The sequence below is a fragment of the Seriola dumerili genome, unplaced genomic scaffold, assembly GCF_002260705.1.
Source record: "Seriola dumerili isolate Sdu_G_001 unplaced genomic scaffold, Sdu_1.0 BDQW01000091.1, whole genome shotgun sequence".
Lineage (NCBI taxonomy): Eukaryota > Metazoa > Chordata > Actinopteri > Carangiformes > Carangidae > Seriola > Seriola dumerili.
In genome coordinates this window covers 3651040-3714111 of record NW_019174346.1, presented here as the reverse complement: position 1 = coordinate 3714111, position 63072 = coordinate 3651040, and the positions used below count along the sequence as shown (strand labels likewise).

Genomic DNA, 63072 nt, shown 5'->3' with positions numbered 1-63072 from the left:
CTCCACCTCCTCCTCCTCCTCCTCCTCCTCCTCCTCCTCCTCAGAGCCCGGCCGGAGTTTAGAAAGCTCCAGCTCAGCTCACAGCTTGTTAAGCTCATGGACTGTCTGCTCATCTTGTCCCACCCACAGACAAGATGCAGCCTCTCATCTTTCTCGTAGCTTGTGCAGCACTATATGCCCCCGTTTGTGTGTTTGTATTCGCATGCATACACACACACACACACACACACACACACGGGTGCTTGTGGGTATGCTCGCTGCTTTTTCTCACATTCCATTTGTGAATTTCTTTACATAACCAATGACTGCATGTTTCTCCTCTTGTAGACTTTCTCCACTGCATAAATCTCAAATGATGTATCATGAATGCTATTAATGTCTGATAACGGCAAAACAAACAGTCGCCTCCTCCAGGGAGTCGACCAGTGAGCAACAGTCAGTACATGTGTAGTGTTTGTTTGAAAAACATCTGGCCGCTATTGGGGAAAATTGTGGGAAGTTCTCAGCACTTTGAATACAGACAAATATGTGGGGTTTCTTTTAGAGGGAGAAAGACAGACAGGGAGAGAAATGAAATGAGGTGTCAGGACTGTATGGGATCTCACTGGCTTTTCCAGTCGACCAGTGAGACTATAAAAAGAGTGAGACTTCCCAGAGGACAAGCAATCCCTGAGGTATCAACATCCGCTTGGCTAATCTCTGACCCCCGTCACAGTCACTCCTCCTCTCTTCCTCTTTTCCCCTCTCCTCCATCTCCTTGAACCTGCAGCCAGGAGACAAGCAGATGTCAGCGAGAGAGCGTGAGCACGGCAGCTATTCGGAAGTCCACAGAGAGGCGCACAGATGAACCTCCCAGTGATATTATGACATGACAAATGATCAAGATTAATTATCTGTCTGAGTCTGATGGCGTGACAGCTCATTAAAGCATTGCCAGGCTACACACTCTGCTGTGTCCCCCTCTTTTTTCTGTTAAAATGCAGTCGGTGTTGCGAGGCCTCCGGTGAGGGGAAACATCCCTGGGACGAGGAACATGAACATGACCAGACAGATACCGTCACAGAGCAAAGCAGGTACAAACTCACATTCATGACTGAGCATGCACCGGTGTCTCCGGCCAGAACACGACAAGAGAGGAAGTTTCTTCCACCACTGAGCTGTGATTTCACTCCACACAGAGCTGACTGTAAAGAACAAAGTGAAAAAGATGACTGTTAAAGCACTTGATGTTATTTTCTGTGTATAAGGGTGTATTTTCTCATTTGGAAAGAATGGCAGCATCATAAATTAATGACTTTTTGATTTAGAGCTGAATTAGTCTGGCAAAGTGTTTATGAAGTTAATGTCCTTGTCATCTTGAATGGAGCAGCTCCAGAGCGCACTACATCATTGTGCACTGAGAAAAATGTGTAATATACAACAGTAACACAGGGACATGACAAAGTGATGAAAAGTGTCTTTCCACAGGAGAACTTGGATAGTAAAAGTGAGGTTGTAGATTAAGTACACTACAGTTTCAGAGAAGAAATGATGGGAGAAGCAGCTGAATATGAAAGAAAAACATCTGCAGAGACAAATCACTTATTTACTTACATTAGATACTTGAAAAAACATAGAAATTATCTGAATAAGAAGAGTACAAAATAATTTCCGATAAGGTTAGACAGAAGTAGGAATAATGAATTCAAGATGCTGCTGATGAAATGAGACAAAAGTTGTATTTGCTTCAACAATGCAAGAAGCATTTATTTTCATAAAACAGCCAAAGTAGTTCACTTTGGATATTTACTAAAATACAAACTGTGACTCCTTTAAATTTATTCTGCACCATTTTATTATTCACAACATAAACAGCATACCGCTGACTTGTCTGTCAGGTGTGAACTCACCTAAAGCAGTGAGGTTTCCTCCCTGTCAATCATTTGATATAGCTTCAATGGAGATTTTTTTTAAGTGGCTGTATCTATGACAAGCAAATAAACAATTTTCCACCCACAGTTATTGGAATTTGGAATTTCCTTTAGATAAAACACGACACTTTCAGGAGCACTTACATTATCACAGAAACTCTATTTTTTGCAGAAATCCACTGTATTATGTGTTGGATGAACGTTCCTATGGAAGCCCAGTGTTCATGTAAAATAATGTTCTGACCATCACCAGGCTGCGCAGTGGGTATCAGGCTGTGCAATCATAAATCTACTGGACCCTCAACAATATTCTCTATGGCCCTTTCCTAACACACCCCGAGACTGACTTTAAATCCTACACTCAGCCAAGCAAAGAGCAGATATTTGGAGGCTTAACCTGGCTCTGCATAATGTCTGCTTAGAGTGTCTGGCCCAACAGGCTTGAATGGCAACTTGAATGACCTGCTTAGTCCAACTACATATGTGTATCCACTATAGCCCCGGGTTAGCAAACAAGCTAAGAAAGCTTTCCTGAATTATGTCCCTTGACCTGTCTTACTGAAGAAAAGCATGAAGTGGAGGAGTCATCAGATGGGCATCCTCTCTGTTTTGTTGAGTTGGGCCAATAACACCAAGAAGGTTCAACAGTGTGCTCCAGTGTCCCAGAACAGGAACCATCGTTTTCTTAACCTGCACAGACAAACTCAACACGTGTCAGGTCATCTTCTTATATTCCTCTACCACCAACATGCTAGCCAACAACAATCAGCAAACAAGCTAAGCTAAGCTAAGCTAACTAGCATGTTGATATGGCAGAATACAGCATAATGAACAGTCACAAGGTTGCAATGTTTTATTCCTGTTGTACATTTTATTTTAATGTTTCTCTGGTGTAAACATTCAAACAGGACTTTTATTTCCTTCACAAAGTTCCGGCAAAAATCACTTCCCTATTAGTGTTTTGGTACCAACTGAACACTTGATGTTACCAGAGACAGTGGAGGATCTTTGATCTTACTTCTTGTTTGTCACAGTATGCTAATAGAGCAGCCTGTCAACAGTTTGATTTGCATGTTTGTCCAGGAAGGCTTATTTTTGTTTATGTGGTTGTATCTGCATTAAAGGGACAGTGCATTTACATTTGGCCCTATTTAAACCTGTTATTGGCTGACTTGTTTGCAGCTGATTTTTACATGCTGTGCTGTACCATGATCCTCATGATATTAACATGATGCATTCTGAGAAGATGGTCTTGGATCCTCTCTCTTCCAGCTGGTTTCTTTATGAGAAAACCCCTCAGTTTACTTCAGTATTTCTCCAGATACTAAGAATGGGTCTGGTCACAGTAGACTGGTCTGTACGTTTTTCAGCAGTTTTTTATTGTAGCATCGTGGATCCACCTGCCTTCAAGTGTTGCTCCTCCCCTTCCTGTTATTCTTTCCTTTACTGTAACACTCTCTAGACATGACTGGCAGCACACAAACCTCACAAGTGTGGTTAAAACCTACAACTGCTGAGAATGTGGAGGCTGAAAAGACATCTGCTGTACGGTGTCTTTGCACGTCTGTATTTATTAGACGTCAGTTGTCTTGGATGAAGATAGTTTATAGCTTGGGGACTATTTGAGATGTTTGAACAGTCCCACTTCTTTTTCTATAAAAATGGAAAGCATAAGCACAAGGTAAACAATTTTCCTGGCACCAAACTTCAGATTAAGTTAGCAACAACTTTAGCTGCTGGAAAGAGCCAAGTATTTCCCAAAGCAGTTGGTACAAACCAAAACAGAGACTCCATATGAATGTTAATGTTGCTGTGCGTCTGTTTGGTGAATAGGCAGTTTGTTAACACGTTCACCTTGTCAGTGTAATAGATAGTAATATGCCCATGTTGTGTTCACAACGTGTTCCCAGGAAAAATCTGTTACTGCTGTGAGCAACATTTGAGAGCAGAAGGCTGTTTTCACATTCATCTGCTGAAGAGGGAAAATTTCTCTGTGCTCACTTTAAATCTCACTTGAACATGTAAATACAAACAGGATTTTATGAGAACTAGTTTACACTAAGAATGAGCTTTTTAGTGAAGCAGGAGACATCTTTTAGTTGAGGAACAATATTTGCATATTCATAGTTTCCAGATTATTCATGGTGGGAGAAGGATTAATATTTTTGAGAATTTTTAATGAGATTATTTATTTATGTTTTAGGGGAAGAACCTCAGAACTCAGAAACAAATAATTATACAAAGCTCAATATTTGTATGTGTCTGCTGAGGATTTTCAAGTCAAACTGTGCAATATATAATGACGCATGGAAAGGATATGATGAAATGTGTAATACTTAGATTAAAAAAAATCTGTTATTAATAGTACATTACGTTTTTTCTGAAAGGTCCCATATTGTATAAAGTGTGATTTCCATGTGTAGTTTGATTATAGATTAGGTCTAGGTTCTATATTGACACTGTGAAAGTGTCAAAGCCTCAGTCCACAGAGAAATGCACACAGCCTGTATTCAGAAACTGAGCCTTAAAAGCAGCCGTCAGGCCTTCCTGTAACTTTGTGATGTCACAATAAAGCAGTCTCAGCCCTGCCCCAAGCCTCGCCCACCTGGACCCGCCATCCAACCTTACGGGTTTTTCTTTATCTGAGTGTTTTACCTGAAATCTGCTATATCTTTATTCAATCACTCAGTGAGCCAATCAGGAGAGAGGCTCAGAGCCTCCTCTCTTCTGATTGGCTCACCGACCTCTTGTTACTAGAGCTCCAGGGAGAAGCCTGAGAAAGGAGATGGAAAACTACACTGAGATGGTTTTTGGTTCTTAAAACCACAAATATATCTTCTTATGGATCAACACTTCAAATAAAACCCAGGAGAGGAGGAAAAGATGGACCTTTGAAAATTCTGTGCAATAGGTCTCTATGTTTCTCAAATTGGTCTTTTTTTGCTAATAAATGAAAACAGATCACTTCCATATATTATTTTGGCAGAATGTGGGGGTTAACTCCACGTTTCACAGAAATATTCACCTTTCCCTCCTCTGTGTCTATTATCTCATGGAGGCTAGAGGGCTAAACTTACAGAGAAACTTGTTCTTACTTGATCCATGGGACCTCAGTCATGAAGTCTGGTCTTGCTGTTGTGAGACCAGACTGAGACCTGTCCCTGATCTTTAAGCCCTGCTCTGGTGACAGGGAGGCAGGGCTCAATCAGAGGAAGTGTGACTCTCAGCTCATTTGAATAAAGTCACACATTTATTCTAAAAGGGGAAGTGTTGATATTCAAACTGACGAGTTACTATCTTCGTCCATCTGTTCCTTCTGACAGTGTTTGTCATGTTGCATCAGACCGAAAAGTCTGACTCATCTCTGAGTACAAACTAAACACCCCTTTACTTTCACCGGGGAGGGAAGTCCCTGTATGAAGGGCCTGTGCATTTTGCCATCAGAGCTGTTGTCATTCTCTGTGTTGTGTTGTTACACTGTAGAGTGATGAAAAGATGAACGGAAGAGATGCTGACAGTGAGGAGCCATCTGTGCCTCATTAAAAACAATCGGAGGGAGGGGAGAGCCAGGTCACCATTGGACACAGCAGTCCTCATTCAGACAGGTATACATGCAGCCATACACACACAAACACACACACAGTGTGAGAGAAAAATGTTCCCTGGGATGCTGGATGAGCCATGGCAACTTTGAGAGTAGAAAGACTTAGAGAGGGGCTTCGTTGTTAGGAAGCTTGAACAGTGTGTGTCAGGCAATGTGTCAAAAGGCGCTGGCGTCTGTCTCACAGGACAAGTGTGTGTGATTCTGATCCTGTAGGCTTCATAGCGTCCTCATTGAAGAATCTCTAAAACACGGTACACTCTGTACACGGCCTGCCCGACACCAAACTTCAGATTAAGTTAGCAACAACTTTAGCTGCTGAAAAGAGCCAAATACTTCCCCCAGCAGTTGGTACCAACCATAATAGAGACTCAGTATGATTTCTAATGTTGCTGCGCGTCTGGTTGGTGAAAAGGCAGTTTGTTAACACGTTCACCTTGTCAGTGTAAAAGATAGTAATATGTCCATGTTTTGTTTGCAACTTGTTCCCAAGAAAAATCTGTTACGCTGTGAGCAAAGTTTGAGAGCAGAAGGCTGTTTTCACATTCATCTGCTGAAGAGGGAAAATGTCTCTGTTCTCACTTTAAATCTCACTTCAACATGTAAATACAAACAGGATGTTGTGACAACACAACTACTTTACAAAGTTTGCAACCAGCAACCTTCCCAACATAAGACGTTTCCATCCAAATGCAGCCCAAATTTGGTTAATTAATTAATTAATTAATTGTTTTGGTTTTCTGTTTTTTTTTTTATTGGCCTTTGGTTTTCTGTTTTGGTTTTCTGTAACTGCTGCTTTCAACAAGAAAGCTATTAAAACTCACTGAGCACTACACGCCCAACACCAGTCAACAAACAGACCAAGTTAGCAACTATCTGGTGAACATAATGGAACATTTAGCTGTAACTGGTAAACCAGAGAGTAAACCCCCTTCATAGTATCTGTTGTTAGCAGCTCCCTGTGTCCTCATTCATTTGGATCTTACATTATTGCTTAGTGCATCATCTGCTCCTCTCTGCCGCCACCCCCCCNGGTTTTTCTTTATCTGAGTGTTTTACCTGAAATCTGCTATATCTTTATTCAATCACTCAGTGAGCCAATCAGGAGAGAGGCTCAGAGCCTCCTCTCTTCTGATTGGCTCACCGACCTCTTGTTACTAGAGCTCCAGGGAGAAGCCTGAGAAAGGAGATGGAAAACTACACTGAGATGGTTTTTGGTTCTTAAAACCACAAATATATCTTCTTATGGATCAACACTTCAAATAAAACCCAGGAGAGGAGGAAAAGATGGACCTTTGAAAATTCTGTGCAATAGGTCTCTATGTTTCTCAAATTGGTCTTTTTTTGCTAATAAATGAAAACAGATCACTTCCATATATTATTTTGGCAGAATGTGGGGGTTAACTCCACGTTTCACAGAAATATTCACCTTTCCCTCCTCTGTGTCTATTATCTCATGGAGGCTAGAGGGCTAAACTTACAGAGAAACTTGTTCTTACTTGATCCATGGGACCTCAGTCATGAAGTCTGGTCTTGCTGTTGTGAGACCAGACTGAGACCTGTCCCTGATCTTTAAGCCCTGCTCTGGTGACAGGGAGGCAGGGCTCAATCAGAGGAAGTGTGACTCTCAGCTCATTTGAATAAAGTCACACATTTATTCTAAAAGGGGAAGTGTTGATATTCAAACTGACGAGTTACTATCTTCGTCCATCTGTTCCTTCTGACAGTGTTTGTCATGTTGCATCAGACCGAAAAGTCTGACTCATCTCTGAGTACAAACTAAACACCCCTTTACTTTCACCGGGGAGGGAAGTCCCTGTATGAAGGGCCTGTGCATTTTGCCATCAGAGCTGTTGTCATTCTCTGTGTTGTGTTGTTACACTGTAGAGTGATGAAAAGATGAACGGAAGAGATGCTGACAGTGAGGAGCCATCTGTGCCTCATTAAAAACAATCGGAGGGAGGGGAGAGCCAGGTCACCATTGGACACAGCAGTCCTCATTCAGACAGGTATACATGCAGCCATACACACACAAACACACACACAGTGTGAGAGAAAAATGTTCCCTGGGATGCTGGATGAGCCATGGCAACTTTGAGAGTAGAAAGACTTAGAGAGGGGCTTCGTTGTTAGGAAGCTTGAACAGTGTGTGTCAGGCAATGTGTCAAAAGGCGCTGGCGTCTGTCTCACAGGACAAGTGTGTGTGATTCTGATCCTGTAGGCTTCATAGCGTCCTCATTGAAGAATCTCTAAAACACGGTACACTCTGTACACGGCCTGCCCGACACCAAACTTCAGATTAAGTTAGCAACAACTTTAGCTGCTGGAAAGAGCCAAATACTTCCCCCAGCAGTTGGTACCAACCATAACAGAGACTCAGTATGAATTCTAATGTTGCTGCGCGTCTGTTTGGTGAATAGGCAGTTTGTTAACACGTTCACCTTGTCAGTGTAAAAGATAGTAATATGTCCATGTTTTGTTTCTTGTTACCAAGAAAATTCTGTTACGCTGTGAGCAAAGTTTGAGAGCAGAAGGCTGTTTTCACATTCATCTGCTGAAGAGGGAAAATTTCTCTGTGCTCACTTTAAATCTCACTTGAACATGTAAATACAAACAGGATGTTGTGACAACACAACTACTTTACAAAGTTTGCAACCAGCAACCTTCCCAACATAAGACGTTTCCATCCAAATGCAGCCCAAATTTGGTTAATTAATTAATTAATTAATTGTTTTGGTTTTCTGTTTTTTTTTTTATTGGCCTTTGGTTTTCTGTTTTGGTTTTCTGTAACTGCTGCTTTCAACAAGAAAGCTATTAAAACTCACTGAGCACTACACGCCCAACACCAGTCAACAAACAGACCAAGTTAGCAACTATCTGGTGAACATAATGGAACATTTAGCTGTAACTGGTAAACCAGAGAGTAAACCCCCTTCATAGTATCTGTTGTTAGCAGCTCCCTGTGTCCTCATTCATTTGGATCTTACATTATTGCTTAGTGCATCATCTGCTCCTCTCTGCCGCCACCCCCCCACCCCACACACACACATACCAACCTCTCCACCATCGCACCGTCTATTTCCCAGGTCACTGATTGGTAATTGGAGCTGTCTGACAGGAAGTGACAGCCTCCGTTGTTGTTGTGCTCTGTCTGTTGTGATGTGGAGAAGCGTGTTCATTGGTAATTTACATAAAAACCCTTGGGGGAATGAGCGACCCGGCACTTGATCCTCTTTAATGGCCCAGTCTGTCCTCGGTGATGATCAGTGTGGAGAAATGATTAGAAGTGGCGGGGGACCCAGACCGCAGAACTGACTTTCAAGAAACAATTATTATTGCATGGAAGGGTGTAATCTCTTCAAACTTCACTTCTTCTATTGTGCTCTTTTTTTTTTTGTTCTTACACCCAAAAACAGTCTCAACAGCATCCCTACATACATATAGAGAAACAACGCCATCCTTCAGCACACAGGCCGCCTTGTGAACATGTTCATCACGTCAAAGGCAAAAGTTCTGAAACCATTGCACTTGTTGACAGCATTTCATACTGGAGTTAATTGATGTAGATGACCTGTCAAACCAGCAGCCTCTGGCTAAAGCTGCAGAGCTCAGGAGCAGATAGAAGGAGCCTTTGGAGGTTGATCATCACTGCTATTAATAGCATGAATGTGCTGGAGCCTAAGACAAGTTAGAAGAGCAAATCCTGAATGCAAAATTCAATCCATCACCTGGACAGGGGGATAGCACCGACATTTATTATTCAGTGTTGTCTTTGCCCGAGGACAATTCAACACTTAGTATTTGTTACTGCTGCCTCCAGCGGTCCATTTGTCCTGCTTCTCAGCCCATGCTGCTGTTGATTTACAGTTCTATAATTATGATGAGGAATTCAAAAAGGTAAGGGGAAAAGGTGACTTCAGAGTGATGCAATATGGGTACATATGTTATTTCAGTGTTAGTGTACATTGTGTTCACAAAGTCATTCTCCCATTTGACCGGGATCAGCCCGAAGCTCTACGTCTTTGTCACATTAGAGCATTAGATTCTTTGGTGTTTGTCTTCTAACCATAAACTACAAGCTGCTCAGATTCACAGTTATTGATCAAATAGGCCGGTCCCAGTTAATCAATTCTGTAACGTCTTGAGCACTCAGCGCAGGTTTCTGTGACAGTGAGAAGATTTTAATAACCTGGGGTTTCCAAAGACATGAGAGATAACATGAAAAACACAAGACAGAGTAGCAGGTTCAGGAAGATGAGTGTCTGCACTATTGATTCTTTAAAACAAATAGGATGAAGCATAATTGGTTGATCAATAAGTGTGGTAGTGTTTCCTTTTCTCTGCAGCTGACTGAAATATTTTCCTCTAAAATGATACATCTCTTTTTTTCTTTATCTCAAAAGGGTGCAGCATCTATATTGACTTACCACACACAGTCTACTAAGGTTTAGCTTCAGAGACCGAAGATTTGATTATAGGCTGAGTGGATTGTGGGTTGAGCCCTGAGGCACAGATACAGGAATTACGACTCTGTGATGTAGATGTCAGTCCCTCTGCTTTAGGACGAAGATACTAAAATGTGTCCGAAGCATTACAGTAAAACATTTTTAAAGGACTACAAATGTGAGATTCAGGTCTACAAAGACAAAGATTTATTGGGTGTAAAAGAAGTGCATGTTGAACTCTGCGAAAAAGCCAAAAAATAATAGTGCATTACAAGTTACCAGAGCCCTTAATAACTGCAGTGACTGTGAGAGCTGTCCTGAGGGGAACTGCAGAATCAGGTGATAATTCTCGGCTGGTTCGTTACTATAAGTAACCCCCTTCACACCGTCACATTGTTTTCACATTGCCCTTTGATACATTGTTATTTTGTGATTAAATATGTAGGAATATGAATAATTAAATTGCAGTAATTATCAACTTTGTTATTAGTTACATTTTAGTTGATTGGCTATTTGATAATCACCAAAGTATTTTAACACCAGGTGGGACAAACAAGTGATCTCTTATGTATATCAATACTGATGATAGCTTATAGTTTCCGTCTTGTCTTTTCCCTCCAGGATTTGATCTGTTCATGTGTGTGTGTGTGTGTGTGTGTGGGTGTATGTGAGGGGACCATGCATTCAGCACAGGCCTGAAATGGGCTGCTTATTAAACACATCATCACTGACTTGGGTAATTGCTTCATATGCAGCATTTGATTCCATGACAGACGGGCTGATTGACGGGATGATCCCCGTCATCGCACGGTGACTCACCCTGCTCAAAAAATGATTGAGTAACAAATAGTCTGCCCAATGATGGCAGTCCGTGTGTGTGTGCGTGTGTGTGTGTGTGCAGAGTCTATTCTGAATTAAAGTGTTGGCTTTGAGGAAATAAATGATGACAAGTGTAGACAGTGGGCTGTCAAAGGTTGGCATTTTAATTATGTCAAAAGCAAATATCAACATTAATCAAGACCAATAAAAAAAGCTCTGATTGATTCAAATAGTTTATTTGAGTAATGTTGGAGGGAGTAAGACAGAATAATAAATTTATTATAATCAGTGATGATAATGTACCCGAAGAGTTGAATGTTGTGTGCTGTACCTACACTGGTTTCACTCAAAACACCAACCTCAAAAAATCTGATGGTATCCAGAATGCCTCTACAGCTTCAGATAAAGACAGACTCTTATTAACTTTTGATTAACTTTTCTTACAAATGAATAATAAAAATAAAAATGTAGCCTTGTTTTATTCGGTTCACTCAGGGGGTTTTCTGCTACAGGCTTCCTTGGTCTGGTATGACCGGTAGCTTATAGTGGCTAATATTAGCTAAAGTTACAATAACTGATATTACTGAGTCATTTCTTCAACTTAGTCTTCTCTGCTTGTACTCTTGTTACTGTGTCCCAATTGAGGGGCCCCATCCTCTGGAGGACGTGGTCTACGAAGGTGTGGCCGTTTGTAGGCGTCATAGACCGTCCGGTCCACGGAAACGTAACACTTACATCTAAAAGTGTAATCCTCAGGTTCTGTCGCTGTTGTTTGCGTTTCTCAGTCACATTTGAAGGAGCCTTCGAAATGAGACAGTGTAGTCGCACCGCTGTGACGCAATCAGTCTTCAAATGCAACCTCTGAAGGAAGCGGCCTCTGAATTGGGACACAGCTTTACAATTATCTCATTATTGCACATTGAGGTTACAGGCACCGCTGTTCATCAAGAGTAATATGGACTCTCTTTAAAGATGCAGCCTGGGAATTACTTTTTTTTTTTCAAGAGCTTTTGAAAGATTGGTCTTGCAAACAGAATACAAGCCTTTTATGGATGAGCTCAGTCATCACATACTGTCAGACCTTGTACAAAACAAAAGACAGTATGTCAGAACAATATGAAATGTTTATAGACTGATGGGATTTTAAAATCTATTGCCTCAAGGAAGAATTGGCTTGTAAAAAAAAAAATAGATCTTTAATAAGCATTTACAAAATAAAAATACTGAATCATCTAAAAGGTTAGAAAAACTCCACATCGAAGTCTGTTTACAGGTCTTGGTCTACATGTGTGAAAAAGTTGTATAAACTCTTTTGTGGCCCCAGGGGGAGCTGTGTGATGTCTGATTAATCGCCTCAAGCGATGTCACTTGAGTCACTGAAGACTACAAGTTTGAAAAGAAAAAAAAAAAAAGTGGGGGTTTGGAGACAGAAAGAACTGAGCTAACCAGATCTCTGTGGAACGCTCTTCATCTCCCCTACAGGCTAACCTTGAGGCTGAAATCTCACACTGATCTGTCAGCAGTCAAGTGGCTTTGTGGGTAACGTAGTTTTGTAGAGGAAGATAAAGACAATATCTGCAGTTCTGTTGCATGGCAAGGCTGTAATATCTTCCACACAAAGTGCACTGACCAATGAGCTGCCTTCAAACAGGAAGCACCAACGCTGACAAGAAACCAACCTCAGCTTCAGGCTCAGTGACTGGGCGCTATATAAGGTGGAACGCCCCCACAAAAGAAAATAGATAAGTTAAAAGGACTCTGACTTTGAGTTTCAAAGACAACTCTCCAAAAAACGATTCCACTGCAAGTGATGAGACAATTTACCTCTTTAAGGCTAATTAAAGGTGTTAAATCACATTAAATTCTTTCACATCAAAAATCGTACCTTCTGTGCAGGATAATTAAAGAAGCTGCACATCTCCCTCCGCAGCTTTTTACAACACACTGATGTTCACAGGTCAGATTTTGGGAAACATATTTTTTTTACACAACATAACAGAAGGCAACAAGGGCAGATAGTACAAACAGAATAATGCTCCATATATCAATCTCTCCATCCCTCTTGAAAAAGCATAATTACCCGTGCACGCATACTGATGTACTTTTCGATGCTCAAAAACCTGCATATTGCCTCTTTAATTCTGCTGCTTCAAACAGCTTTCCAGGGTTGTATTTAAAATATCACACTGGTATTAAGACAGCATAAAAACAGACAGCTCTCCCCTGATATAAAACATTTCCCATCTCTTCCTGGGGCTGACAGGCTGTGCGGCATCCTGCTGCACCAGACTGTGAAATGATGACTTTCTCTCACAGATGTGCAGAGCCCCCGAATGGGGAAGAGGCGAAGGAGAAAAGGGGAAAAGAGAGGAGAGGTTTATTAATGGTGAGGCGGCTGGGCGGGATTGACTTGCCACTTGGGTTTCTTGTCAAGTGCAGCTGCTCCAGACTGCTTTTTGACTCACATCACATCTCCTTGATTCAAAGTCAATGGCAGCAGCAGCTGTTTGTCCCCAACACTCTGGTCCTTTGTACAGGCAGCATAGAGATGTCAGATGAGCCCGGCTCGAAAACAGAAATCAAAGAGTCAAATTCAAAATATGTTTCAAATATAGAAAAAAAACCTGAATTCATGTTCAGGTGAACAGAGAATGGCGTGTCTTGTCTTAGATGGAGACACTGTAGTTTTATGAGCCATCATGTGCAAGGTGGAGGGAAATATCTTTTTTTTTTTATGCTTGGGAGGCCTCGGCTCATTTCCCTCATGCAAATGAAAGCTGCAAGTGAAAGGGGAAGGCAAATGCTATTGGAGGGCTGACAGTGCTGTGTGGAAAATGTTGTGTGACTGGCGCTGAGACCAGCACAGTCCCCCAGTGTGTGCCACTGAGGGGAAAGAGGGAGCGAGCCAGAGAGGGGGGTCCAGTGTGGGGATTTCCTTTTCATAAGGGCTTTGGCATTGAAGGGGTTTTCTCGAGAATTTATGTCACCGTGAGGGCGGATGCAAAGGCTTTAGCTCACGCAGATCTACACTCACACACAAGTTTAAAGAGAACTTCAAGCCATAAGTCGATACCACTGATGACTAACGATAATCTCACTGACTGTGCGTGTGAGTGGGCAGCGAGCAGAAGAAGCGGAGCCTGTGATTGTAGCCCGAGTGTCTGCTGGGGATCTGTGGATTGCTGTAGTGAGGTCTGGTTTTTAAAATAGAAATCTTTGGATCTGAATATTGACGCAGAGGCAAAGACACAACCTCCAAAGCAAGTGAGAGGGCACTTGTAGGCACTTAGCATCCAAGAACTTCATGTAGCCTGCTACCATCCTCCAGACAGCAGCTCTGGAAGTTACGTAAGCTCCAGATATAAATACACGTTTTTTCACAGTGAGAGAGGAGGCCAGCTGTGAGCCAGGACAGAATTGGAGCACCTTGTTCCTTTTATACTTTGTGCCCAACGAGGTCCCAGTCCAGTGCCTGTGATCTCCAACAGTAGACCCATTTCAGCATCTGCATACTGTGGGGAGATCGTGCTGCAGTAACCTTACACTCAGGATAGAGTGATGGAAGGGAAATCTGGAGCACCAGTTTCCCTACTTGCGTGTAGTTGGCTGATTCTTCCCCAGTCAACAATGAATGGACAAATTCATTAAACTCTCTGGAGGGGCTTTACATTTATGAGATGTATAATAGATTGACGTGGGCTAGACTTTTATCTATCATGCAACAACAAGGGCGAAGATACAGTCTCACAAAAAGCCAAAGGGGACAAAACAAAGTGAGATATCTTTCAAAAGTTTCAACCAATAGGATGTCAGGTAGAAGGAGACAGGGAGTTTGATTTGATAGCAGGCACAGAAGGGCAGGGTTGATCACAAATGTGTGCTGGTTTTATTGGTTGGAGGTTTAGGTCACACCTACTGTTCATGTCGCATGAGGTCACCTTTACTGTTTTCCAGGAAGTGACAGTTTTCCAGGAAGTTCAGGTCCCACAGGGTCTTCGTAAATGATATGCAAAATAATATGTACACTGAGAGTAGTCTTGAACGAGTTTCTGATGCCACGAGGGATCAATTGTTGACAGGATGTGAGCTACTTCAAGTGACAGGGAAGAGCATGTTGCTGTGCTGCTGCTGCTGCATGTGTATGTATTTGTGGTAGAAACAAGTTGTTGGAAAGAGCCAAAGTGAGTGTGTGGGACAACATGGAAAAAATCTGTCATAAATTATTGATTCATCAAGATGAATAATTTCAGTCACCTGGATGCAATCATGGTGTCTCAGGAAAAAGAAACTTTATTGTGTGTGTGTGTGTGTGTGTGTGTTTGTGTGTGTGTTTATACTCCACTACATTTATCTGACAGCTGTAGTTAGTAGGTGCTGCACTTTTATTAATATGTACTTTTAATTTTACATTAAAAACATTTTTTTCTAGTTGAGGTCATTGTCCTGAGACATTTCCCTCCAAAGTTCTCACATGATTTTATTCTTATAAAGACAATCAGTGGTTATTTTGTGGTTATTGTTATTGTATTGTACAGTTTCCTTCTATATGTTGCACTTCAATGGCACATAGGTGGATATAACTGTAATTCCAATGGTTAACATTCACTTCCTGGGCGGTGTTGAAAATCATGTTTCATTCCATTTACACTTCACATTAAGAGTAACCTCTAACTGGACTGTCCTGGACTTGGCAAACATCCGAAGCACCGTGGTCCTGAGGACTCTAAGGCTGTTTCTCAAAACCAGGGCGGTCAAGACTGGACTTTGAGAAGGATGTTCTTTCCAAGTCTCCTTTCCAAGAACATTCTGGTACGAATTGCAAGGACGAGGAACACAGCTGTCAGAGTTTGAGACCTTCTGTTTAGCTGCTGTTGTGCACCTAATGTTAAAGATGTATTTTCCTGATTGTAAAAGTGCCTGTAAATAAACCTAAAACTGTAAAAAAAACAAAAAACAAAAAAAACGTATACATGTTATTTACACGTGTTTTGACTCTTCTGGCCTGTGTGAGCCAGACTCAAGGAAACTCTTAACTACCAAACAGAACAGAAACTCACCCTTCATCTTACTCTCTCTGATCATTAAAACTAACAGTGGGTACAAGCCTCCTCTCCACAAGTGTCTGAGTCCTCTTTCCAATTAGCTGCTGCTTGTATATGCAGAGATCCAGCAATTACTGCATGAGGCTCATTTCTCCCCTTTCTTTTCTCTCAGTAAATAAACACACCACTTACTTGAAATAAGAACACACTAAACTTAGTGTGATATCAGGGGCAGTTTTCATAGATATTGACTTTGATAATGTTTAGATCTATAGAATGGCCTTTGGGTAAAGACTGAACAGCAGTAATTCACTGGCGGCACAAAGCTTTCTAATTCCAGACGGTGTGGCTCCAAACTTCTCTCAGATCTTCTGCAGATCCCTGGAGCTGTGTGAAGTCCCCTCCTGCTTCAGATGCTCCATCATCATCCCTCCATCACAGGACTGAATGACTACAGGCCTGTGGTCATGAAGTCCTTTGAACGAGCGGTGTTGGCCCACCTGAGGAACATCACAGGACAACCCGCTGGACGCCCTGCAGTTTGCCTCCTGGGCAAACAGGTCAGTGGATGACTCAGTCGAGATGGGACTGCACTGCATCCTGCAACACCTTGACTTCAGCTCAGCGTTCAACACCATCATTTCAGAAATCCTCTCCTCCCAACTCTCCCAGCTCCCTGACCTCCCTCTGTCAGTGGACCACCAGCTTCCTGACAGGTGGGAAACAGCAGGTGAGGCTGGGGGAGGTCACCTCTTGTATATGGACAGATGTGTCCTCTCCCCACTGCTCTTCTCCCCCTCTGCACCGAGAACTACATCTCCACAGACCCAGCTGTTAAACTCCTGAAGTCAGAACAACTTGGAGCTGAACTCACTGACTGTGGAGATGACAGTGGAGTGTAGGATCTGTCAGCACTACCACCCCCCAAACACAGACACACACACACACACACACACACACACACACACACACACACACACACACACACACACACACACACAATGTGCACCAACAGCCCTGTGTCAACCGTGGAGACCCTCAAGTTTCTGGGAACCAACATGAACTCCAGAAGGCTGAGCAGAGGATGTACTTTCCATGGCAACTGGAGAAGTCTGGTCTGCCAGAGGAGCTGCTGAGCCAGTTCTACACCACAGTCATCAAATCCGTCCTCTGCTCATCCATCACAGTCTGGTTCAGAGCAGCCACAAACACAGACTGCAACAAACTGTAATGACAGCAGAGAATAAAAAAATCAAAACAATCATTGGTGCCCCCCAGGACCTGCACTCTTCAAGAACCAGGAACCGGGCGGAGAAAATCACACCAGATTCCTCAGACCCTGAACTCAACCTTTTTCCAACTCCTCCCCCTCCAGCAGGCTCGACACAACCATGTACACCAAAACTACCAGACACAGGAGCACTGTCTTTCCTCATGCCAACAGCCTCATAAACAGCTGACCAGGATCACCTGCCGCTCTTGATTCTTCAGTTAGTTATTAACTGTATTGTGAAATTAATTCCCAGTGTCTGCATTGCTTTAGAGTCACCGACAGCCTGTGTGTTTGTGTGTGTGTGTGTGTGTGTTAACACTCGGCCAATACATCTGATTATGATTCTAGCTTAGGTTCATTTCAGTGTTATTTTCAAACTACAAACATACTGAGATATTAGTTCAAGCTGCTCACCCCTCCTGGGCATAAGGACAGTTTACTGAGAGAATTGTATGTAGGTGAAACAAAGGCAGAAATTCAACAATACACGTATTTTAAGTGATTATATGTCAACTACAGAAACTTTATTTCCTTGCTGACTCTACAACAAACCACAAATTATAATCCATGTTGTCTTCGCTAGAACCACCATGACAGTGGAAAGTGGCCTGGAGAGAGTGGCTGTCTTTTTTTAAGTTTAAAATTACTCAGCATTATTTCTGTCTGACTTTCTGGTTTTTGAGCAAATCTAAAAGTGGCCTAATTCACTGGGTCAACATGATCTCTGTGCAACTGGCTCCAGGGCTGACACGTTCATCTCTGCACTGGTCTCATACAAACTGCAGCAGTCTTGGTGCTGAGGGCTGGAAAACCATTGTTTCACGGTGTCCTTGAGCAAGGCACCTTGTCCCCCTCAAACCCAGGGGCGCTGATGCGCAGCTGACCGTGTTCATATGCACAAGCAACAGTTTCCCTGTGAAGCGCAATAAACACAAACTCTAACCTTTAAGAACCTGCTCTGTGACAAACAGGAGGATCGGCAGAGCTGCGCGGATCGTGTTTTGAAGGGAGACGTCTGAAGTGTTTGCATGAGGCGGCTGAACCCTCCGCTCAGGTACACGCAGCCAATGGGAGCGCAGGAGGGAGTGCTCAACAGCGGAGAGGCGGTCCGCCCCGGCACAGACACAGCACACCTTCAGATGGAGATGAAGTAGCAGCGGCAGTCGATCTAAAGAGAAACGACAGCGTCTCTACCGCGGATCCGGAGGTTTTCTTCAGGGGGGACAGGTGACAGAGCAAACCGACCGACACTCAGCCGCCTCAAAACGTCCATCGGTGGAAATTACTGTCGTTTCACCCCTCCACCCACCCCCCACCCCCCCTCACGCACACACCCACCGATTGCCACAATACATGCATTGCGATACTACATGCATTTCAGCCTGATCATCTAAGCCCAGTCCACCAAGATGGAAAATGCGCACACTAAATCAGCGACTGAAGTTTTAGACAACTTCGGTGTGAACGAAAACACTGGGCTGACTCTGGAACAAGTCAAAGTCCATTTGGAGAAATATGGACCGAACGGTGAGTAGTTTTATATATTATCTTTTTTTTTTTTTTTTTTCATTTCACGTCACAGCTGGCGCGTGTTGAAAACCTATATGAATTCATTTATCAGGAAATCCAACTGCTGCTGTTTGGTTTCAGACTGTTCGTGCGCGTTAAAAAAAAAAAAAAAAAAAAAAAAATGCCTCTGGCGCGCAGTCAGTGGAAATGTAAGTGGCACATTCATTGATGCACATGCCTGTGTTGATATCGTTCAGCGCCCATCGGTTAAAGTAACACCGGGAGACGTCTTGACGGGGAAGATATCGATACAAAGAAACTGATCGATTGTACAAATTCGTCCAGAGCGACTTTTTTTAAATTTTTTTTTATTCAGCTGGTCCCCTGAGGTCACCTCATGTCAGGCTGGTTTGAAAGTATGGCGAGTGTAGTTCCAAAGAAAGCTTATCGAAAACAAACCTGCAGCCCTCCCCCTAAGTATTGACACTGTGTGTGTGTGTGTGTGTGTGTGTGTGTGTGTGTGTGAAGACAAGACATCCCTGGCTGTCATGCAGGGATCAGGAAGTGCAGGGCAGGCAGGCAGGCTCGGGCTACTGGAGTGGATGCTGATGAGGTGGTGAAGATAATGAAACAGAAAATCTTGAACAACCTGTTTTCACTTTCAGCAGTTGTTCTCCACATGGTTTATACTTTCCAGTTCAGATTACAACATCATGGGGGGGGGGGGGCTTTGTAAAGTCTTTCAAAATACACTGTCACAAGGACTCCGACTTCTGCTGTAAAAACAATAACCGTGCAAGTAAAATGACTATTTATCAGGTGTGTTTCAGGTGAAAATCTAGTTTCTGTCTGTGTGGATCATGCTGCAACACAAGCCGCCCCCCCCCGCTCCCTCCGAGATCTTCATCATCTTTTACACTCAGCTGGCGTTTGAAGAGTATTCTCGTGTTGAGCTCGGACCTGACATCACCACACCTTTCCCTCCTGGCCTGTCATTTGCATGTGCGGCCAAGCTGTGGAGTAGAGCGGCACATTGTGCCAGTCAAACAGAAGCCCTTTTGTTGCAGCCAGCCACTCTACCCAGGGGCTTGTGATGACTTCATGGAAAAAAAGCAACGTCTTGCCACAGATAACATCTCTTTCGCTTTTAGCTGTGAACTTCCTGTCTTATACGAGCATGTTGCAGATAAATGGAGGGAGGGAATACCCTTTTTCCTTTCTGGGGCTGATAGCATGGGGGTTATCCACTCTAGCTGCTGCTCCACAAGCCAAAAAAGGGGAAAAGCAGCATTAAATTGGCTTTGGTCTGTTTACTATTTTAGTACATGTCATTGCAGAGTGATGTACAGCTGCTAAACGGCTCCTTCCCCTCTGCACACAAACCGCAGACTTTGTAGTTGACTGCAAGGACTCTCTGTGCGAGCCGTGGTGTTTTGTTCCAGGGAGCGCCTGTTCAAAGCTGTTTGCGGGTGGTACGATTACCTCGCTCCCGCTGACATGCATGCACCGCGTTTCACTCTGCGTAATGGTTAGCAGGATCTGATTATCAGAGGGATCATTAACCCAAATCAACATGTCCACAAACAAAATCTCCACGGTGCGTCCGAGCTCTGCGAGTGTTTGTCTCAGTGTGGATGCGAGAGGGGGAACAGGAGATGAAAGTGACATGATCTTCTGTCACTTCACCGTCAACGCACTGCTTCAAGTGTCTGCAGGAGGAGGCGCCGACACGCAGAGCAGACAATGTGACATGTTTGACTCAGACATAACCCTCCTCCGTGAGACCGGAGAGGTTTTACACACTCGATTTCCCTCTGGATCTCTGGGGTGGATGAGGGAGTTTAAACACGGCTGGTTTCCAGAAACACTATCTGTCCCCTCAACCCCACAATTAATACATGTTGCGAGTGTGTCCTGCCTCATTTCTTCTATAGATAACTTAGAAATGTGCTGGAACCACTTTGAGGTTCTTTGTTTTGTCCTGGTTTTGGGATTATTCTCCCTTTTTATCATAGATGGCAACATTCATTCCAACTTGAAGCTGTGCTGCTCCATTTATCACAGCAGAGTGGCTCAAGTATGGATTCTATAGATTCTTGCCTTTTATGATGTTCTAGAAAAGCACATAAAATCTTGTCTTTCAGGGCCACACTGTAAGTTAAAACGGGCAGGTAGTGTCCAGGCCTTCCTGGCTTTAAATCGACACTTTCATGTGCTGTGACAGAGAAAAACCCCGCTCACAAGCGTCAGGGTTTCTGATCCCTTTCTGAGATGTTGGAAAAAGAGCTTAGCTTCCACATCTGGACGGTCTGTGCTGCAGAAAGGTGGCAGCAAACCTTTTTTCACACCTGCACATTTATAGTCCACTAGCAGCTCCTTTTATTTGCATCTTCCCTCACAGACACACACACTACAGGAATCCTGCTAATTCACTGCCGAGAACTGCACCGCAGTTTACCAGACAGTTTGACACTTTCAAGGCTGAAACATGTGATTCTCATGTAGTAGAGGAAGTCGCAGGCCTCTCTCTCTCTCTTTCTCTCTCAGACACACACACGCACACACGCACGCACACACACGCACGCACATGCTCCTTGTGTGTGGGTGCACAAACAATGTTGGTGCTGTTACAGCTTGTGGTGCTTGATGATTGTATTCTGTGCCCTCACAACCTCGATTTCAAAGGCACAGTGTGTTCATTTTTAGAAAGTGTCAGTAAAAGGGCACATTGTCCCCATGAGCAATCAACTTTTTTGGATTGGGGGTGGGGGGGTGGGGTTGGGGTTCACAGGAGCTGACACTCAGGTGAAGGAGTGTCCAGGGAAAAGGAGGTGGTGTTAGTTTATCGATTCCTTTTCTAACATTTTGGAGAATTTTGCGCTTTGATCTGACCAAAAAAACAACATCAAAGCTGAAGTTGTTGAGGCTTTAAAATATTAGCATCAGAAGGACTACAGCTGAGTTAAGACTCATTACGACTTCAAATTACGTTGCACAGCTGAAAACAGAATTAGTGAGGTTGTAAAAACTTGACGCTCCCTCCAGGAGAGAAGCTCAATTGCGCAACACATTCAGGTTAAACAGCCTAGCAATGCATGTCATTGCACCATCTCGTTACAGTGTCCAGTGTTGGAGACATATGTTGACTTGGAGCCAACAACAACAGCAACAACAATCTTCCCAATATCCGCTGATGCCAATAAAAAACTTTTCATCTGTGCACAAGCTCCACTGAGCTCCAATTTTAATTCCTTCCATTGATTCAATTATTAAACATTATTTCCAAAAGTGGAAAGGTAGTGATCAGTAGATGACACTATCCTTGGTAAATTATGCAATGCTGTTGCACTTTCCTCACCCCGGTTTCTGCCACAAATAATTACAACTTCCTCTGGTGGGATCTCACTCACAGTGTTGTTTCTCTTCCTGTTCTGCAACTCGACATGAAAGGCAGCCTGAATTACTCGCTCTTGCGTTTGAAATACGAGAGAGGCGTTCTGCTGCTTCCTGCTCCTCCTCCTCCTCCCTCGCACCGACACACTCTTGATGGCACATTGCAGTGCACTCCTCAGTCAGTGGTTGTTGGCTTGCACTTCACCGTCACTTGTTCTGAAAACTGTCCAGTTGAGGGTTAAAATGCGGTAACGGTGTCGGGGTTACGTGGGCTGAGAAAGGAGAGTTAAGTTGTAGAAAAGTCGCTTGAGTCACTTCCCCCGGCTCTGTGCGTGCCTGCCTTCAAAGAAGCTGTGATCCTGTTCTGGCCTGTCACTTGTCTTGCCTCCTCTTCATCTGTCAGTCACCACATGCCCTTATGGTATGATGATGTTGAGTCACCACAGCCTAACGCACTGTACCGCCGCTGCCGCCGCTGCCGCCGCCGCCGCCGTTCTGTCCAATGTGGAGATGTGTTTGTGTTTCAAGAAGTGACAGCATATGTTGTACAGTGTGTGTCTGCCTCCAGTGTATACCATGAAGTGAACGGAAGGTCACCTCAAGGCACTCGCATAGAGATGAGCAGCATAATGAGGTGTAATGTTGTGTGTCTGGGAAAAAAAGAAGTAAATAAAAGAAAAGTCACGTGCCCGGATCAGAAGGATAAACCTGCTCCACTTCACTGGGACAGGTTGAGCTGAAAGAAAACAAGTGGTAATGAAAACGACACGGCATCAAAACAGAGCAAGAAAATGAATTCCCTGCCCTGTTAGTTAATTCATTATGTCATAGTGGATACTTACTAATAATGTTAATAATACTTTTTTTCCCCTTTTCACATCCAAAAGGAGTTTTGTGTCCAAACAATTCCCACATTTTCACTCCTTTTCAGACGCCTTGCTGGCATCCTGCTCCGTACTTTTTATTCAATTTCAACAGATACAGAATTTTTTGACACCTTAAGATAAGATGGCAAAATTCAAGTTGTCAGGTATATGAAGTATGCAGCTGAGGATATTCTGTAATTTTGTTTCTACAAAGAAATCCCATTAAAAGATTAAGGTGAAAAATCTGTTAGTCTGTCTCTTAAAACTTTTCCAACATCCCTGCGTTCAGCCCCAAACCTGCTGGTTCTAACTGAAGATGAGAATCTTTAAAAAGAAAATGGTCACAAATATATACCAGCCTTTTTTTTTTTAAGGCTCAATTCTTTCCTTAAACAGCTGGACACTGTGGGTTTTAGCAAATACAAGTACATTTATTGAGGACTACTTTCAGTTGTGGATTTGTTGCACTAATGAGTATTTACTGCAGCGGCGTGGTGTAGGTGGAATTGACTCAAAAATAAACTACAGTACCCAGGTTCATCCTGATAATGGATCATGTCACCCAGTGCAACAGTGTGGCTCACCCAGGTGTTTCTACAGTTTTTGGACAATGATGGAGCTCGATGGCTCAGACTGTGGCTACATAGGTACGACTTTTTAATAGGATCAAGTCATTGCTGGTTTTGGTTTGTTTTAGACTTACGCTATTCAGTTTCATTTTTGGCATATCATTTAATCTTGGTGTGCTAAAAGTGTGATTTGAAAGTTACACACAGTGACACGTACATCCAGGTTTATACGTGTAATATCCAACATTTGAAAAATTGTCACTGGTTTGATCGGCCTCTGTTGCTTCAGGGCTTAGATGAGTAAAGTTGTACCGTAGCATTTGATTGGATAGAAGTGTCGCTCTGGTTTCTAAACCTAGAATAAAGCCTATAAATAGAATGGTGTTAACACAGATATTTCAGTCTGCCGTTGGGGAGATTGCAGACTATTTCTCACAGAATTCAGTTTCTCCATTTGGCTGCTGGGTGGCCTGGTGCCATCCTCCTCACTAGCCTGTTGAGATGTTCAAAAAATGGTTTCTTTGCACAGCTGTGACCTTAAAGAGGAAGCTCGGAGCCCTGATGAGATATCAGCTCTGTGCTAATCACCTCATGCATGTCCTGCTCAGTTGACAGGCCCTCTTCCTCTGTTACTTGTCAGTAGTGCTCGCCTTGCAGTGTTGTGTTAAAAAAAATAAAATTTGGAGGAAGATGGTTATTTGGTGGGTTTGTTTGAACCTGAATTGAATGTGAAACAAGCAGTGTACAGTGTTTGTGCAGTTAGAGACCAGTTGTACAGTCATTGCATAAACACAGACGTCTTATCTTAAGTAATTTCCAACAGTTTCACTCTTTCATGGCTCATGTCATCTGTGTCCTGGAAATGTTTGTGGCTAATGAAATTTCCTAATCAGGTTGACCAAAATCTGTTGATTTCGAGATGAAGTGGTTAAGAAGAAGCTCTTTAGTAAGACATGGTTTGGAACCGTTTGTGAAAATATCCAATGAAAACATACAGAGCTGATGCTGCAGTGTAATTTCAGCACACTCTATTGTGTGCAACATCCCGAGGAAAAATCCAGTCTCTTTTTCCCTGACCACAGCTCGATGATGTCAGAAAGCGTCCAGCCAATGGGCAGCTGCAGCAGCCATCGAGCTGGATCCCCGTGACATTTGGTGTCTCAATTGGCTCGAAAAGATAAAATCTCCACTTTGATACTAATTCTCCTTTTCTGACATGTTAGTCTTTCAGCGATGAGCCTCAGAAGAAATGATGTCAGCGCAGCGTGTTTCCTCTCTGTGTCTCCAGCTTGAAGAGAGTTACAGGCAAACATAGCAGCTAATATAATATGAATTCATTTCCCTCTCTCTCTAGTCTAGTGTCCGTGTCCTCCCCCCCCATGTCATTTCAGCTCGGGAGTCTGGATGTGTCAGCGGGTTTTAAACAGTTGCTTGATGTTAGTTGGGAAAATGTTGGTACAAATGTTACTTTGGTCTGCAGTTTATTTAACAGCTGTTGAATGGGTTGCCATGACATTCGTGGTCCACAGAAGATGAATGTTAATGACCTTGGAGATCCTGGTTACTCTTTTAGATTGAAACTATACTCTTTTGAAATATCTCAACATCTACTGGATGGATTGGCGCAACATTTAAAGCAGACATTCATGGCTCGGAGAGGATGAACCCTACTGACCCTGAGGTTAACCTTTCTTGAAGTATCTCCACAACTAATGGATAGATTGCCATGAAATTGTGTACACACCTTCTTGTTCCCCTCAGGATGAAGAAGTGTCATTATTTTTGATGATCCCTTTTCATCTAGCGCCATCATCAGGTCAAAATCTCAGTTTGGTTTATCAGCAAATACCTGCTGAAGTAATGACATCAGCCCAATTCCCATTGGCCTCTGCGGTGCTTTTTGTGTTGCGCTAATTAGCAAAAGCTAGCATGGTAACACACCAAACTAAGATGGTGATCATGATAAACATTGTACCTGCTAAACACCCTCATGTTAGCATTGTCACTGTTAGCATGTTAGCATACTGACGTCACAGAGCTGCTATGTGTTTGAAAAGAGAGAGGCTTCTGGACCGACAGTGAGTGAACAGCTGCATGTCTGGGCTCCATGTCCTTGTTTCATTATGCTGCAGAGAAGTGATTAGTGACTTGGTACCACTTCCTCCTCTGCTCCCGTACTGATCCTCAGAGCAGCTTCTCAGAGGGCGGCGGGACGCCTAAAGATAGCTGCTGACACTCACCCACTTGACACGACTGTGTATGACTTCCTCAGAGAAGGGAAGCCCTCCATTGACATTTATGTAAATAAAGGAAACATTGGCTTTGTCAGGCTGCAGGCGTCTCCTCTGCCGTTACCTGTGATGCCCTCTGTGTCTCAGAGATAATAAGGTTATGGGAGGAGAATGGGGGACATTTATAATTCACATTTGATACGGTTAATGCATTCAGACCTTTTCCGGTGGGAGAATACATTAGGGGAGAGTGAGCGGATATATGAAGCCATAGTAGACTATGTCATTAGGAGTTACCATCATGTTATTTATAGGCCTATTTTACTCTCTCATGGTCAGTGAATGGAGCGGGGATCCTGGAGCTGGAGCCACTTACTGAAGCAGCACAACTGTACCTCCATGGTCCTGTTGTGCTTACTGCCTTCCTGCTCACACTTCACCAGCTGGCTCCTATAACTGTTTATCTGGAGGTGTGTCTGCTTGCCTGCATGTTATCACTCATGGTAACTGTGTACTAGCAGCACTGCGGAGGCCAGAATTACACTTGTTCACATCAGAATGTGTGGAGGTTTTTGATGCCTGCAGTCAGAGCGTGCTGTATCAAGGCCCTGCTGATTACATAACAGTTATTCTTGGTAAATTTTGACAGACCCCAGCACATTACCTTGTGAAATGCTCGTTTTCAAGCAGCCTTCGTGATCCAAGTTGTCATGGTAACTGCTAAACTGCTTCTACTGTTTGTAGTTTACACAACACAGCCTGAACTCGAGCTTGTTACTGCTTAACCACACTCAGATGTGAGGTTTACTGGGGGTCCTAATAATCCGGGCTGTAATTTGTTAATGGACTCAGTCAGACTAGACACAGAGGAGCTTGCTGTGAAAGCTCCTTTATCAGAACATGGTATGTGGTGCAGATAGATACATGGCCAGTTTCCTGCTTTGCTTCCTGACTCTCTGGACGGAGAAACCAGCTCCTTGCTGTTGTTGGCAACTGTCTCCAGGAAGTGTCTCCCCTCTGCTCAGTGCTGCTCGATTTTCTGCTGCGTGTAAACAAGCTCTTTTATTCATTGTCTGGGCCAGGAGGGTGGAGGGTGGAGGGTGGAGGGGAGAGGTGGGGAGGTGCTGTGGGGACATGGAGAGAGAGAAAGAGAGAGAGAAAGAGGTGAAGTCAGTATTCAGGAATGTGCCTGGGCAAGCCTCGGGTTGACACAGCCCAGATGACTGTGAGGGAATCCTTGGCAGAGGGAAGCAGGGGAACCCCGCTCTACACCTCCAGCCCTTACCCTCCCTCCTTCGTTCTCTCTCTCTCTCTCTGTCTCTCTCTCTCTCTCTCTCTCTCTTTCCCCTTTCGTCTCTCTTGTCCTTTCAGTCAGTCAGTCTTTGTCTCCTGCCCTGGAGCTGCAGCCAGCCTGTCTGCCATAAAAAACATTATACAACCAGGGAGGCACAGTAATGGGGAAACAGGCTTATGTCAGACTGGTGGAGCATGGAAAACTGCAGAACCCACTTCTCCACATTTCTGCTGCTGCTTCTGGCAGAGTGCAGCCAGAAGTCCCCCGTGTGTTCAGCTGTGTCCAACCTGAACTCTGAACACCCTCCAGACAGCGAGTTTATTCACAATGACTCATCAGCTATGTTACACAGGCTGAGGGTGGTCATTCATGGAGCTGAGAGATGACCTATGACAAGGGTCGGTCCTCCCAGGATCTAATAGACTAATAATGTTCAGCAGATCATCTGCAGGAGACTAAGTGTCCAATCAAAGTTCTGCACTTCAGTGGTTATTAAAGAACTTATGTTCTTCTTCATGTGTTCTTTAAAAGCCTGTGTGCACTGCAACAATCCCCCCCCCCCCCCCCCCCCCCCCCGAATAAAGTAAGAAATTATTAAACCTCTTCAAACTCATTGGGCAAAAAAAATGTCCATATTGCTTTCTTAAAAACATTTGACTCCAGAAGTCATGATGTGAAATAATTTCTTCTTCTGCCAGTGGCATGTGTAATGCGAGTGCCTGCGAGCTTTTTGTTTTTGGAAGGAGGCTCTGGGCTCACGTCATGGGCCTTCCTCTTTCCAGCCCCTCTCTCGACAGGGTCACGTTTGATACTCGTGTAGCGCCGTCTGGTCAAAACATGCAGGGAAACACGAGGTTTCCACTGCACACTGAGAACACTGCTGTCATTTAGGGTTACAGTGCACCGCCTCCTAAATATAGCCGCTTTCCTCCGATCATTTTATAAAGCACGCTGTAATTCAAGTTCTTTCATTGCTTTATACTGTACATAACATTATGAGACATAGGATACCGAACAATAATATGTTGTTTATTCCGTGTCGGGATGTATGAAAACGCACTTTTCCAGAAAGAAATCAGAACTAAACACAAACACAGACTTTTATGACAGATGCAGAAAATTGAGTGGAAAATAAGCCGATCAGATGACCTCATCACTCATCGTGTTCTTCAGATCTGATGGATGCTGTTTGTTACATCGGACCTGTTCGGTCGCTTTGCGTTGGACTTGATGAGGACCTGACAAACGCGGTGACTAAGCACGCCTGTGTCTCATTATGGTGACACTGATCAACAGTACTTGTCATTTCGAATGTTTTTAGAATATGACTGATGTGTTTTCTACTCACACCAGTGACTCATGTGTGCGGTGGGTGTTGTGTTCTGGTAATCAAATCAGAGTGGTGAAGATTCTTCTCAGCTTGTCTCCAAATGCACAAAAAAAAAAGCAGCTTTTCATTGTAAATGGCTGATGAGAAAATAACAAGACAATGTGAACAAAAAGAGCAGTGTGTTTTTTATTCTTGGGTTTGGTTTCGTGGGAACTTACGCACGGACTGATGCAAATAAAGAAAAAAAAAAGGGGGGGGGGTTGTTGGTGCAGGAAGCAGCCTCTGCACTGACCACTGAGACTGAAAAATAAACTCTAGCAGTTTAGAGACTGAGGCTGCAGCATGAATGTCAATGACCACCACAGTTGTGATTAGGGAATAGTTGTTGCCTGGAAAAGCTAAAAGGTTAGCTTTATTCTGAAAGTCATTGCAGACAGAGCTCCAACCATTGATTATTTTTATTGTTTCATCTATTCAATTATTTTTTCAGTTAATTAAAAAAGAAATGACAGTAATAGGAAAGTAACAACAGTTCCCAGAGCTCTCAGCGAGGTTTTCATATTGCTTGTTTTGTGTGACTAATTGTTCCCAAATGTTTTTAAGTGACACTGACATAAAATAAAATCTGCAGATTCTCACATTTGAGAAGCTGGAACAAATATATGTTTAACATTTTTGTTTAAAAGCATCAAAATATACTTCTAGTGCCAAAAGTGAGGTTAGTCATTATGCAGAATGGCCACCAAGTGTAATATATTATATTAGTGAATTATAATTATATTCATTAATGTGTACATCACTTAAAAGTTAAGATGAGGCAAATTTTAATTCATTTACTTCTGGGTATCTTGGGATTTTTAAAGGGATTAATAAAGTTTAATCTTATTTTATCATAACCCATAATAAAACATCATAATTTAGTTGCTGAATATATTTTGTATTATTAGTCTGAGTCTGAAAAGTAGGTAGTAGCTAAAGTTATCAAATAAATGCAGTGGATTAAAGTTATAAAGTAGTATAAAATGGAAATACTCAAATAAAGTACTAGTACAATCACTAGTTTTATAACCAATCAATCTTTTCAGTCATTTCTTTGGGCAAAAATTAATTGATTCTACTCTCCTTTCTGTTTTTCATGGTCTTTTATGATATTAAACTAAATTAGATTTTTTTATTAATTTTTAAAAACACTTTTCTGACATTTAATGGACCAAATGTTTAGTTGAGAAAATAATGGATGTGAAATATGAATGGACCGAACAGAACTGAGGCTGGTTTTGACAAGTGAAATATTAATCTCACAAGAACTTCTCCGTCCACTCCATCAAAGACACGTCGAGTCCTTTATTTTAACGGTTTGAAATCATTTGTGGGCAGACAGACAGACAGACCATCATTGATTCCAGTTAACCCTTACAAGAACAACAGTCATATCAACAGCCTTGTTAGATTATGAAGCTGCTCGTTATTACAATGTCTGTGTTGAGTCATTATACAGCTGAGCTGATTCCTGAGGCCTGAAGCTTCTCTAACGGCACACTAAAGGTGGAATTTGAAACATCCTGAATTAAGGATCCTTTGTCTGTTATTCAAGAGTTAGACTGGTAGTTATTCATTTCAGTAACAAGTTCAGCTGCAGACAGTAATTCTCAACTTGAAAAACAACAGTGTTGCCGTGCTGCAGCATTTAATCATCATAACCAAACGGGACGATTCTGCAGAGCACTTTGTACGTGCACCTGCATCTCAAAGTCAGGCTGAGTTAATCAAATGTATTAACTGCTCTTTGACTTTCTCCTCCAACCCCCCCCCCCCCCCTCTCTCTCTCTCTCTCTCTCTCTCTCTCTCTCTCTCTCTCTCTCTCTCTCTCTCTCTCTCTCTCTCTCGGACCCCGCCAATTCGATTCCTTTACAACTGACGTGGTGTGACATCCACAGAGCTCCCGGCTGAAGAAGGTAAATATTGATTTTTCCAGTGAGCTGCAATCCTCCTCCCTTTACTAGCTGATTAAGTGTCTTGAGCCAGGATCTTTTCTTCTCTGTAGACTGAGGGGTAAACTTTGGGAGTGTACACTACTGCAGCTTTCCACCCACGGACACACACCACTACTCTTCTCTAAATACAGGGATTGTTCTTGCTCTTCAGCTGCAAACGAACACGAGATAGCTGATGTTGATACATTATACAGATCCTTTCCACCTTAAGTGTAAACGCACACTTTTAGTTCAGTCACTTTTAAATCAGGTGTGATACGTACAGGTGTGTGATGCTTATGTGTCCATGTATATTTCAGGCAAGTCCCTGTGGGAGCTGGTGGTGGAGCAGTTTGAAGACCTCCTGGTCAGGATCCTGCTGCTAGCTGCCTGCGTCTCCTTTGTAAGTACGAGCCAGCTAATTAAAAATGCCAGTGGCTCTCATTGTATTTCTTCGCCATCTTGATTCTCGAATGGACCCTTGTGGGATTTGAGACCCAAATTGGACATTGGCCAGGAAATTGCCACCTAATAAACTGCTCCATTAGCTTTAGGCAGCTTTATTCCCCTGTTAAAGGCTGTTCAACCTACTTTGCGGTCCCTTTTCATGTGGAAACTTGCGCATTATAGGCTTTTCCAGCCAGTGTTGATACAGTTTCAGTGAGGGGAACAGCACTGCAGCTGAACTGGAAACAAAACTATCAATCAAAGCTCCCTCGGCTGCAGCGCCTCCGACTGTGACCCTGGTTGCCTTCCGAGGGCGGTGAAGGTCGAAGAGGGGTGGAGTTGGGGAATCCTGACTGCATAATAACTTTTCCATCTATTACAGCACGTCCCCGGAGTCTCGGGATGGAATTGCTGCTGCTATTTCTGAAAGTAGGAAAATTCGCTCTAAAAATGTATATGACACAACATATCTTCTCGAGCTGTTCCCCGTGTTGGTGAGAGGCTCGGACTGCAGGCGTGGGCTGTACCTGCAGGACTTTTTGCTCACTTTTCCTCATGTAAATTAGGCTTTCCTTACTTAAAAAAAGGTTGTTTATAGTGGAGCACGGCCCCTGTTCCACTGCCGCACAGACCCTAATGCTTTACAGTGTCATCGCTGCCTGGAGAGGTTTTAGCTCAGTGACTAAAGCAAGGCTCCCTGTGACCTGATCTGACTTTAAATCAAAAGTATATTACACCCCAGAGCAGCTTTTTTTAATCACACAAATTTCAGAGCGTGTCTGCTGATGAATTATATTCCTATAGTCCTCTATAACCTTTTCACTTTTCTATCTGCTGGCTGTTTTGTGTGTCTCCAGCAGAATCAGGGAGTGGCTACAGCTGAGTGAACGAGAGTGAGAGTTAAACCTTAACCTGAGACTCATTTGTCTGCTCTTTTGAACATGAAGTTGGGATTATCAGACTCTCCTTCCTGCTTTGCATGACACAAGAGTGAAGCTTGTTAGTAGACAAAGTAGGTCAGGGGGGTGGGGCTACTTTATAATATATGACAACAAGTTTACAGCAAAAAGAAGGTCAAATTTAATTCAGCAAGCTACATCCTTATTGTGCCTCAATTCATCAAACCATTTTATTATTTCTGGTCATAATTTATGTGTTTTTCATTTTTGCTGAGGTGATAAGCTGACAGTCAACTCTCTGGTAGGGATAGTAGAGCACAGCCACACAGAAAAGCCACATTGACCACCTGAAACAATCAGTGCACTTCCTCCCTTTGATTTTAGGGAAGAAAGAGGGCTGATCTTTTATTTGTTTTTCCACTACATGAAGTGGAGGTAATGCTGAGGAGTTCAAGAGAGTACAGGAAGGGACTGAAAAAACTCAAGTGACAGTTGAATTGTATCTGGAGCCTCCTTTTGTTTACAATACTTTTCTTTTTTTTCCAATAGGTGACCTTATGCTCAATTTGATATGAATAAAATGTGTTTTTCCATTATTATTTTTTTTTTCTAATCACTGAGCGATGTTCCAAAACTCTGGAGACGCTCGGGTATAATGGGCCATCTGTTGGCATGTGTCTCAGCGTTCAGTTATGCATGTGGGGTGTGAAGAGTGCAGTGTTTAAAGCTGTAATGGGAGGTTTATTTTGGTGATTAAGCTCTGCTTTCCATACCCAGTGTTGAAGTTAATCTTAAGTTTATTTCAGATTACAGAAAGTAAGGAACCAAATTTTCCTTATTTAGTCCTAAATCCCCCTCATGTGAAGGTGGGAGTGAGGTATTCAGACGGCTCTCGGAGTGTGTGCTGATTGTGTGAAGTGTCGGGTCCGTACTGAGAGGACTGACATTGTTGCCCTCCAATCTCAGCTCAGGCAGAAGGGAGATTTACCGTCCCAAATGATGGGGAATGATGAGCTATCGACCAGGGCTCAGGCTGCCGTGACTTACACGCTGGTGCTCAATACTCTGTGGAGAATATACTCTTTTATCACTTGATAAGCCCCATCAGATCATTTAAACATAGATCCACTTTATCTCTTCTTTTTTCTCTCCGCTGCCTCTGTTGTGCAGTAATTTCAATCTCTGTGCTTGCCATTCATAAAATAATGGAAACATAAAGTCATTTCTGTGTTGCAGTGGGGAGCTTTTTCTGTCACGATCTCCTGAAGATCTACTTTGTTGCTCATTATAACTGCTACCATACAGTAACTGCCATCTCCGGCGGCTTCGCAGATTCCATTAGTTCTCAGCTGTCATATTACGTCTGGCTATAGAGAAGTAGAAGAAGAATAGTAACATAAAAGTGACTCATGAGTGTATTGGCCGTCTCTGTGGAGACGTTACTTGGGCCAGTTCTCTTCATTTAAAGTGAAATGTCTTTAACACTCTTTTCTATTTTTAGTTCTTTCAACTGGAGAACCTGCAGACTTTGGAAATCTGTAGCATTTTTGAGGCATGGCTTTAAAGCAGCTAAAATCAATATTTTTTTTTAAATTTACAATGGATCACATGACCACTTGTACCTGAAAAGGGTCAGTCATAGCAACAGGCAAAAGAATTATGACCTGACTCTGCCGTTTCCCTCATTTATACAGAGCTTTTTAGCGTCTTTGATTAGCTGTAGCTGTTTTGATTGACTCTCTCTGCTCTCATTAGCATTGCTTTTCGTTGCGGCAGACAGCTGTTTCCAGCAAAACATCGCTAACGGTATGTTGCCTACCCAGAACTAAACGATAGGAAATAAGTAGATAAAGTTAGCAGCTAGCAGGTGAACATACTGGAGAATTTAGCAGCTAAAGAGATAGATTTGTTTCTTAGAAATCTCTGGGGAGAAAAACAGAGTTGCAAATGTAAAAACTGGACATCAAGTGGCCAGAAACATGATGCCAGATGAATGCTTATGTCCCTCTGTGTCTGCGTGATGCGGGAAATAGGCAACGGTTTGCTAGCCGTTCTGCCATATCAACTTAAAAGGTCATAATATGTTAATGTTGTGTTCACAGCTTGTTTCTGCCGCCTCCAAGTGGCCAAAAAAATGAACTCTCGCAGGTTATGTGTGGTCAGTATGGTCACTCTGGTCATAATATATGATTTGATATAATATCAGCGAGTTATTAATATCACCACTAAATGTATCTTTCTTTTAAAAATAAGTGCGCTTTGAGTCTACAAACAGCAGAATAAGTACGACGAGCTGAACAGGAAAAGTCAAATTGGAGGATTTCAGATCACTTGAACAGACTGATCCCTTCACATTGGAGCAACTGGTGCTAATAAAACTCTGTACATGGTCGGACAGCAGAAAAGGAGCTACACACTTTTGGTATTTCAACATTCACTCAGTGATGTTGTCACACACATATTTTGCATCATCAGATATCAGTTGCATCTCATCTCGGCCATTATCTGCATAGTAATGTCAAACGTCCTTCTGAGAAGTTATTTTAACTCTGCAGAGAAATTTAGCTTGAAGTTGATTTAATACGCGGTAGACGTTCCAAAAGCTTGTCTCTGTCTTGCATTACAACACTTATCATTCTCACTGTTTTAGCTGTCCTGTCATTCAAACCATGCATGGCTCCCGCTCGGGTGCACGGTCAACCCAAAAGACACGGCGCCACAGAAAGAACTTGATCTCACGAAATCCTTGTGTGTGATTTTCCTGCCATCCAGGAGCTTTGGTGTACTGGTACGAATCTGTGCTCCTGCAAAACTGGGCTTCAGAAGAATAAGAAGAAGAAGAAGTGTTTTAAATTAGCCCAGTTCATTTAATGTAATCCCAATGATTTTATTTCCCCACTGATCTAATTTCATGCAGGATTTGATTTATTTTTATTGCTCTTGTCATTTTAGGAATCATCTTCCTGCTCATGGCAGCCCAACATTTAGGGATTGTCATTACTTGTGTGTTTGTGTGTGTGTGGAGCTTTTTTTCTGAAGGATTTTTTTTTTTAAACACACCCATCATTTGTTTTCATTTCTTTTTAAAATTTTCACCAGATTCATGAGTAAAGTAGACTAAACTTGCTAAATTAAACTAAAGTGAGCTAAAAATGTATATCACAGTCTACTTAGTGGATATAGAAATGCATGTTAGACTATTAACTATTGAATTATTTTATTATATTTGTTTTGAATGCCCACAGGCACTGTTGGCTTTTCCTGCTGGAGGAGAGAAATGTTAGCTTTTCTTATGTTTTCACTCTGCAGCATTTTGCTGTTGCTGTTATTTCCAGCCTGAGATGCTCACAGCCTCTAACAGTATTTACAGTGCTGCAGAGGACAGGCCTGGACTCAGTGGTCATTTCTCAGCCTTTCTGTTTTTTCGAGTGTGATTGCTGTGAATATAGCAGGCCATGATTTGATCTCCTCTGACTTCTGCCACACTCGATCACCAACCAGAGGCAGTTCTGCAGTTGCCAGGGGTTACGCAGAAAAACTGTAGAGTAGCTCAAGTAATTTAAAGATTAGAAATATCTACACATTGAATCAGTTAAACACCGGAACACCTTGTGTAGCAATTAAGCATGAAAAAGTGAGCTGTGAGGTATGAACCTATAAAAAGAGGTAATGGATAAATAGTAATACTTGGAGTGGTGGAAGTAATGAAGAAACAGTTGAAATAGTAAAATTAAACCATGGTTGAAATAGTAAGCTGTAATGGACAAATAGTTAAGCTTACAGTAAAACAGTTCAAATAGGTAAAAGTAATATCCAGCTCCTGCCACACCAAGTTATAGTATGAATGCAAACTTATCCTGACCTAAAAAAAAAGCACTTTATTGTAATAATATCCACTTTTGTATGTTTATTAGTGTTAAAGAACATCCAGGTTAAAATGTATTAAAACTTATTGGTTAATCCCGCTGAGATAGAAAAACATAGTAAAAATAATTCATGGACAGGCATTTGCAATACAATTTGAATAACAAATAAATAAAATTACAAAATTGTAATAAAAATAACACACAAGGAAAAACATATAAAACACAGCCAACAGCCTCATCTGTTAAAAACCATTGGATTCTGTTTTTGGGAAGGTTTAAAATCTTGTTTCTAAAATGTGGATAACTAATAAAACTGTCCATTTCCATGTGTCTGGGGCATTGAATCCAAATGCAGTCTTCCCCAGTTCAGAGTTAACCGTAGGTACATGGAGTGTTAGCCAATCATGTGACCGGACACGCCTGGAACAAGATGGGTGGTGTAAGCGAAGGGGTCCTTGAATCCATCTGACGTGGCTGTGGGGCTACATCAGACAAAAAAAGTGTGCTGTAGCAGCGCACACTTACTGGAACTGAGCAGCTTCTGTCCAAATACTACTTCACTCTGCTTTTCTGTCTCCAGTTTTCCCTGCACCACCATTACCCCCCCCCCCCCCCCCCCCCCAAAAAAAAAAAAAAAAAAAAAACATGTTTGAGAGAAAAGCTGTCCTTGAAAATGTTTTTGAGCTGAGGAGTCTGATATGTCTGTCAGCTGAGGTTGTGTCTACTGTATGTCCATATAGGTGTTGGCTCTGTTTGAGGAGGGAGAGGAGACGACCACCGCCTTTGTGGAGCCTGTTGTCATTCTTCTTATCCTCATTGCCAACGCTGTTATTGGGGTCTGGCAGGTGAGATATACTCTCGTCGTCCTGTGTCTCTGTGTGAAGTGTGCATGCATATGTGTAATGTTTCTTTTTTCAGCCGGTGTTCTCATGGTTACAAGGGCTAACAATGGATAAGGAGATGGTGTAAGACAAACATAAATGAATTACCCAGTCCACCAGCTGTTGAAGGATTCATCGTTAGTGTCGTTTTATCTGTGTACTAAATTCAAACTGACACCGTGTGTTTTACATCTGTACGTCCAAGCCGGCTGTTGACGGTGGAGCAGTCAAGTCTATCCGGTCAAAACATAAACAAACCACGGAGCTCATGCAAAATGCCCTCTTCATTCATTTGTGTTGTAGAGGAAGCAGACGTGGATTATTCCTCAAAGCGTGACCGTGACTTTCTCTTCTAGTTTGCCTTGCTTGTTTGTTTTTTTTTTCACGATGCCATAAAGCAGAATAACCTGTTTATTGTAAAACATCAATTTAGCAAGACATTTTAAAAATGCCCCCTTGGCGTCACTTCCTGTTTTCACATTTTTCTGGCACGTCTCCCCGTGCAGGAGCGCAACGCTGAGAATGCCATCGAGGCCCTGAAAGAGTACGAACCGGAGATGGGGAAGGTGTACCGCATGAACCGCAAGGCCGTCCAGAGGATCAAAGCCCGAGACATCGTCCCAGGGGACATAGTGGAGGTGGCAGGTAAGCTGCGCCTGCACCCGGAGAAACTCCTCCTGTCGCTCACTGAGACTAATTTATACCTTGTCAACCTCCAGAGGACTTTCACTGCTGTCACCCAGCTGCCTGTGTGATGCCGCCGCCGCCGCCGCCAAGCACAGAAACACACACTCACACAGCCTTTGCCACCAATTCATGAGTCTGGAATCACTGTTGGAATATCTCAGACTAGATTACATAAGAGTCTTCTCTCTGGATGTGCAGGTGCCAGGGCTGTTATCCAGTTGTGTCTATTTGCGTGTGTGTGTGTGTGTGTGTGTGTGTGTGTGAGAGGTTGTGTGTCAGTGGCTGTGGTCACCCCTTGTATTTAAGGCCCAGTTTGATTTTCCACAGCTTTCCCCTTCCCTTTGCTTTCCATGCTCTCAGTCTCACCACCTGGACACTGCTGGATGTTTGTCAGCTCCTCACTCACACTCCTCTACGTTACATACACACAGTTCCCCGGCTGTAAACTCGCCCATGTGTGGGCAGCCGCCGCTAAAAATAGTCTTGTTGTCACTCTGGTTCCAGAACCTCTGTGTGTGCCAGAGTTAATGTGCACACACACACATACACACACACACACATACACACACACACACACACACACACACACGTAGCACCAAGGAGTTCACTCCACCATCAACATGACCGGCTTCAGGAGGGTAACCTTCCGCAGTTGCACGGCTAGTGATTTGTCTCAGACAGTCGCAGAGACGTGTGTGTGTGTGTGTGTGTGTGTGTGTGTGTGTGTGTGTGTGTGTGTGTGTGTGTGTGTGGAAGGAGGCAGAGCTCAGGAAGTGTGTGAGAGATCACAGCATTCATTCATAAGTGCAGCACAGAGAAGCAAGGAGAGGGATTATACACGGCGCGTTGGTTACAGCGATGCCTCGGCTCAATTTCATTTCAGCACAGGGTTTGAAAAATGAAAATTGAATCATCCATCCAAGTAACGATCACTGAGGGGTTCTCGGCCCGGCCCCCACAGGCAAGTCAGAGTTGCACATTTTTAGAAAATTAAATCAAATCCACTAAACTGTTTCTCTTGATATTTATGGAGCCTAATTTGCATGACTTGCATGGGAAAGAAACGCCTTTGTGTGCGTTTGTGTGTGACAGATAGCACTTCCTTGGAATTTGGGCTTGTTACAGCCGGTGTCCTCGATCACACGTGCGTACGCGCACACAGCAAGACGCTGACAAGCCCACACTGGTAGCAAGCACCGAAATGACTCCACTCAACCCCCATCTACCGCGGCTACCAGCGCCGTCACTGTCAACACCGGCAGTGTCACCATGACAACACCCCCGTGCCCAGCTCATCTCGGTGTCGCTGAAGTTCACAAGGGGTTGAGGTTTAACGACACCTGTGATGACAGCGAGGAGGGGAGGCAGATATGACTTCAAATGAACCAGCTGCTGTTTGAACAAGGGATCTGATATTATTGCTGGCTGTCAGCAGCTGCAGGAGGAGCCATGTTGGTTCTCCCATTGTGGGGAGCGGCCAAGGTCAGAGGATAACAAACTGAGTTCCAAGGCTAACTCGTCTTCTGTTGATCAATGAGCCTTTTCCTGAATATAAATTATAAACTCGCAAAAGAAAATAAAAGACATTTAGAGGAGACCGTGGTTTAGACGCAGCCTCATGAGCTCAGTTTATCCACCTCCCACCATAATCTACATTATATTAGAGAAAAGAATACATTTTGTTTCTGTTCTTGGTTTTGTCCTCACTCTTTTTAATTTACTTCATCACTTTCCTCAAGTGCTGTACGTGCAGGAGAAGGAGAGGAGATATTAGTCGTAGCCAGCAGCCAGATGGTTGGATGTAGATGTTAGTGCGAAACTCATCAAGGCTGCAGCTCCAGTTTAAGTGTATGAATGCTTTTTACTGTCAAGAGTTTACTTTAAGAAGAGACATGACAGTGGTATTATGCACCCCGCAGCATTTTTGTCAAATATACACAGTCATATATTCAGGGCTTCGTTCAGTCTGACATAATGCTGTTGCTAAGCAGTTTTAAACAGGGGTAAACAGCCGAGGTAGGTACTGCACCACACGCTCCTCTCACTTAGAAAATATGTGTGTCAGGGATCTTCAAGCGCACCCTCCTGACTGAAATATGTAGGGATACAGTGACAAAGAAAGCAAATTAATATTTTCCTTTCCTACGTTGATTTCCCAGGCTTTCCTGTGCTTCAGATTAGCCGCTGGTTGTTCCATGGGAACTTGATGTTAGGGGGTAAAACAAACTGTGTGGAGGTCTCGGAAAAGGACACTGTTGACCACAAGTGCCTTTGAGGAGAGAAAAGAACATAAATATATTTACTCGAGTTTCCACCGCCGCTGCCCGCTCTCCTTCTTGTAGGTACACCCCGGCGATGCCAGCCACGGTTACGACACAGTTGTGATTTGCGCCTCCACTGGAACTTTCCTGGGTTTTTTTTTTTTTTTAGATGTGAGTGATGCAGTGGTCAGGTTGTCAGGAACTTGTAGAGGATTTACACAGGACCTGAAAGCTACACCACGCCAAGCCGTTCCCAGTAAACGAGTCACGGTTATCCTGCACGTGAATCACGACCTCTTTGCCAGTGTATTATGCAAGACAGTTGTTTGGAGTCCAGTTTTACCAAATGGAAAAGGAGCTCTGACTGTTCAAACCAGATGACTTCCTCAGTTGTTTTCCTCATGTGTGCATGTGTTACGTTCCAGTTTATTCATGAATAATGAGCTACAATGATCATTTAAAAAAAATTTTTCTTGCTTTTATACTCGAATCGCTAATAATAATAGCTAGACAAATTTCTGATCTTTGTAATATTTAAAACGGTGCTTATGTGAACTCAGTGCGGCTGAGTGAGGATTTAAATTTCTCTTCTAGCAGATGGAGAGTGTCTGTGGGAGGCCGTGGCAGAGAGTGAAGGTTTGATAGGGGAGCAGGAGTCTGTGGGTAGGCGTTTGAAAAGCCTCTCTTTTCTGCCCTCAGCCAGTCCTGCTACAGTGAACCTGTAGCCCCCGGCCACCTCCCACACAAACAAACCACACACTTCTTCTCTCCCCCTCCGCCTCTCCCACTGTTGTTCTCTCCCAACCCATGGGTGTCAGACAGAGAAATACAGAAATGGAAGAGGAGGCTTTTCAGCTTTTCACCCAGCATGGCCTCTTCATCTCTCTCTCCCTTTCCCCCTCTCTCTCTCTCTCTCTCTCTCTCTCTCTTTCTCTCTCTCTCCCTTTCTCTCCATCTCCGTCCCGTCAGGAAAAAGAAAAATTCCTCTCCAGTCTCAGAGCACTGAGCAAATGTCAGAAGAAGTGAGCACTTAGAAAACTTCAGTGTGAGGCCAGTTTGAGACAGAAGACTTACTGCCTGTCGAGTGTCTTTCAGCGCACGAGCGAGGACCGGGAGAAAAACAAAAAAGATGTCCAAGCTTTTTTCCTGTTGAAAAAAAAAAACCATGATGGATTCACAGGCAGGACCTTGTTTTGGTTTGCGATTAATGTGGAGAAGCACTGACGGCTGAAGGCTCTGAGTTGGCATTAAATGAGACGCTCATTACACAATAATGATCAAGTCTTTTTCCTTTTCTCTCATGCTGGAAACAAACAAGTGACGAATATTACATCTGTCTTGAGTGTTTTGAGTCATTTCCCTCTCCTCTGCTCTGGGACGATTGCCATTGACTACATTAAATGATCAGTTTTACACAAGCCAGCTCTGTCCTGCTTTTATGAAAATATTTTCATTAAATGTTCATTGTCGGGCTCTGACAAAGAGGAAGCAATAACCATTTTGTTTTGGGGCATTAGATACTTAGCTCTGGCTGAGAAATACGACTTTAATATGCAGCCTTAATAAGCAGATTGTAAGGTGGAAAAGACTGAATGCATCTTGTGGATTTACTGCAGGCTTCGTCTGTAGTGTACGTCTGACATGTGTGAGGACGGGGTGTATCGGAGGAACGGAGAGAGTTGCTGAGAGTGAGGAGAGAACAAACTGGAGGTGAAATAATCAATCATTTTAAAACAGCAACGTGACTCCATGGAGGTTGTATTGAACCTCTATTTACTTGTGGCTGCAGCCGGAGCCCGGGCTGAACCCACCAACGTTTCTTTGCTCAGGGATTTATTGTTTGAACACAGACACTCGATAGGGCGTAACTGAGTGTTCACCTGCAGCTACACTTGTGGACTCCTCCGAGGAGTTCAACACAGGCCGAAGGTCAAACTTATCAGACGGACAGTGTCCTCTTCGCTGTCCTGTTTTCTCTATATTGTTTGAATAAGGTGGGCATGTTAGCTCCTGCTGGATTGCCTTTTGTGTATTTTCTTTATCCACTATAGAAAGGGTGGCGGTTTTGATCCGTCATTCCACCACTTTGACCCAGACTGAAAAACTATTGGATGGATTATCATGACATTTCTTGTAGAAATTCATTATCCTCAGAGGATGAAGTCTAATTACTTTAGTGATCCTCTGACCTTTGCTCCGTTGCAGCGAGCGGGTTGACATTTGTGATTCAGAGAGAAAATATCCTGAGAACTGTTGGATGGATTGCCACAAAACTTGTTTCTGATATTCACATTCTCCAGATGATAAATTCTAATGACTTTGGAAATCTTTGGACTCCTCCTCTAGCCACCACCAGCAGGTCAAGTATTTCACTTATTCAGTGAAATAGCATCTATGAGGTGGATTAGCACAACACTTTGTATATTGCAATAGTAATCTCTCACATTTCCTTTGAGTGAAATGTCTCAACAAGTATTTCAGGTCCCTAGAAGATAAGTTGTAATAACTTGACGATCTCTTGATTTCTCAGGTCAAACCACCGTCATCGGGTCAAAATTTGACATTCCACGAGTCTCAACTGTACTTTGTGCTAATTAGCAAATGTTAGCATGCAAACAGGCTAAATGAAGGTAGTGAACATTGTAAATGTTATACCTGCTAAACATCAGCATGTTAGCATTCTCATTGTGAGCATGTTAGCATACAGTACTGACGTTAGCATTTAGCTCAAAGCTAAGTGCAGCCTCAGAGAGTTTCTAGCATGACGCCTTTCCTCGATAACTTAAACTGATTTTTCCCTTTTTTTTTTTAATATTTCAATATTCATTTTTTGGTAATCTCAGCCTCTTTGTTTGTTTTGTTAGTTGGTGACAAGGTGCCTGCTGACATCAGAGTGACCTCTATAAAGTCCACCACCCTGCGAGTGGACCAGTCCATCCTCACAGGTATTTCTCATCTCTCAGTCCAGCTTCAAGGCTTTCGGAGTAGACAGAGAAGACTCCTTTTATTGCACCTTTTATTGCATGAACTTAGAAGACCTAAGGTTAAAAGTGTTCTACAGTTTTAGTTTCAGTGATAGTAGGTTTCTACCCCTCAGGCTGTGAATGTAACTTTGTTTGGCTTGGTCATGTTTCGAAATATCCCATTGTTGGTCTAATACTTATCACCTGTCACACTTGCAGATCTAATCGTGTAAACTGTGTCGTTTTCTTTTCTTAAGGGGAGTCTGTGTCCGTCATCAAACACACTGACCCTGTCCCTGACCCCAGAGCTGTCAACCAGGACAAAAAGAACATGCTGTTTTCTGTAAGAACATCTCCCTGCAGCTCCCCGAGTCATGTTTATCTTCTGACTTCATGGCAGGAATTAATAAAACCCTGACTTTTAGTCACATCAGTGAATATAGGTTATATCAGATTGCTTAATGAGTTTATGAATGTTTATGCTTCATCGCTCACTTTGATGATTTATTTGGAAATATGACTGAATTTATAACTGAGAGATTTTTCTGCTTCGCACTCTCTTTTTTTTTTTTTTTTCATCAGGGCACCAACATTGCTGCAGGTCGCGCCATAGGTGTCGTCGTCGCTACCGGCGTGACCACAGAGATTGGTAAGATCCGTAACCAGATGGCAGCTACGGAGCAAGAGAAGACGCCGCTGCAGCAGAAGCTGGACGAGTTCGGACAGCAGCTCTCCAAGGTCATCTCCCTGATCTGCGTGGCCGTGTGGGTCATCAACATCGGCCACTTCGGAGACCCCGTCCACGGCGGCTCCTGGGTCCGAGGCGCCATCTACTACTTTAAGATCGCTGTGGCCCTGGCTGTGGCCGCGATCCCTGAGGGCCTGCCCGCTGTCATCACCACCTGCCTGGCCCTCGGCACACGTCGCATGGCCAAGAAAAATGCCATTGTTCGCAGCCTGCCGTCTGTCGAGACCCTGGGCTGTACCTCTGTTATCTGCTCTGACAAGACGGGCACCCTCACCACCAACCAGATGTCTGTTTGCAGAGTAAGTGGCAAATAAGGAAACTGAAACATGCTTATTGTTTGAGTGAGGATGTGGCTGTTGATAATACAGTTTAAGACATAGACACACAGCTGAATTTGTTCCAGAGCAGAAGCTTATCATTCAATTTCCACATCCGATCATTTGATTGACACCTCTAAAAAAGCTTCTGGGAACTCCCTCCGAAAAAGTGTTTTGCTGTTCTTATTGATGCCAAGTCTCCACAGTTCATCCGTCTTCGAGATTCTTCTTTTTCCCCCCGTTTTTTTTTTTTCTGTCTTTCCTTTCGTGCAACTGGAGCTTAAAGTAGAATGGAAAATCTTTTGTGGTGTTGTAATGTTTACCTCCACTTTGGCAGGTCTGAGATAGCTGCTGGTGGAGTAGTACAGGCTGGCATGACCCAGCAGCACCCAGCGCACTACAGTATATCAGCTCACACACACACACACACACACACACACACACACACACACACACACACACACACACACACACACACACACACACACACACACAGTGAAGGTTTCCAAAAGGTCACATCGCTTGAATAAACACAATACAGTGATCTATATCCTGAACTGTCCTGTAGCATTCACTGTATAAATGGTGTATATTTAATTACATTACACAACAAACAGAGAGATCTTATCCACAGGTATTCATGAGTGTTCTCCAGCACAAAGCCTCGCCCTTTCCTTTGTGTCTGTCTGTGTGTGTGTGTGTGTGTGTGTGTGTGTGTGTGTGTGTGTGTGTGTGTGTGTTGTTCACCAGCCATCTTTGCTCCAAGCGCAGAGTAAATGCCAGCGTGGTGTTTGTCTTGGCTCCCGTTAAGGGTTCCAACACACACACACACACACACACACACACACACACACACACACACCTACAGTAATTTCAGTTAACACTTCTTGTCTTCTCACCTCTCACCTCAGCTAATACTGGGCAGCACTGAAGTCATGCCCAGACAAACCAGGTGTCAGAAGACGGTGTTGTCAGCTCGTTCTGGGATTTCCACTAGAAAAACCTAGATGTCACGTGTTTAGGGTTTATTGATTACTGAAACGGTGTTCGTTATTGGAATCTGGTCAATTTGTTGATACTTATTCATTATTCATCAACAGTACCAACAGAGTGTTTGGCATCATTTTGAAGTCAGGAGTTAAAGTCTTTACAGGACCTGAAACAGACCCAACATGCATAGATGAATTTTCAACAAAGAGAGACCTGATCCGAATAGAACGGAGCATAATTAGATCAGTTGAAAGAATGCCAATAATTTAAAGTCCTCCCTCACCAACTTGGACAAGATCATAATAATGATCGTCTTGTGTAATTCATGACAATAATTTCTTAAACACAGTGTTTTCTTGTGCTGTGATGACGACATACCACGTGATCAGAGCTGATACTGAGTATGTTTCCACACACTGTAGATATCAGACATGTTCACACACAGACCTGAGACCTGGGACTTCACCTGAGGTCAGGTCCTGTGAAGAGATGATTTTAATTTTCCTCAACCTTTAGTTTGAAGTCAGAAGAAAAGCTGGTGTGGGCAGAGGGACGGAGCCTGAATCTGGGTTGGGCTTAAGTGGTCGCCCACTTAACGGCGAGCCTTCAGTTTATAACTGTAGCTGAACAGCATTCACGGTGGCCACAAATGACAATTACAGGACAGAGACGAATCAAACTTCCCCTTTTCAGTTTTTATTTTTTTCATCGTGGTGCTTCCTGGAGTTATTTTTCGTGGTTATCTAACCTGTGTTTGTGGTCTGCTGCGTCTGCGTATGTTTTTTTTATGGTTTTTGTGCGTCAAGGTTCATTGCTCAACACAAATGTTTGCCCAGGCTTATCCATCTGTGCTTATTCTTGGACTGGTCTCCAGCCACTGGCCCTGATAGCGCCATGTGTCTCCCTTGCCGCGGGGGTATCCCCGTAGCGGCAGGATTTCCAGGGATTCCCCTCTGTGTCCTGACACTGCACTTCCCTTTTCCCGTCACACATGCAGATGCACACAAACACGCAGACATAAAAAAGGGTTACTCACCATTCATCTACGCACAAGCTCAGTAGAGGGGTGTAGAAAAATACAAACTTGTGCCACTACCACTGAGTCACATGGATCACACTGTGCCTTGTTTCCTTGGAGACCACAGCGGATCAGATGTTGAGGGAAACTGACCACGGATGAGAGAACAACCTTATTATATTCCTCAGGCCCTACTTTGTGCGCGCTCTGTCTCTGAGTAGTGATTTGTTATAGCATTGTGGAGCAGAGAGGAGCGAGCCTGATGACCTTTGTGAAATTAAGAATTGAGCGGAAGGGCGAGGCTATTTAAAAGACCCTTAAAGGGACAGTACATCCAGTTATGAATTTAAAAAAAATCAGTGAACAGAAATATAGGGAATAACGGAGTACAGTGCTGCACGCAGTCTCCCTTTGCTGCTGTGAGTTATAAGGCAGAGATGGAATAAAGCAGTAAAAAACTAACTAGTTCCCCATCCATCTAGTTAACCTGTTGTGTCTTATTAAACATTGTGTAAATGTAGAACAGTACAAACAAACATCTTGCACAACCTGATATGAGGCAAACACTTTGCATTCAGCTCAAGGCAGCATACACAAACAAACAATACACAAACCCGCTAATGACAAAGATTGCATATGAAAGTTAGGAAAAAAAGAATAGAGGATACATAGAACAAAAGAAAGAAGAAAGTGAGAGAATATTGTAACTTTTTGAACTTTAAAGTTATTCATATTCATTAGTCCTGGTTGATTCGGTGACACCCGCGGTTAGTGGTGGTACAGCAAGATTAATAGTAGCTGGTACATCTGTTTGCAGCGCAGCCAAACAAACTCACTTTGTTTTAATAAAGAAGTCAGTCAATCAATTTGCAGCGCAGTGTGAGTAGTTTTCCTCACATCAGCAGGAAAAAAAAACAGCTGGTTACCTCGCTGAGGAGACTGAGGTGTACAGCCGGTTCCCATTACTTTGTGCAAAATATTGAAAAATGATCATCTTGCTTTGCAGACACCACTGCTGTCAGTGCTAACATGAGACAAACACATTGCGTTTCCTGTGTCTGTTTCATAGTAAAGGCCATCCTGTGTTTCACCTGTAGAATGCTTTTAATGTGACGGTGAGCTGTGAGCCTCCACTGCGCTCGCTGTGTTCCCCAACACTGATTGTTTATGAATTGATTAATCGCAAATTTAAAAATATGCAGTAAGTAAGCATTAATGTGTAAGTAAGTAAGTATTAAAACTAGGTTTTGACACAAGTGTTACACAGTTTCAGTTGATATTAATCAGTTTATCAAATGAACTAATTGCCACACCAGTGAACTAGCTGCCCACTCTGCCCAGTTGGTAATTCAGACTTGACCAGCAGCAGTAGGAAGTGCTGGGTTTGTATTATATTGCATTAAGTTAATACAGTTCTGACACAATCAGGCTGATCTAAATGAGATACTCAATAATGCTGTGTTACATGCATGCATTGTTTTCTAAGAATCAGTTGTAGGTGACTTGAATCAGGAAAATCTGCAGAATTATAACAACCTCTTTATGTAATTACTGAGCACATTCGTGTCTCGAAATAACGACACGTCACAGTTACAGGTGTACAGGTGAATGGAACTACAGCTACAGCTTCAGATCACTTCTGCCTCTGTTTAAGGAAAATGTCAACACTGTTGATGTCAAAAATTACAATGGCAAAATTGCATGTTCTCACAAAAGCTATAATCTCACAGGCTATAATTATGATTCAGTATGACAGTTATTTATAACTGTGTTTCATCCAAACTAGACTACAGCAGTAGACTAAATGTAGTAACCCTGTTGGCTCAGAGAGATGTTGAGGAATAATTACTCCATTAAGAGGCTAAGACGCGCCTTTCAGGCTCATACGCTGGAGGGACCCCAGCTGCCCCTCATCTCAAGTCCATCATTGATTTTGCGTTCCTTTTTAAATCAATGGGTGCTGGTAAGTCAGTGACACACACACACATGCGCACACACACACACACTCACACACCCGCACAGAGAATCGAGAAGGAAATCTCATTTAACTAAATAGCTGCTTCATTAATTCTTCAATCAGCTGGATTTAATGGAGTCTCAAACAGAGCTTAGGTGGGTTATAAGGGTACTTTGCCTCTGTGTGTGTGTGTGTGTGTGTGTGTGTGTGTGTGTGTGTGTGTGTGTGTGTGTGTGTGTGTTTACTGTTTGCTGAACTGAAGTGTCAGGTTATTAAAAAAGTGAATATTGACAAAGGAATGGAAATCAAGGGCAGTCTTTCAGCCTGCTGTGAATTTATGTATTTAGAAGGTGTTCAGAGGCACAAAGAGGCCTTGGACTGTGAATAGTTGTGTGTCCCCATTCTTATAAGCAACCGGCCACCGCACTGCCTCCTTGTTTTCATCGATATATTAGTATTACCAGTACGTCGTGAACTGCCCTTCAGGAAGAAGATTTGCCAACAAAGCTGCCAACAAAGCAAATCCTTGGACAGCTCTGGGGCTCCAGCTCTTTCTCCCACTTTCTCTGGCTTGTGCTCTGTTTTTCTGCAGTGGACCGGAGCGTGTACGGTCGTGTGAGAGTGTGATTGACTGATGAAGCTTTACACCGAGACGTGAGCGGTGGAACTCCCGTGTTGCTTGCGTGTTTGGAAACACTAAACAATCTTGGGGGGGGGGGGGATTCTTGCCCCTGGATTGGTCATAGTTTGAACTCCACCTCTCCAGTGACCATTTTGCCAGTCTGCAGAATACTTCCTGTTTACAGCCACTGTTTGATTTTCATAAATACTTAAAACCTTTAATTTGTCCAGAGTGGATGAAGAAGAAAGGCAAGAATAATTGGTGTTTCTTAGTAGCCTCCTTACACACGATGCAGCCTTCATTGTTTACTTGAAGTGTGTTTTGACACCGTGGCGTTACGTGTGAATTGGAAGCTGATAATGCAATAGCACTGAATCACTTGGCAACTCAGCTGTTCAAGATGTACCAACAGCACCACCACAGTTCCACTCTGGCTTTTTATGACAACAGAGGAATAATATTATTACCTGTGTGAGCCACACAACACAAGGACACGCTGCAGAGCCAGTTTTTTATAAAATGAACTATTAGACTGTGATTTTCAGCTTAAAATTAAAAGCTGAATTCATCACCAATAAAACACATCTTTGCTCATTTTAAATACACTCGCACTCGCGCTGCCAAAGCCTCACCTGGTCTGGAGTGACCTGCAGTGGATACTGGCTCATGTTAGCAAACTATTGCTGTGCAACCGACATCACTGAGTCTCTTTAAGACTTTATGCCTCTTCTCTGCATTATGTTTTAGCGTTTACTATTATTCCAGAATAGTTACTGGTGGCCACAGTAAATGCAAAATTCACACTTGAAGTCTCTTCAAGTGACAGTTCGTAGACTGTGAAGTGAAAAAGATCCACTATTATCATATAGATATCATCTATATGTTGGTTCTGACACTTAGTTGAAGCTACAGTTTACACTAAGTTGTTTATTGATGACCTCATTACCTCAACATCCCATTATAGGTGCACCATTACACAAAATGTAAATATTCCAGATATCCTTAGCACCTTTATATTCACATTTCCCCACATTTAAAGACAAGCTGTATATTGTCTATGTTTTATTTTCTTTCCTAAATCACATGGATATTTACATGTAAAATGGATTTTTAGCAAAAATATGCATGTGTGGATCTTGACGAGGCGTGCCCAACAAACATGCCTTTCTAATGATGAAACCACTGGCGGGTAAAGTTTGTATCAAGATAACCATTCATCGTAGTCACTACTGTGACTCCCATGTTGGTTAAAACTAGATTTCAGTCCACAGGAGAGTCAGTGAGTCTACTTTCATTCACTAGTGCAACTAACAAGGTTGTTGTTTTTTTTTTTTCCAGCTCCAAAGACAGAAAGGCTGACACAGATTTCTTCATTTGATCCATCCTAACTGTTTAACAGCGGTGGGCAGCCGCAGCTACACAAGGACCAACCACAGTTCTCACTAATTACCTAACTACCGCCTCTGTTTGTGTTTGCCTTTTTCTCCTGTCCAGATGTTCGTCGCAGACAAGGTGGAAGACTCAAACTGCACCCTTCATGAGTTCTCTATAACTGGTTCTACTTATGCCCCTGAGGGACAAATGTGAGTGTCACAGTTTAAACATGTATCACTTTTATTGGGGAAAGTCTTTCCACCTTAAATACCTCATTAGGTAAAAAAGGACGTTTCTCTGATTTCGTATTTTAACAACACAATTTACACTCAGCTCAAGTACTCTGTATTGTTATCTTCAAAATAAGATATGATTCAAATAGATGCAGCCAAGCGAGGTGTGATGTGGTCTGTGGTCCAGGATGTGTTACATCACTGCTAATGATTCCCCCTAAAAACGTGTCTAGCTGTGCTTTACGTGTTGCTATGGCTGTTTCTGTGATAACCGGGGGAAATAGCTGGTAAACCTGAGCATATGTTTTTGTTGACTATCTCGCAAAATCGTAAAAACCCTAAAGCCTCAGCTGCACTGTATTCCTATCGAGTTACACACTTTCTCGGTTGAAATTGTTCGAGTGCAGATAAACTTAACAAAAGGTTTTAAACATGGGCATTTTGATCTCTGCTGTGTCAGAAAGATGTTTTTATGTCAGTAAATCAGCATTTGTGGAGGAATATAGGTAGGTGGCTAGTCATTATGTAGGAGAAGGATTTCTGCAGTTCATTATGTATGCATGTTGTTTATTTGGCTGTTTGGTGAGTACAGCACTCTGCATGAACCTGTCGATTTCATAACAGCAGAGTGGGTTATTGTGTGGGAGCTTCGCTAGCAACCGTTGCAGTCTCTACTGGGAAGGGATCCATGGTTGTCATGCAATCAGCACTGCTTGTCAGGAACATGCACGAGCGCGCACACGCACGAAGGCACTGTTTACTACCCTACAACCACTGTTTCACCAGTCAACTCTGGAAAGCTAAACAACTGAACATCTTCCCCGCTCATAAATATTGACGAGGTTACTGTGTCTGACGTGTAGCGAACTGTGAAGTGTTTTTCCCTTGTGTGTTGTGAGTGACATTTGTGCTTTTCTTTGTGTTTGTGTGTCTGTGTGTCCGTGTGTCCTTCTAGACTGAAAGGAGAAAGGCCCGTCCAGTGTGGTGACTATGATGGACTTTTGGAGTTGGCCACTGTGTGCTCTATGTGCAATGACTCTTCACTGGACTACAATGAGGTCTCACACACACACACACACACACACACACACACACACACACACACACACACACACACACACACTCAAACAAGCATAGAGATATAATTTTTAAGTTTCTATGCAAAATAAACCTGTAGCACTTACAGCATTGTGTCATGTTTCTTTGCATTATATGTAATATACATATACATACTGTATATGCACTGACTATGAAAAGTAGCGCTGAAATACACACACACACACACACACGAGAAAGCTTTTTCTTGTTCAGCTGAGCTAATTTTTACTCGATGTTTTTCTCTGGTTTGGATTACTTTCTCACCTCTTTGTTATCACCATGTTATCATGGTAACCATGCGGAGGAGAGAGGCCAGGGATACGGCACTCCTCAGCTTCCATGTGTCCTCCCTAGATTTACTGTTTTTCTCTCCTCCTAAACGGTCGCTTTGCCACCAATTTTGTACATTTCTGAATAAAGTGTGAGAATAAATTGTGCTGGAGAGAGAGAGGGGAAGGGGAAGGGGAAGGGGAAGGGGGGGGGCAGCGCAGCAGAGCGCTGAAGTGGTGCGAGGTGTTTTATTGCTGTCTGTGCTTGCTCATACAAACAAATGATGTGTGGTACGCCATTACTGCTTCATCTCACCTTCTCCACTTCTCAGCCGGTCAGGACACACATTTAAAACCACTTTGCATGTATGACTCAAAGTTTGTGGAGGCAGAGGTGAACGACTGGCAGACTTGCTCACAGCGTGTTTGCTTTGGACTTGTTCTTAACGACTTAATCGCTCTTTAAATACTGTATCACTATAAAAATTCAGTTCAGCAGCATGTTTTCAATGTATTTCTGTTCTCCTATAGGCCAAGGGGGTTTATGAGAAGGTGGGTGAGGCCACAGAGACGGCTCTCACCACCTTGGTGGAGAAGATGAACGTCTTCAAGACTGACCTATCTGGACTCAGCAAGGTGGAACGTGCCGGGTCCTGCAACTCGGTAAGCTACACGTGGAGATGTGTGTGATGCTCCTGATCTCCGCTTGAGGTGAGAGGGTCCAGGCTACATAAGCAGCTTCTAGCATAACACACCCGAATTTCCAACTAAATTGTCGGCGGTAAAGTTGCATTATGGGTAATTTACCAGACAGACAAGGAAGAAGAATGTGTGGATAAAAAAAAAAAAAAAAAAGATGATATCTCTGTCCCATCATCAGTATCTCAGGTCAAACAGTGTTATAGGATTGTTATTGTTAAATCTGTGGAGTAATGTTTTAACGTCCAATCAGTGATGTGTCAAGTGTTTGAACCAAGTCTCTGTACAGTATTAACGCTCATTCATTCACTCAGCTACAGTGAGGACATTGCTTCCTTCAGTGACTGCTGCAGGCTTCACACTTCTCAGCAGGAACATGCCACTGAGACTGCAATTACTGCCCTCATTACACCATACTGTACACTTCCCTGGTTATGCTTTGCACAGGGGGCGACATAATGACCTAGTGTGCCCCCCCCTCTTGTACTCATTTGTATGAGATGATATTTTGCATTTAAGCATTGTTGTGGCTCTTATCCAGAGTGACTTACAATCAGTCAACAGGTCAGGGTTCTTTGTGCCGCTCAAGGACTATTTAATCAAGCGCAAGGTTGTTGATAGACACCAAACACGTTTGACTTCAGGGCATGGACGTGTGATTGTTTTTGCTAAAGATGTCAGCTATAACAATATTTAAAATATCATTTACAACCGCAGTAAAGACGGTAAGCCTGCCTGCTGCATGAGTTTGAGTTCAGGTCAGTTTTGGCTGCAGCTTCTCACAAACGAAGTGCTCGACCTCCTTTAAGAAGGTGTCGGGGTCTGTGTGGGAAAGGTCTGACTCTGACCTGTGCATGAGGGGATTGCTAAGCTGATGTTGGTGTCATCCGCTGTGGTGATCTCTGGTTCTGAGCCTTCTCGCTCCGCTGTAGGTAAAGGCGATTGAAACCCCTTTTGGTTTCGCTTTCAGGAAGAACAAAGCTCGTCAATGACAATAACACTTTCTCAGATGAAACGAGCCTTGTAGTGACAGAAGTCTCAGTTTTTCTGTTTCTAATTCAAACCTCTGAGTCGACCCAGTCCACCTGCTTAGTGGATAAATGGACAAATACAGGACACTTCTTATCAATAATATACTTCCTCAGCAAATTCTAGATGAGATGACCCCTTAACTTTGCGAATCTCTTCTGGACGTACAAAACTTTCACCAGCATGCCGTGCCAAGACAAACTCCCATTGCTGTCCCAGCTTGATTAGAGAGGACACGTTTGTCACATTGATGGATTTCAGCACATCTATCAGATGTTTAAAGTCCCCTGGCTCGGGGTGCGTACATCACACAGAGAGCATCATCATTGTTAAGCTTTCAAGCCTTTCATGTGCACTGGGATCAGCACAGACTGAACTAGAGGGACACCTACTGGTAGAACAAGACCTGACACAACAGGCAGATTATACAGTACGGAGGGTTGATTTTAGGCTGAATTTTGTGTTCCTATAAGAAACCTATTATGGTCTGCCTCCTCATTAGTCATTTCTGCTATGGCTTCCTGTTATTGCTAATCGTCCTCAGCCAGGTCCACATTAACTTCAAGTGCTGTTGTCCACAGACATCTGCTAGCAGCCAGACATCCAGACAAGGTGGTTAAGTGCTTGATTTAAAGTGTCACCCTTCAGCTGTCAGAAGCTCAGCCAAACCTCTCAGTCACCCGCCGGCTGCCGGCCTGACAGCTGCCCACGAATACAGCCACTTAGCTCAAGCTCTGACTCTTTGTCTCCACCTCCTCCTCTCTTCTTCTTCCTCTTCTATTTCTTCACCTCCTCCTCCTCTTCCTCCTCCTCCTCTGTCATTTCGACTATTACCTCCCTCCTTCTTACCCCTCAGGTGATCAGACAGTTGATGAAGAAGGAGTTCACCCTGGAGTTCTCTCGTGACCGCAAGTCCATGTCTGTCTACTGCACCCCCGTCAAGCCGGGCTCCCAGAGCAAGATGTTCATCAAGGCATGAACGAATGATGCGATCACAAACACACAGGAAAATATACTTTTCATCGCTTCCATTTGAACTCCGTTTTCACCATTGTTTGATGTCTCCTTTCTTGTGTCAATTACAATCCGTCCCCTCAGGGTGCTCCGGAGAGTGTGATGGAGCGGTGTCAGTACCTACGCGTGGGGACAGGGAAGGTGACGCTGACACCGGCCCTGCGTGACCAGCTGATGTCCAAGATCAGGGACTGGGGGACAGGCAGGGACACCCTGCGCTGCCTGGCTCTGGCCACACATGACACCCCGCCACGCAAAGAGGACATGGACCTGGAGAACTCCACCAAGTTTGTGGAGTATGAGGTAGAGGACCTCAGTAACATCTGATGTTTAGCTTGGGAATCCCAACTGACATTTTCAGGATTTCAAGGATTTCTAGACAAGGGTTAGATGAGAAGATTGAGACCGCCCTCATGTCTGTCCACTAAATACTAAGCTAGAGCCAGGAGACAGTTAGATAGCTTAGCTTACAGCCTGGAAACAGCTAATCTAACACTAATTACCAGCACGTGATGATGAAGTGTGGAGGTGCTAAACCACCCAGTGCCTTCTAAACTAGTAAGTCAAACTATTCCTTTCATGTCATCGTTTGCAGTTCTCTCTCTTTTGTTTGAATCACAGTAGCCATTAAACCTTCATCCACTTAAAGAATGAGGCTTTCACACCTTCTCCCCTTGGAACAGTTCCTTGTTTTCAGCACCAATATAAATACAACAAACTAGAGTCCACCTCAGTGGAATTGGAAAGAGACTACAGCCCTTTACATCCTTAATTCTCTCCGTTTTTCCTCTCCATTCAGCTGGGTCTCACGTTTGTTGGCTGTGTGGGCATGCTCGACCCGCCCAGGAAGGAGGTGATCGGTGCGGTGAAACTGTGCAACGAGGCCGGTATTCGCGTCATCATGATCACGGGAGACAACAAGGGCACAGCTGTGGCCATATGCAGACGAATCGGCATCTTCGGGGAGGATGAGGACGTGGCGGGAAAGGCCTACACGGGCCGCGAGTTCGACGACCTCCCGCAGGAGGCGCAGAGGGACGCCGTCAAACGGGCGCGGTGCTTCGCCCGCGTCGAGCCGGCTCACAAGTCGAAGATCGTCGGATACCTGCAGTCATTCGATGAGATTACTGCCATGGTGAGGGGAGGGGATGATGCTCTGATGACTCTCACTGGCACCCACACACCAACTTCAACTTACCTACACTGCTCTCTCCTTCCTACACATACACACCACATATATCTTTGTCACATACAGCGTATTTCTTTATGTCTCTAGCAAGGCGAAAGTTTATTTTCTGCGTCCTTCGGCTGTGATGTTATGTGAGTGATTTGTCGAGGATGCATGAGAAGAGGACGGCGGGGCGTGACATGTTTCAGGTCTCTCTGAAGCTGCTCCCTCAGACACAGCTATCTAAAGCTGTCATCTCCTGCCCGCTCTGCTGCTTCCTATCTGACACACGTCTCAGAAGAGGGGCTGATGGGAGGGAGGGGAAACAACAATATCACCATTTGCCTGTCACACAGACTTCACCATTCACCGCAGTATCAAGCGGCTTTAGGCCCTGCTACCGCAGATAAACATCTCTCTCTTGCTCAGCTTTAGCTAAATCCCGTCTGGATCTGAGACGATAATGAGACTTTGCATAATGAGACAGCGGTTTGTCTTCAGTCACTGTTAGATTCATCGCTGTTTAAAGAATAATCCTCTCAGAAAAAAACATCACATGGGCTCAATATTTAAAGAGTGATGAACTCACATTTAAAGCAAAAGTAATAACGGTTCCAAACATCGCATGACGCTGGTTTATGAGCAGCTAAGAAATTATTTGAGCTTTTATTCTTCAAAGAGATTCATCCAACTCTCTGATCCTTAGAAATCTTCCTCTGTTGTTTGAAAGTAGTTCTTGTCTATAAAATATCTTTGAGTTAACAGTAAATGTTACAGCTTCCAAAAGAAATTATGGGTCTTGAGTCTTTCATGGAAATATAAGTTACATTTTGTGGTTTTGTGGTTTTTAATTCAATTTAATTTTACTTCAAATATAATCTTGTGTTCTGATGCAATAATGATACAAGTAATCTCTTCTTGTCCCAGACGGGAGATGGTGTGAACGATGCCCCAGCCCTGAAGAAAGCAGAGATTGGCATTGCCATGGGCTCTGGGACTGCAGTGGCCAAGTCAGCATCTGAGATGGTGCTGTCTGATGACAACTTCTCCACCATCGTGGCTGCCGTGGAGGAGGGCAGAGCCATCTACAACAACATGAAGCAGTTCATCAGATACCTCATCTCCTCCAACGTGGGAGAAGTCGTCTGGTGAGGAACGGAAAAGGCACACGGAGATAAAGCCACCGTGCCGACCGGCTCCACCTCCAGTCTGACCTCCCCGGCTGACGTTTGTGTGTCTCCCCTCTCTGTTTCGCCTTCAGCATCTTCCTGACGGCCATCCTGGGTCTCCCCGAGGCTTTGATTCCAGTGCAGCTGCTGTGGGTTAATCTGGTGACCGATGGCCTGCCTGCCACTGCCCTGGGCTTTAACCCGCCAGACCTGGACATCATGGACAAACCCCCTCGCAACCCGAAGGAGCCTCTCATCTCTGGCTGGCTCTTCTTCAGATACCTGGCCATTGGAGGTATAATTAGCTCTGATTTGATTAAACTACTGTTAATCAGTGTGACTCTGTCATGGTGGAGAGAGGTTTCCAGGTTATTCCAGCAGCAGGAGGGTAGAAAACACATGAAAACACATTGTCATGGCAGCTTATATATGGACATTTTCATTATTAGAAATCTTGCTGGAAAGGTGAAAGTTTTCTTTTTTGAGATGAATTTTAACACGGCACCCACAACTTTTATTATCGTACATCACACATCGATAGCCACCTATCGCCTCTAGCTAGCTAACATGGCACATGATGTTCCAGCGACAAATGGCAGCTACGATAGTGATAACGCTAACTGAGACGACATGAACCCACGTAGCGAAATTAAATTTCAAGCCCAACATGTGACTGCGTCCTCGGCCCGAGTCTGGCCCATATACAGCGCTTCCACATCTGGGCTGATTCTGGCTGTTATACACCGCACCAGGATTGGTCCAAATGTGGAAGCAGCATCTGAGAGTCATGCTGTATGTGGGCCAGGCTTGGGCCGAGGTTGCGGCCCAAGTATTCACCAGAATAATTTTGCTCCCTGGGAAGTCAGCTGTTCAGATAGTGAGAGATGAACTATGAGAGTATTCAACACCATCAATAGACAGCACAGGTTAACAGCACAGATGCCCCCCTCATACAAGCATAAAAAAAGGAAACGTTAGCATAAAAATCCACATTAGAAAAAAAAGTAGCATTAGCATGTATGAAATTCCTGGGACAAGTTAAGCAGTTAGCAGCCCCCTAATTCTAGGTGTTGATATTAGCATGTATGAACTTCCTCTGTTCAGAATATAGTAGATATACTGTCCAATGCAAGCAATAACTATTTATCAGCCAGGCAGGATCGTGAAAAGACATTTGTGATTTTCTTTTCTCTAAAATATAAAGACGACAACAAAATGTGGTCGGTCTGCTCGTCTATCATAACGTGACATAAACACACACTAACAGAGTGAGTTTCCTTAAAACAAGCTCTTAAGTCATTGTGATTTCCCTCCACTGCGTGTGACTCTCGCAACGACATTGTTCGGAAAACAAATTTCCATCCTGGGAGTTATAGTGACATTTGACTTAATTTATACATACACACTTAATACATAAGTCTCCGACTGTTTCTCCTGCAGGATACGTGGGTCTTGGAACAGTGAGCGCTGCGACGTGGTGGTACCTGTTTGATGAGGAAGGCCCACAGGTGTCTTTCTATCAGCTGGTAAGTTGCAAAATGTTGTTCTGCCGAGTCTGAGTCTGAGTCTGAGTCTGAGTCTGAGTCTGAGTCCGCCTTGTTGTGTTTGCTGCAGCACGGCCCTGTCCTCAGAGGAGAGGGTTTTAATTAGCGTTATGTTTCGATATGCACCACCCTCCACGTCTTCTTTACATTCCCCGCTGTCGGACACAGCGATGTTGGGGGGCGATCCCAGCAGCGTACAGAAATAGAAAGGGAAGTGAGACCCCATGTGGTTTGAATGCACACAGGGTAGGAACGACGCCAAGGTTGTGCAGCTGTTCCCCCATCAGATCCCGGCTCCATCAAAACCAGGTCACAGGGGTCCGGCCGACACACACAGGCACAGACACACATACACACACACACACACACACACACTCACACACTCACACTGGCTCCTGTCTGTCTCTCTCCACAGCGACATTTCATGCAGTGCACCGAGGATAACCCCATGTTCCAGAAAATAGACTGTGAGGTGTTTGAGTCCCGCTACCCCACCACCATGGCCCTGTCTGTGCTGGTCACCATCGAAATGTTCAACGCGCTCAACAGGTCAGTCATCTTGTGTTGTGGTGCTGAGGTAAACACTCCTTAAATGTCACAGCTGTCAGAGGTTTATGAGAAAGAAGAGACACTGTCATCCACCAAAACACTGTCGTCCGTCTGATGGATAACGACAAACTGTCCGTGCCAGAAAAACACATCCGTCACAAACATCAGTTCTGTTCACTGCTGCAGGACGTAATGTTACTCTTTATAACGCTCATATTTATAATATCCTGTATTTGGTGAATGTGGCGAAGGAATCAGGCTAACACACACACACACACACACACACACACACACACACACACATCTTAAGAAATGGAATAATGCTTTTTTTTGAGGAGACAGAAAATGAAAGGAACAGTGGCATGAAGGGAAAACTCCCTGTGTTTTTGCCAGGATTGCTCATGGAGCAAGTCTGTCAGTAGCTCCCTATAGAAACAAATGCTAATGTCTCTTTTAGGAAAGAATCTGAGAAAGGGAAGGTTAAAATAAAGGACTGTCTGACCAATGAAAGTGCATGTTATCCAGAGCCAAGAAGGGGGACACGTGTTTACACGGTTGCTAGCAGGAGGGAGACTTGTTGTTATGATGCATTTAGTTTTATTTGATTGATTGTACGGCTCATTTGTTTTAATTGTGATGTAGTTGTACTTGTCCTATGGGAAACTAATGAAATCTGTGAGCTTTCCAGAATATTATTGTTTGAAGGAATAACTTCCATTTAAGTCCCTAATGTCAAGTTTAGCAGCTAAATTGTCAACATGTTTTGATCTACTAAAACTTCTCTCTGACAGTTTGTCTGAGAACCAGTCCCTGGTCAGGATGCCTCCCTGGGTCAACATCTGGCTGCTGGGAGCCATCATCCTCTCGCTCTCCCTCCACTTCTTAATCCTCTATGTTGAGCCTCTGCCGGTGAGTACACAGGACAGTTGTTTGGCCAATACTCATATACTCACTGAAGACGGTCCGAATTCACGGCTTCATGTTCGACTTAAAGGCAGATTCTTTTTGACAACGCGGACACTGGTGTTGTTTCTAAAGACGAAAAAAAATCTCTTGAGAGAAAAGTACGGTTGTTATTTATATAAAAATACATAAATAACAATATTGTGTACCGTATTTATTTTTGAAGACAATTTCTTTTTTGTGGTAGAAGCTTGTTGTCGTGAGGTTTCATATTTCACATACAGAATATAAAGTGGCTTAAATAATTTGGATTTGTTCTAATCTCCAAAACTAGACGAGCAAATGTTGTTTTTAGTCCATCTGTGGTGAGACGATCCTCCGAGGGTTTAATGTTGATGTGATATTTTGTTTTTGGCAGCTCGTGTGAAAGGGAACATTTTACTGCACAGCCTGACCAGATCTGTTCCGATCACATATCATGCATAAATTCTGAATATGAATACCGTTGAGAACCATTCAGAAAAATACTTCCAAACGACTTACGGGGATTTCAGTTCGTCTCCATGGAAACACATGAGGCACATTTCATCCCCCTCACAGTCCGCGAGCCCGGAGCGTGGACTTTTTTGGATTCAGCCAAGTTTCCAGGGGTTCTTTAAATATGACCAGTGTGCTCATCACTTTTTAGTGTCCCCTGGAAACGTGTGTTATTCTGCAAACTCACTTCCACTGAGCTCTGTGAAACTGCAGCGTTTCTATATTTGGTTGTGTTTTGTGTGTTTTGCAGCGTGTTTCTGTGTTTAGCTGCGAACACGAAACTATTTGCCGCAGGTTTCCATATGTGGTTGTGTTCTCTGTGTTTAGAGTGCGTTTCAGTATTTACTCGTGTTTCCTGACTTCATTTGTTTGCCTGGCCTTCTCTTTGCTTTGTTTGTTTTCTCACATTGCTGTGTGTTGAGCTCACAGGGGCCACCGCAGAAAAAGGGCTTCACTGCACATTGTCAGCTGTTGCTCTATATCTACCCTCTGATTCCCGTCTGTCCCGCAGCTCATCTTCCAGGTGACCCCCCTGCGCTGGTCCCAGTGGATCATGGTCCTGAAGATCTCCATTCCGGTCATCCTCCTGGATGAGGCACTGAAATATATGTCCAGGAACCATCTAGAAGGTACGTGGAGCCTTTTTCTTCCGCTTTCCCAGTGAATAAAGAATCTGGTCTTATGAGTCTGACATATTTAAAGTTGGTGAGGCTTATTAAAGTCAGTGGTGTTGAAAATCAGATTTTACTAACAAGTCTCTTCTGCTCTTTTTTTTCTCTTCTGCATTTCTAATTCAGCCTAAATTCTTTTTATCTCACCTTCTGTGAAAAGGTACTCGATTTCCAACCTCTTCATGCCTTCTCTCTCCAGTAGCTGTAGACTACTCACACTGGTTTCTACGGTTCCTAAATTCTGTGTGTTTTGTTTCTTTTTTTTTTTCCCCCACCCTGCAGGTGATGAGGAGAAGAAATATCGGAGGAGATGGCAGCTGAACTAAGACCTCTCCCTCAACACACTCACACAGTTTAGACACACGCCTACCCACTTCCCTTTATGAGCTAGGAGCCTTTTCTCTCCCCCCTGTCCTCGTTCCCCGCTCCTGCATGTCCAACAAAGCACCACTAGAAAATGAGCAGGGCTTGCATGAGAATGAGTGTGCAAGAAAGAGAGCATGGCTTTGTACGAGTGTGTGAGTAGATGAACACTCTGTGTGTGTTGTGTGTGTGTGTGTGTGTGTGTGTGTACAGGGAGATGCAGGCCTGTCTTTATAGTTGCGAGAGCGAGAAACAACTGCAGAAAAAAAGGATAAAACTGCCCAGGGCTCTGCTTTTTAAAGATTTCTGCTCATTGTTTCAGTTTTTTTTTTGTTGTTGTTTTTGACTGTACAGTACAAACATAGTGGTGCAGTACCTGGACTCTGGGGAGGGAAGGAGAGGGAGGACAGGGGGATGATGGAGGGTGATATTGCCGGGTGGGAGGGGAGGGGGGAGGGGGTTGGGGGTGGGTTTGAAATCAGCACAGAGACTGAAAGAGAGATAGAGAGGAGAAACCTGCCGTGGAGAAGAGACCGGAGGACACGCCGGCAAAAGAAGAGCATCAGCAAGAATGTGGAAAATGAACTTGGCTTTTCAGGGTTTTCCCTGGTCGGCGCGTGTGAGTGTGTGTGTGTGTGTGTGTGTGTGTGTGTGTGTTAGATCAATGCAGAGAACCATTGCACCTGTGTGTGTCCACAAAAGCATTATCTGGAGGTACTGCCCAGGCTTCTGGCACCCACACTACTGGCAGTGAATTGCAGCCAGCTCTGCAGGAGCGCGGCCTTATCAGCACAACACAATGGCATCTCTGCTCCTCCACCGCTCTTCGTCTTTACTCTCACCACAAACAAACAAACTCCTGCTCATCGGATCTTACGCAGAGTTACTCTCCTTTTGCCTGTCTTGCTCTCTCTCTCTCTCTCTCTCTCTCTCTCTCTCTCCGTCTCTCTGTCGAGGAGGCAGCTGTGGGCCCCGGGGTCGTGACGTTATATCGGGCTCTTGAGTTTGGGGTGTGGAGGTGTCGCTCCACCTAAAGGTGTGAATAGCTTTACGCCGCTTGGCCGCTTCGCTTCGGCTCTTAATTGGACGAGCTGAGGTCAGCTCACAGACTTGGCTAAAATAAAAACTAAGAAAATAAAATAAAAATGTCAAACAGCAACCAAACCAGCATATTAGTAGAGTAGTTGTCGGCCAGTCCGCCCAGCTGGTTCTGTTAGCCTCACTTTAATGTCCATCTGCTGCGCTGCCATTGGAGTTTTAGCTGTCGGATATCTAAATCAAAGGTAGATCAAAACACGAGGACGATGCTCCGTGACATTTTGTGTGTCTCGGAGAATCACACTGTTCATCTACCTTTTTAATTGATCCAGTTATTTCTAACCCTGCACCCAGTGCTAAGATGTGTGTGCATATTCGTAGCCTTACTTGAATTAATTCGTCTAATTTGACTTGATAGACATTTCAGTCACTGAATCGCACAGAAGATGTAGTTAAAGTAAGTTAAGGAATGGCAAGTAAACCGCTTGATTGTCACGCTTGGTCATGAATCCTTTATATATTAGATACGTTTAACGTCCATGCCTTATACAGCCCACTGCACCTCCACATTGAATATGTGGTTCAAATGAATGTGTTTCTGCTTCCGCCTTTAATGACCTTTTCTCACCCACTTCCACCACTCTCTCTCTCTCTCTCTCCTGCGTGTCATAATGATTCTCATCACTTGAGGTCTTACAGACTCTGAATGTCCACCTGGTCTGAGGCATGTTTTTTTTAATAGGAAACCCTTTTTTTTTTTTTCTTTGTGCTTCGCACGCTGCTCCCTCAGCTCCAACTGCTCTTTCAGTGCTTTGGCGACTCACTTGGGTATTGTTTTATAATGATTAATAATAATGTATTTGACTGAATGAACCCGCGGGGGTGTGGATTGTGTCTTTAAGTCTTAATCATGGGGTTTGTGTCGGGCCCTGGCGCCCTGTGGACCGGGTCAGGGGTGTTTTTGGTCTCTTGTTGCCTCCACACAGGAGAGAAGAGAGTGTGCACATTCAAGAAAGAACTTTGTAAAGGTGCTGGATCAAAAACAGGAAACAAGATGTCCACACCGTGTCAACTGCTTCTAACTCATTTAACAATGCTCGCTTTTCAATCACAGAGATCTTCAAGGTCGGGCTGCAATTGGCAACTATTTAGATAAATGATTGATCATTTTTCAAGCAAATTACCAAATATTTGATGGTTTCAAGTTCTCAAATGGGACAATTGACTATAATTAAAAATAATATTTTTGGATTTTAGTAAGAGACATTTAGGGATGTCACCTTCTGCTCAAAGTTATTGTATTTTTTCAGTTTTCTGATGTATTATAGACTGATGATTGATTGAGAAAATAAAAGATGCCTGCTTCAGTGCAGCTTTTGCCTGATGCACATCTGTGCAGGTTGTTTCCAAAGGAATTGAACTAGGAGTTATTGACACGATGTGCAGATCTTTATTCTTTTTCCTCCCTTTTCTTGCTTCCAGACATTATTTCAAACGAGCAGG

At 43.5% G+C, this 63072-nt stretch overlaps 1 protein-coding gene across 1 annotated transcript; it reads left to right on the top strand.

Annotated features, from left to right (window-relative positions):
• The first annotated feature begins 18499 nt into the window (after positions 1-18499).
• On the top strand, positions 18500-60924 carry atp2a3 (ATPase sarcoplasmic/endoplasmic reticulum Ca2+ transporting 3). Its single transcript, XM_022746055.1, has 21 exons — positions 18500-18617; positions 30220-30237; positions 30576-30658; positions 36208-36312; positions 36855-36993; positions 42161-42241; positions 42517-42602; positions 42842-43306; positions 49406-49494; positions 50474-50576; positions 51417-51548; positions 53470-53586; positions 53712-53930; positions 54427-54762; positions 55723-55943; positions 56057-56259; positions 57405-57490; positions 57924-58057; positions 58849-58966; positions 60009-60126; positions 60451-60924. The coding sequence occupies exons 1-21, from the start codon at positions 18500-18502 to the stop codon at positions 60492-60494; spliced, it is 3015 nt and encodes a 1004-aa protein (XP_022601776.1). The 3' UTR covers positions 60495-60924.
• Positions 60925-63072: the final 2148 nt, after the last annotated feature.

What these genes read in the sequence shown, in the direction of transcription:
- atp2a3 (XM_022746055.1), top strand. Translation starts at nt 18,500, where the DNA reads ATGGAAAATGCGCACACTAAATCAGCGACTGAAGTTTTAGACAACTTC. An exon ending in GGACCAGTCCATCCTCACAG is followed by an intron (nt 42,242 to 42,516) that starts GTATTTCTCATC and finishes TCTTTTCTTAAG; the next exon opens with GGGAGTCTGTGTCCGTCATC. An exon ending in TCGATGAGATTACTGCCATG is followed by an intron (nt 54,763 to 55,722) that starts GTGAGGGGAGGG and finishes TTCTTGTCCCAG; the next exon opens with ACGGGAGATGGTGTGAACGA.